Here is a 52,137-nt window from a genome sequence, read left to right as displayed (position 1 = left end):
CATCCACCATCCATTTAGACATTTGGCGTCTCAAGGTTTTTCTCAGCGTGTGTCCCAGACTATAAGTTATGTTAAAACCGTTTCCCATGACTAACCTAACAAATTTTCCAGGCAAAACACAGCACACAACACAATCCTGTGGAGAGAGGGGCATATTTGTACTGCCTCCCTTAGCGTAGGCTTATTATCAGAGCATCCTGACAAGGTCTTAGATCTCATTACCAGCAAGCTCTGTGCAGGAAAACAAACAGCAATGATTTCAGATCAACCAGATTAGAACCAAGGTGCCATGGGAAGCTGCAGAATAGTCTGGGAACAAGGACGCTTTAACTTTTCGACTCATATCAAGTCTTTTTCAGAGACTACTGCCGCTAGGCCAAACTTGAACAACGTTATTGTGATCACTCTCTTTTACCACCAACGTCCAAAGCTCAGGGTTCTTGTCGACCTCCAATATGATCAAAGTCATCAAAACGAGTTGAAAGTGGTGATAAAGCTGTATAAATTTGTAAGATGTCGATTAAGCTCTGTGTCTTTCTGCATTTATACAGGTTTTATCCATACTTTACACCCACTTTCCTCCTATTGTAAATCTGTAGGCCCCTTTTTTCACACTAGAATCCCAATATGACATCCTCTACGTGGTTCTTGCTCGCTTCTTCTTTTTTAAACCCCTGTCATTATGTCCGTAGCAGCGAGAAGAGACAGTGAGAGAAAGTTACAGAATGTCAAGGCCCCGTAAATACCACTAACACCACACTGCCACTACATCCTCTCTGTGTTTGGGAAGTCCCCCCTTACAGAGGAGTACAGGATTACCAAGCAAACAGACACAGGACTAACACATGCACGCAAAGTCTCGTATCTATACAACAGCACTGTTTGAAGACATTCACATTGGCATGCTGGTGAGAACGCAGCAGCAGAAACACAGAGAGAGGGAGAAAAGGGAGAGGAACCACTGCGGGAATCTGGTTCAGTGGTTAAAGTATGAGGACAAACAGGCAGTGTTTCATTACAGTCAAAGATGGCATTGTTCTGGATGCAGGACGGAAGCAACCAGGTCGGTCGGTTCACGTACACAACGTGACCTTTAATCGTAACTCGCTCACACGGTTTGATTGCAGCTTATGTAATTTGTTGTTCTTTCGCTGTGTGCATCAAACACAAGGGTCCTGTGAAATCGGCGTGCCGAGTAATGCCACATCTTTGTCGCACAGGTTAAGTGCTTACTTTAAAAATATGTGATGGAGACAGAAAGAAAATCAAAAGGCCAGAATCTTAGCTTTGGACACAGCTCGAGTTATTTCATGCTGTTGGTTTTATTGTAGTGCTGCACATCAAAAAAGAAAAAAAGAAAACCACATCAGTGCTTAAAGTGTACTTGTTGTGTGCATATAGCCACATCACATAAAAGCGCTGAATATGATCCAGGCTGGATGTAACTCCAGTTGAGGTCATAACAAGGTCACGAGGCGTGTGTGTAGCTTTTGTTTTAACAGACACATGTACATGTGGACATGTGCAAACCTGACTGTGCACACGTGGATGCAGTGGCACGTCTTTGAAGTCTATAACTAAGTTTAGGTACTAAATATATTCATGTGTCTTTCACCAACTCACCACCACCACCATCGCTTTGTGCTTTAAACTCTGCTCCTTTGAAATGCCCCACAGACAGCAAAGCTCCGTCCTGCCACACACAATAAAGCAGCTGGATTTCTGCACATGTGCCTTTGTGTTGCTCTGAGGCCTTGTCATAACTCCATCGGAGGGGTCTAGACATTTATCACACGCGCACACACGCACACAGACACACACACAGGGGCGCAAGAATGCATGCACTTCCACAGAAAGCTACTCGCTCAGGGAGATGGATGGCAGCACTGGCACAAAAGAATATTTGATTTGGTTATAAGTACCGCGACATGAAAGAGAAGCACGGCGGGGGGGCGGTGAGGGCAGAGGGCACAACCAGCAGAGGTGGCTAGATCTTCATCACCATCATATATGTGTGAAAATGAGGGCAGCGTTATTGAACTACTCTGCACGTCTGCCCTTTTGCCCTGTTTCATCGATATTTACTTCTATAATAGTAGGTGTTACATATTCGCTGCACATTTAGAGGTCTTTGAGGTGGGCCAGGGCAGGGTTGAACTACAATATAAATCAGAGCACTGAAAAGCTTCTAGTAGACAAATATACTTAATTATAAGTTTGAATAAACTTGTTCTGTGTTTGTTTAAATCTTACAACCATGGCTTCAACACAAAGTGGGATTTTTCTTTCTTTTTTTGCACAAAACCAAGCTTTTCAACTCGTTCACAAAGTAGTCGTTATATTTCTATATTTCTTTTAGCCAAGTTTTTATCCCGCCTCGTTTAAATATTTGACCTTGACGTCAGTGCTGTGCCAAGTAAAAACAGGGCCAGTATACCGATACTTCTAATCTATAAATCATCATTAATTTTCAAATTCAAACACATTTTAATGACCACTGTGATTTTTATTTTTACTTCACAATAATTAGTTAACACAACAAAACACACCTTTCAGCTTTCCATGTAGTTTGAAACTGGGTTTTTGTGTAAATACGCCTGTCGCTAAAGAATTTGGGGTCACTTCTTCTTCTGCTGTTTAAATGTGCTATAAGCTATACATAAAATAGGCACTGCAGTCAACACAAAAAGGTTAATGGTGCATGTTTGAGGTTTAGTTTTTCTTTTCCAAAAAAGAAAATTTAACACAAAACCAGCTTTGGTATGATCGATATTTGTATCCATCCGCCGACTTTTACTTCGCATTCATGAGTTGTGTCTGAGAAATAAAACTGCGGCCGAGAAATAAAACTGCAGAGCTTTCTTTAAAAGTAAGAGCATTGTTCTGAGCTACACATACTCTTAATTTATTCATATATATTTTTTAGAATATTAAATATTAAATGAAGTACAAGCAGAAGTGACGATGTAGGATGAAGTGAAACTAATGGAGGTGATAAAACTTCTCAGTCGTGTGTGGAGGAGGAGGGGTGGGGGTGTTTTTAAACTGCAGTACTTTCTGTACACTCACTCCTCACTCAGGCCGGTTCGTTTCTATCTTGTATGCAGACACAATAGTGAATTGTTACTCGGTTCCATCCTTGCATACAGTTACTCACTCTCAGAGTCAGACCTCCCTCCCTGCCCCCTCTGCTGGGCGAGTGGTTTAAAGTTTCTCTCGCTGCATTCTGATTGGTCCGTGAAGTTTTCCTGAGGGGGGATAAGTTCAGAGCTCCGCACCTCCACGCTCACATCGGCCCCGGAGAGCGAGTGCAGAAGTTGTATTCTCTTATCATACGCATCAGGATAAGAGGGTACAAAGTTATGGAGGTTATCAGAGGTAGATTATTATTTGTTTTATAGACTTTTTTTTACTCACTGAGATTTAGGACATCGGCAGTTTGGAATAATCTTTTTTTCCCTCCACCTTACTTTGCATCATTCATCCAACATGCCCGGCTTTGGGGTTTGGATTTACGCAGTGTGGATTTTACTTTTTAGCCTTTTCCACGTGAGCCTTTCAAACTATTCCGAAGACCAGTGCAGCTGGAGAGGCAGGCAAGTATTTCACATTTGATCTGTGGTGTGTGTGTGAGTGTGTGTTCACTGGGCACGATGGAAAAGAGGATTTAAAAATGCCCGCTCAGAGACGCTTACAGGTGCCTCCTGTTCGTGTGGTCGGTGTTTGAGTGAATGCGACAAGTCGAGACTTGTCACTGCGGTGCAGTTTAAATGTTTGCGGGGCTCTGCTGCGATTGCGCCTCTGGTGTGTCTGCGGGAGGCACGGAGGGTCAGACGGGCAGGAGACTGAAAGATTAAATCACATGCATGGAGAAAATATACACTACATGTGCAGCTGTTGGAGGCTGCTCTTTACTACAGACATGTTTTTCAAATTTCAGTATTCAATATATATATATATATATTTTTTTTTTTACATATATTTATAAATTCTAAACACTACAGTTGAGTGTAGATGCCACTCAGGGTCATCATCTCTGCAGATCTGCCAGCAGGCAGCGCCTTGTCTGAAACTAAAGTTGACTTTTAATGACATTTATTCACCAGACATCAAACTTTTATTGCTGATGTGCAGTGATCACATTTAATCCCCTCTCCTTCCATCCTGCAGCTGTGTGCAGATGTTTCAGGAAAGTTTGGCCTGAACAAACTTCATAAAAAAAACTTTATTTAACCTTGTCTCCTCTCCCTTTTCCTCCTGCTCACAGCGGTTTGTCCCAGCAGCAGGGCAGCGTGGAGCAGATCTCTCTCCACTGCTCCGAGGGCACACTGGACTGGCTTTATCCCAAAGGAGCCCTGCGCCTCACCCTGTCCCCGCGCCTGCCCTCCATGGTAGTGGGCCCCAGCGGCAGCAGCTCTGGGCTCATCACTGCCTGCGTCAAGCCCTCTGAGGAGTTCCACGGAGCCCAGCTCTACCTGGAGAGAGATGGGGTCCTCGAGCTCCTGATAGGAGACCGCCTGGAATCCTCCCCCCCGCCGAGGGTGCGCTGCTTCAGCCGCCTGCCTGGGGAGAGGGTGGCCCTCTTCCTGCAGGCTACACCACATCAGGACATCAGCAGGAGGATCGCCTCATTTCGCTACGAGCTGAGAGGGGACTGGACAGCTCGCCTGTCCCTGGACTCCCACCCTATTAGCACTGAAGGTGAGTAGGTGAGAGCAGGTTGCACGAGGTCTGCCGTGTTGGTGCTGAGGAGGGTCTTGCTTAAGCTTGAACCTTTCTTCATATTATTTGTGTTTATGAATCAACATTTCCTCCATGAGTGGCTGCGTAACACCTTAAAGTTCACAGGTTTGTCCAAAATAGGACTTTAGCTGCATGCAGTTCTTAAATCTGTAAAAGGTCTTTCACTTCCTTTCTGTAAAATTGGCAGATGCGAGTTTGTGATTCACCACTGACGATATTATTACCCCATAAAATCCTCTTTGAGGATGATTCATAACTCGGAACAGGCCTCTGCGGTCTGCATGGACTTTCCACGGCCGTGCAGAGAGAAGGAAGTGGCCAAACTTTTCCCCCAAAGGGTTTGAAGTAGGAGAAGGGGAGCGGTGAAGTGGGGAGGAGGGGTACAAAAGCCCAGTATGTGGGGCTTTCTCCAGAGTCCAGAGCCCTTTGAATGGCTGGCGCATGAGTATTCTGGGATTACTGCCGTTGTCTAGGCAACAGGGAGGCCTCTGCCCAGCTGAGATGCTCCCCTCTTTTGTTGAGTTGCCTCTTGTCTGTAGGAGTTTACCCCCCCCTCCACACACACACTCACACGGGCACACACTGATTAGGTTTGGAAGTGGGGGGGTGCTGTGGACTGGAGAGGAAGGAATCTCATTTATCAAGAGGTTTTCCAAAGAACCACAAGGAGAACTTTTTAAAAAATGCCAGAACTTTTTTTTTTCCACAGTTGAATCAGTGCAAACAGTTTTGGTCTGAAGCTTTTCTGGGCCTGATCAGTAAAACCCGCTATGAATCTTGTGTCTTAGTAAGGCGCCAAACTATTTTTTAAAGTATTTTTTAGTTCTCAATAAAAGCTGTCAAGCCTCCACAGAAAAGTACAGGATTTTCTAAGAAGTTGGATCGGGCTTCTTTGAAGTCCTCCCCCCTCTCCCTCTCCCTGGCCTCTGTCTAGGCTTTGATGAGATGTGACTGCAGACACCCTGAAAGGCTTTACGGGGGGAAGTTTCATTTGGCCTGGGGTAGGAGAGCCTCACACCTTACAGCTCCTCTGGACCTCTGCTGCCAACTGGAAAAGTAGCAGCTGTTTGTTACAGGTTTTTCTCCCCTTTGTTGCTGGGGTTTTTTTTGGGTTTTTTTTTTTGCAGTTTATGGTTTGGATCACATTCCTCTGCATGTGATCTGCAAATGCACTGCCTGATTTCAAGCACATTAGCCTACAGGTTTCTTTCAGGAGTTTAGAGTCTTGTCTAAGGTCACCAAATGACTCCAGCTTTCTTTTCTTTTTTTTGTCCCTCCAGACGCCTGCAGACCCTGCAACAACACTGAGATTCTGATGGCTGTTTGCACCAGTGATTTTGGTAAGTTACTACATATACATCAAACCAGACCTCTGCATCTTAATGACGTGAGATTGGCTCAAAGACGTTGCCTCCAAATGTCCCCTTAAAAAAACGAAAGGTTAAAGGTGAAATAGCGAATCCCCCCCCCCCCCCCCCCCCCAGGCACCATAGTGGACTAACCCCAGCATCACCCCCCTAGAGAAGGAGTAGTGGACTAATCTGCAGGCCTCTGATTGAGCTGTAAAGGGCTGAGGAGAAGTAGAGCTGACTGAACAAAAGTTCATTGATTAGTACGCAGGTCAGGGACTTCTTAAGGTTTTTTATCTGTTGGTAGCTCGCAGAGTCTGAACCAAGGCTTAAAACATGCATAATTATTCTGGAAACGAGCTTTAATGTTAACCTGAATATCCTCCTAATTTGCAGTGGTGCGAGGCAACATCAAGTCAGTGGAGGAGGACGAGAACTTAAGAGCGGCCGTGATCAAGGTCAGCGCCACCCGCGTGTTTCGGCAGAAGTACACGCTGTTCACCGGGAACAGCCGCCTGAGCAGCCGGGGCGAGATCAGGACTCTGCTCCAGTGTGGCGTCAAACCCGGACCCGGGAGCTTCCTTTTCACCGGCCGAGTCCACTTCGGCGAGGCCTGGCTGGGCTGCGCTCCGCGCTACAAGGACTTCCAGAGTGCTTACACCATAGCCAAAGCAGCCCAGCAGATACCCTGCGAGCTGCCCGTAGACTGAGGCAAAAACTCAGCTCGTCTGCTACGCAAAATTGGAAGCTGTGCTGAGCGCCAGGCCAAACTCAGCCCTGTTCCACGTTCGGGAAGAAGCCGAGACGGGCGACTGTCAGCTCGTGTAGTCTTCCCAAAGGCCTGAGGAGTGAAATGGACTTTTCAGACACCATTTCAGTGCAATACGCGGTCACTTGTTGCAAAGAGCCCAGTGGTTTTCATGACACTGAGGGGGGACACGGCTGAAACGAAGCTTAAGCAGTGATGCCATAAAGATGGTCAAAGTAAAATGATGTAATGATGAAAAAGCTTTCCATTAATTCAGGCCTACTGAGAGTCATCGCATTGAAACTTAGGGAAAAAAAGAGAAAAAAGAAAAGCTCTATTAAAAAGGCTATCAGCTGACATCCTGTGGAGCGTACGCGTCACACAGGTGTTGCTGCGGTCTATTCATAATGTATTTTATCAGATAATAACAGGACAACGTGACACTTGTCTTCAGTGTTAGTTTTATGAAGGAGATTATATAAGTCCACGCTAAGAGAAACACTAAAATCAACTTGCACTGAATGAAAGGGAATGATCTAGAAAGTGTGATGCTGCAAGCACTGAAAACCAAATAAATGTTTTAAAAAAAAGCAACTATATGTAGCATAGTGAAACAACTGAGAATTTAATATATGTTCAGATAAATGCGAGCACGTACAACAGTAACAAAGCTATGGCTACCTGAGCAGGCTTCACAGCTCGATATAGTGCTGAGAGCACCTTCCTTTTGTAGCCTGTCTGAGATTCGTTTTTGCTTCCGTGAGGAGACGCAAACTTTATAAGTCATGTAAGATAAGACGTGTTTAATTTGCATGCAATATTTCTGCAAAACTACAGCTGACTGGACTGCCTTTGATTTTGAAGAGTATTTAAACGTAAAGAGCAAAGCTGCTTGAGTCTTGCCAAAGCAGATGCAAATCTGACTGTTGTCCTATCGCCTTCTGCTTTCTGCTCTCACATACTGATGGAAAGTAAACGCTACTCGACTCTTTATAATCAGCAAATTTCATACACTGATGATAAAAATAAAAAACCTCTCATTGGAAGGACATTACTCTGGTTGGACGAGGCTAGCTCAAGAAAACAATAAAATATGCATTTAATGTGTGAAATGAGTTCTGTAAAGAATGATCTGATGTGCACTATATCAGCAAGGAGGAGGGGTTCGTACCAAATGACCATAATCTGCTGACACGGTATGCCTTTAATGCGTACACTGCCATTTTTGTGTGTAAATGTGAATATAATGTAAATATGTTCATAAGAAAGTCTAGAAACAAAAGCATGAAAAAAGTATTGTCTCAGTATTGTGGATTATTTTTATGTTTGTCTGTGTTATTAAAATATTCTGTTAAAAAACAGATTTCAGATGTGTGTGTTTGTGTGTTTTTCTTTAACTTTTTAAGGTCTTCTTACTCTACTGAGCTTTTCGTGCTCCCTAATCCTCTTAAACCAAATCATTAAAACTGGTCAGCCTCCATTAGAGCATGTAAGGCTTCTTCCGTGGCTACCTTTTCTCAGAACATAAGTCACTTCAAGTGCTCATGAATCAGATTCCTGAAAGCGCAGAACAAATGGCGTGGCCGAAGAGAGCGAGAGGGCCTGAAAGGGTGGAGAGATTTAGGGACTGTTTGGGACCCTGAGGGTATTTGGACAGGGAAGGGAAGGGAAGGTCGAAAAACAGCGAGAAGAATTCTGTTGTCTTCGGCCTCCCGTTTTCAGGACAGGAAGCAATAAATTGCCATTAAGGGAGTGGCACGGCAGGCCCGGCTGAGCTGAGGTGCCACACAGTCGCCTGCTTTATCCTGACCGCGTGTGCACGAGGAGACAATCAAAGCAATGTGTTTTCCACTCTGCTCAGAGGTCGAGTTGCTTGGAACATGGATAGATGAGGAATCACTGTGATCACTGCTGCATAAACACCTCCAGAAAACTCTCCGATTTACTGTGAGCAGTAAAGCCATGTGGAAAAGAGCAGCTGGGGGAATTAACCTGGTGCTTAAGTTTAATTGAAAAGAATGCTTCCCACGTCTGGCTGCGCTCCCGTAGAAAGGCACAGGTTTGGCGCCACTGTCTCAGGAGCTGATGTGAGTGAACCTCCAGCCTCCCCGACCATTTACTGCCTCAGTGCCCCTTTATAACATCCTTTGGTTGGGTGGCCTCGAGCTGCCAGGCTCTTCACACACACACACACATAAAAATACTCAGCCCCCTCCCCTCCAGTCCATCTGAGCTTACTGCTGCAGAGCTGATAAGCCAAAACAAAGAGCACTCAAATTATATTCCCTACCTATACATCATGTGACATTTTGACAAAGCTCAACTTCCTGCATTGTTGTCACTTGTCTGTGACCCGAGGTTGAACCCCTTAAAAGGACACAGTTACACAGCACAGTTACACTGCTTAGTTTAAATGCACACAAACAGAGAAAAAATCCCAATAACACTTTGGGGATTGTCGTCAAATATCCTCTTTTGATGGCAGCGACTCCTTCAATGCTCAGCTTAGCAAAGCAGGAAGCACTCAAGAAAGGAGAATCCAAAGCAGTGGGAGAGTGTTCCAGGGTGCGGACTTTAGAGGGAAGTGGCCGGAGACAAAGCTCCAGAGATGAGAGTGCAGACGGGGGGAAAGGTGCGCCCAAACACGGCACAGCAGAACACCCCACCCACTGCTGAGGCTCAGCACAAGCTCTTCCTGTTATCCAGCTTTTAAAAAAAAATCAGAGGATGAATCAAACTTAATAATAAACCTGGAGGTAGTTTTGCAGTTTTCCTAATGTGAAATGATTCTGGGGATTTTTGACACAATCGCAACATAAGGCCTAAATATATTCAACAGCACTGCTTACGGCGTTATAACGTAGTTTTTTCTTGTTTCTTTGTTTTGTTTTTGGCTATTTATTAGAGCTGAAACCAGCTTTGCTTCTCTCTCTGTGGTTGTGTAACTGCCAGATTATCAGCTGCGTTTCTTACACAAACCTTCGGTACGCTCGCTGCCAGATCTCTAAGTGCGGCTTCTCACACTAATCCTTCATCTGGATCCTTTTCCCCTCACTGGAGCTGTCTTTTCACGGGTTCGTCATCTAATCTTTCCCATAACTTGGGTCCACAGCTGCTGGTTGTTGTGCTGTCGTAGATCCAAAACAGTGGTTGCGATGCTCTGACACACACTTGATAGCGATCTCAAACCTCAGTCTCTTTGTGCCAAACGGCGCTGAAGGCTCTTAAATGACCTCTGAAGCTCTTCGGCCTCTATCCCAAAGGCTGTTACATTTTTTATCTGGTGTATAAGCTGAGGTGATGAGTTACACTGTTGCACAAGTTAGGTGGTCAAAGAAGTGATGAAGACACAGCCAGGAATTTCAATGTGCTTTATTTCCCCACAGATGCAAATGGTTGTTCCATAGTTCACGGTAACTGAACATTAGCTCATACAAAACTTGGTCCATCCACCTCTTTGTTTGACTCGGTGGTTGTGATTCCTGCTGCCTCTCCGTCAGCTCGGCACCAGCTGAGGATGAGTCCTTGTAGACTTCTATGACCACATTTTGGCTTCCCAGATTCCCAGCTGACAATTTCTTGTTCCCATAACACCCCGTAACAGCTGTAAGAGGTGATTTCCAAAAGGAAACTTCACTTCATGCCATGCTGATATATGCATGGAAAAACCTCTACAGCAACATGCAACAGTGTTTTTAAATCACCGATCTTTCTGCACTGAGCACTGTGGAAAAACTGGTAAGTCCACAGAGCGGAGCGACATTTGGGAGACAAAAACGTAGAGTGGGCAGTTTGGGTGGGTTGAGAGGTCAAAGCAGAATAGAAAACAAGTGTATAGCGGTGCAAGAGCATGTTTATCTGCCCATGTTATCCCTCTGAAGTGCTAAAGGGAGGAGAGCGAGTAGCACCCTTTGTTCCTCGAGAGGCTGCAGATGGCTTTAATCCCTTCCAAAATGTGCACTGAAAATCAATCAAGACAGGGTGGACATGGTGTATGAGGTTGGAGGCGGGCCCTGCCGCAAAGAAACACAAGTTGGGTCAAAGAAGCGTCTTTGGTGCTTTCCCGCCAAAAAAGAACGTATTGTAAGAAAAGACAGAGGGAATGAATTGCAACCCCCTCCAGCGAAGGCTCGCTAGCACCGCGTCGAGCTGAACACAGCTGGGGCTGACATCGCCGGCAGGGGGTACAACCACAAAACCCTCCACACACTTACATCACACCTTAATAATGCCACTTAGGGTCACTCAGTGCTCAAGGAAGACGAGAAACATGGCAGATGGACTGATTAGGATTCATCCTCTGCTGCACTTGAACAAAATTCACATCAGAATTCAAATCACTATAGCGCCAGAGCTAATAGCTGCAGTTCCTCAAATGGCCACTTGAGGCTTATTCTGAGACTGGTGTCCTATGGCACGAAGTCTATACAGGAAGACAGCCTTACAGCTTCAAACCAAGAGCGCGCCAAGCAGCAGATGACATCACAGTGTCCTTTTCTGAAATATTCTCACTATGATGCGATCATGCTTGAGGTGTGTCTTGCATTTCTGCGGAGTTGTTTCCTGGAATAACCTGACATAGCAGCAGAATTCGGTGTTACGCGAGGACGACTGATGTCTTTGTCTCGCCTCCTCATGCGGCTGACGTCAGCCTTCTTCATAACAAACTCCAAACAGAGGGTCGACCCACCAAAGACAAATACACCTGTTTTCAGCCGGGCCTTTAAACGCTCCCAATTAACCAACAGGATTATGGTTTTCTGACAAAACCCTCTCTGATTGTCAACACAAAAGGGAGAAACTTCCCCAGAAGATTAGCTGAATTCTTCTCTCACAAAGTGCCCACCCACTCTATCTTTCTCCCATCTAATCTTGCAGCGCAGCACTGCCTGCCTCTCCTTTTGCTCTTTATTTTGTTTTGGGCTTTTTTCGCCTGTTATCTTGCTCCGTGGAGTAGCTGTCTTGGGTTACCTCCTCAGAGACGTATTGCACTATACCTATTGTTCGAACTGTTTATTAAGGAAAGAGGTAGGCAGGAGCGAAACTGCAGTTTTGTTGTGTTACTAGTATCTCCTTGCAATGTTCTCTTGCCCAACACAGCTTCGAGGCAAGATTTGTCAGCAGATACATTTGGTGTACAGGGCTGTAAAACCTGTCTATTTCCACTGAGGAAAAACAAGTAGCTTGACACAGAAATTTAGTTGATATCAGTCAAAAAATAATGAAAAATTGTTGTTCTATCTTGCTTCTCGAGGTTCTCTAGCTTTGGTGTAAGGTTTTGATTTCCAACCTCTGTCCTGCATGTCACAGAAAATAGCCAGCTTTTAACATAAGGGCATATTAATACATAATGTTACATCTTCTATGTTTAAGTATTTGGAAAGCTAAAAATCAGAAGGTCGTCTCTTTAAGTTGAATGGTGTTTATACTTGTTCAGAACAGCCTTCCTCGAGGGAAGGGTGAAGCCGGCCATCACGTGAGAGGCAGTAGACAAAATAATCCAAAAAATGAGAATAGTGGTGCACACCCTCAGACGCTTTCATGTTAGGGGTCGATTGTGCTCCACAAGCAGAAACAGCTGAGTATTGATTAAAATGAGGGGAAAAAAATTAAATCAAAGCTTGACAGAGAAGTTCAAAGCCTCCTTACACTAATACGTTTGCACCATCAGCCAGACACGATGCAAGGTAGGTGCGAATGTAAACGTCATGCTTTAAAAACTAAACCTGCAGAAAGCACAGGTTCTTCAGCAGAAAGGCGTGTGTGTGTGTGTGTGTGTGTGTGTGTGTGTGTGTGTGTGGTGGGGGAGAAAAATCCTTCACTAAAATCTAGTCTTACCATCTTATACTAGTCTTACTATGAGCACTTCTAGCATTTCGCTAGTTGAAAGCTAGCTGAAAAACCCATGATACTTTCTAACAATAGATTTTTAAAGAGGTTAATTACTGTGATATTAAAAAAAAAAAAGCAGAGACCTCATTTATTTACTGTAATTAATCTAATGTACAAAAAAATACTATTCAGCAAAACTAGAACAAATATTTCGATTTATTTATATTGTTATTTAGTCAGACCACCTGTCAGTTAGCTGCTTTAAGAATGCTCCACCCACAGGTACCAACATCACAAACCCAGTCGGGAGGTCTGGTTATCAGTTTAGCTGAGGTGAGGCATCGCAGACAGACATCGCTTACAGCTGCCTGTATTGGCCTCCACCTGTATAATCATTAGCCTTAATACAGTCAGTCACCCATTATTTTGGTCACACCACAGTCTCCAACCACTGTTTTTCTTACTGTAACAAAATGAAGACTATCCTGCAAATAAATGTATTTGAGATCTGATGTTGAGACATAATCACTTCTCATACCTCTGCTGCTATTGCAATAATTCAATTCAGTTTTATCTATTTTATTTATTTGGTTCAAGGTGCTTTATGCTGTATGGTAAAGACCCTACAATAATACAGAGAAAAGCCCAACATTGGGAAGACCCCCTATGAGCAAGCGCTTTAGGGGACAGTAGGCAGGAAAAATTTTAACAGGAAGAAACCTCCAGCAGAAACAAGGCTCAGAGAGACCAGTTGGGGGTGAGAGGAGGAAAACAGGACACACTGTGGAAAAGAGCCAGAGATGAGTAATAACTAATGATTAAATGCAGAGTGGTGTATAAACACATGCTGAGAAAAAACAGTTGAATGAAAAAGAAACATTCATCACTGTATCATGGGAAGCCCTCAGCAGCCTAGACCTATTGCATTGTCTAGCTCCCGAGTCCAAACTGGAGCTTCAGTGTATTCCTTTCAACAATATCACCAGCAGCCAAATATCCTTAAACTCAGAGACATAAAACAGAAACTTGTTGTGACTAAAAATCGCTCCTGGAATTCAGTGAAACCCAAACATTTGAAAGCGTGAAAGTCTTGAAGTACCAACGCCTGCTTTTAACATTCATAAAATCACAATTTTAACTCTTGGAATGTGGTTAAAGCGATGCTAAGTGGCTGCCGAGAACACTTCTCGCGCTGGACGGAGTGAAAAGGGTGGGGAGGGGGAAAAAAGTGTAACTTGTGAAAGCATTTATGCATCAGATGTGCTGACAGTCGGGCGGTGTGTTTATATTCCAACAAAGTGCACTGGCACACTGTGCATCAGCTCAGCCGCTGCAGCTTGTCTGATGTGTCAGATGCTCCCCGAGTTTCCCTGCTCATTCCAGGGGAACATGTGCGCTGGAATTCTCCCCCAATTAAGACAGGGATTAGCTGGGTCTACTGTGGGAACCTGCTGAGTGTGGGAACGCAGAGGGTCTGCCCTTCTCTCCTTCCCTCACCGACACTCAGCCTCATTCTCACTCACTCCTGTTCATCGAGCCGCCTCCCTCCCGTCTTTCTCACCCGTACTGTAACTGTTCCTCCTCTCCAGTCTTCCACACTCACTCTGTCATCATTTAGCACGGCTGTTTGAAGCACACCCAGCTTAAGCTCAATTTATGAAATCTTGCTTTCCCTCTCATCTTTATAGTTATGCAACCAGGACCCGTTTACAATTTTTTTAACCCCCTTTTCTTGCAGCCACCCAGACTCTCCAAAGCCTTCAGTCCTAATTCTTCAAGGTTTCTAAAGTGCACGGCTCTTCTCTTCTGTGCACCCCTCTCCTGCCCCCTTCCCTCCTCCCTCTTAATGCCTCTCCAGCCTTCATACTGAAAGCTTGTCTGGAGGGAAGCTGAGGAGTCTTGCGTGAATAGTCTCAGACTGTCAGACTGAAAGAGGGGGTGAAAAGACAGCTCATCAGAAACAACAGGTGTCTCAGAGAACGGTTACAGTTGATGTTGGTAGGTCTGCAGTTGTTGTATCGTACACTGCACGAGCGATTTATGGGAAGCTCATAAAACAATAAAGTTCCAATGACCTCCATTAGCACTAAACATCCATGAGAACAGCGAGTCCCCCCCCCCCATCGTCATTACATTTCTTTCTCATGATCTCGCGATGCTCTCACTATCACACCAGATTTTTCTCCCACATTCCTCGCACTCATTGTCGCTTTTTCTTCCTCATTCCCACTCTTCCTCAACTTTCCTTGCGTTCCCAGAAATCCATTCCCCGTACACCCCTCGACCACACAAGGCTTGTCCGTTCCAATTACAACAGGGCCGTGCAGCACCACCACCACCACCACCACCAACCCCCTCCACCCCAGGCTCACACACAGCCCACTCTCATTAAGCTTGTATCAATTAGGCATTAACCTCCTAAAACAAAGGGGCTCTTGACGAGCGGCCCATCGCGAGCCATGTGAGGTACTTCCTCCGCATCGCTACACCCCACTTCCCATCCTCAGAACGACACATTCGTGCAACCTTTTCACCACTTTCCCACCACCAAAACAAATGCGCGCCCAAAGTATCATCGACAAAACAGAAGAGTGTAGGGAACGTAAATAAGCATCATATGTTTCCATGCAGTTGCTAATGTTGATTAGGTCATGGTCCTGCATTGCAAGGATTCCATGTAAAGCTCAGTGATAATGGTCCATGCGCTCCTATAGTTGCTGCGTGAATGTGACGCAACCTTCTGTCGACAATATAAATGATATTGTTACCTGGGTAACTTTAAACAGAACTTTTTAAAATTATTGAAACAATTTCATTCACAATTCACCAAAAAACCCTGACACAGAAACAAAATAAATATGTCATGAACATAAAAAAAAAAAAAAAAAATTGAAATAAATTTTAAATCATAAATTATTGTTTGTATGATTGTGTGTGCCTAAAAAGACAGAAAAAGGGAGATACAGTGTTAAATGAGCTCGGATGTGTTAATCACAGTTTTAATTTGGTATCAGTAAAGTAGAAATATTAAAGAATGTATCATAATTTAACTGAAATAAATTTCGCCTTTGTGACGTTTAAACTGTTCACCCTTGATCAGAAATAACAGAGTTCGTTCAGTTTGGATTTTGATGCTGAAATCCAAAATGTTGCAGTCTAACCCATTACACCCATCAGCCTTGGTCATGCAGGCCTAGAGACCAGTCAGTGACCTCTAGTTGCTAGGGGAAAATGTGCATTTCCCAAACCATTGGCAAGTGTTTGCTGGCAGATGCTAGCAGTCCATCCATCCACTTCTACTTATCCAGTTCAGGGTTGTGAGGGGGCTGGAGCCTATCCCAGCTACCATGAGGCAAGAGGCAGGGCACACGCTGGACAAGTCACCTAACCCCAACACCTTACACCAAACACTTAACCTACCAACCCCACTAACTGCATGTCATTGGACTGTGAGAGGAAGAGAGAACATGCAAACTCCACACACAGAGAAAGGCCCCGACCAGACGGTGAATTCAAACCCAAGACCTTCTTGCTTTGAGGCAAAAGTGCCATCTTCCAGTCTGCTAGCAAACAAAGCACCATATAACTCTCTACCAGTTTCACCTTGTGAAACCTTCAGGAACTTTTCACCAACCACTTGTACATTTTTCCTTAGCAACCTGTTGTTTCCAGGGGGTCACAGACTGGTCTCTAGCACAGTGTGACAGAAGCTTTAGCAATCAATTTCACAGCGACTGGCATCAACTTCCATCAGTCACTTGCCAGCCAGTCGAGGAATACATTTTTTCCCTCGCGACCGGTGGTTGCCAGATGGTCACTGACTGCTTTCGTGGGCGACTGGGGCCTTTCATAGCCTCTGCAGGCAACAGCCTTGGACTGGCACCCACGTCTAAAAAGGAACCCAAAGTACAATTGCCTTCAAACAACATTGTTTCCAATGGCCACCAGGGGGTGACTCCTCAGGTTGCACGCTAGTACACATTTGTTTTATATCAATAAGAAAATGACTCTGTTGCTCACTTCTTTTTAAGGGTCTGAAAATTGCTATAAATAGAAGTTTTTATAATCCTTCTAAGAGAAATATCGCTATAACTGAAAAGACAAACGGCCCATCACACTGATGGTCGATTCATTTGAATGATTGCTTCTCCCCATGAGTTCATATTAACCTCACAAAGAGCTTTCTCATCAACTGAGCACCGGATTCACATAAACTCATTTATGTTTAGTTTACAGTTTGTCTAACTGCTCGTATTTTTGGAGGTTTTGCAGGAGGCAGGCACTTTGCCTCCATTTCAACTGGAAAAAAGTCATTAACATTTTTTTCTGTATTTTACTGTCAGCCAGACTCTTCACTGAGCCATTAATGGGATTTCTGTGTGGTTTAACGCAGCTGTTACATTAAAATAACTACCAACCAATCCTTCTTGTGACACTTATTTATACGATTTAATCAAAGCCTTTGCCATATTTTACTTGTTAGTTCCCATGAATGAAATTTTCCATTTAGATGTCTACAATCTAAATCTAATTTAATAACGGTTATGGCCAGTTTTTACTTCATAATAGCGGTCACATATGTGGCAGCAGATAAATGGCAGCTCACATACTATGGAGTCAAAATTTCCCATCTTAAGGGGGGGGGGTCCTGGCACATTGCCTCGGGGACCAGCTGTGGTGCAGCAGAGCGCTCTGCACTTGCTATGTTACAATCTCCACTGCGTGCTCTGTATTTATTTACTAAGAGCAAATTTATTTTGTGCAAGTTTGCGGAGGTGTCCGCGCTTACGCATAACGACCGGTCGCTGAGCGGCAAACCTGGATTTGATTTTCCCACAGACGGCTCTCCCACAGATAGAGAGGAGTGGTCTCCAGCGCCCAGCGTTTTGGCACAGTGACTATGTTGGCACAGACCCAAAGCTGAACACCCCCTACCCCTTTTCCCAGGGCCCTGGGAGTGTAATACATTACTAACAAAATCCCACTTCCCATTCCTCTCAAACTTTCACACCCCTGCCCCCCCTCTTTTTCTCCCATGGCTGGCATGCCCCCAGAAATGGGAATTGGGGTGACATGCGTATGACTCCTTCAATCTCTTCTTTTCTCATCATTTCCTCTACAGCATGAACATTTAAAAAAAAAAAATTTCAATGTAAAGTTTGACATTGTTTTTTTTTCTTATTTCAAAAAACGCTAAAGAGACTTTAATAATTTTAAAGTTCTGCCTGTGAACTGTGGCAGGACACCCAGCCACCAATCTCACAAGAAAAGAAAAGCAGACCCTTTCACTGTTAAAGGGATTTAAAGGGAATAGCTGCCCATTCACACCATCACTGAGGTTATAAATATGAACCCTCGTTCTGGAAAAAGCCTGGCTTGTCTGCCTGACAGTTCTCAACGCTGTATTGAGGGGAAAGCATTCACAGGCCTGTATGTGTCTGGGTAACATGTAATGACATTATTCTCACCACGGTGACCCCTCATTGTCACAACGCTTTCTTCTCCCGAGCTCGTGAAATTGACATAAGCTCTACAAACATTCCAGGCATTTTTTTCTCAAGGCCAGATTCTTTGAGAGGACGGGCGCTTTCATAGCGGGGACCATCAGTGATCGCAGCACCACCTACTGATGGGACAGGTTTAAATGCTTAAAATGAGCTATTTAAATACACTTATACTGAGTATATTGAGATCTGAGAAAAAAAGAGAATTTTACAAATTCATAATGTTATATATTTAATTTTATTTTGATGTTTAAATTTTATTGCTTGTTTCCTTAGCATTGAGCTAATTTGGCGCTTTGGGAACGCCCCGCCTCCTCTACTGTCCCGTGTAATCCGCGCAGATGTGCGATCTCTTGTTCATACCTGCAATCAGTAGTCAAGACTAATGTAGCATGCGTCTGAGAGCCGACGTTTTATAACCTACACATCAAGCTACTTCCTGACCTGCTCAGGTGCTTTTCAATATAGTCCTGCAACTCCAGCACCTGAGCCTCTGCAACTGTCGCTCTGGTCATGAGAAGGGCACGCTCCTTCTCAAAGGACACCTGTTTGAAGTGAAATAACCTTTTACTAGCATTTTGTTTTATATTAAGTATGCAATCAGACAGTATAAAAAGCTGAAAATAGTGATTTGTTTACCGGCGTGGAGTCAGTGGGCTCCTTCAGCTGTTTTCTTATGTCACCACAGGATTCTTCGAATCGCTGCTCCGGTTTGTCCAGCCTGGTAAAGTCACATTTTTCAAACATTTATTTGACAAAATGCACAGCTGACCACATTTGTCATCTGATAAAAATAAGAGCAAGAAAAAAAAATAGTGACACTCACTGCTCACGGTTTACATTTTGCATGGGTATTTTAAACGTAGCCACCTAAAACGGAAAAGTCAGGCTTAAGATCAGGAATGATCCTCTCTGTATGAAAATATATCCCTCACACCATTATACCACCACTACCAGTCTGAACAGCTGATACAAGGCAGAATGGATCCATGCTTTCACCTTGTTTTTATGCAAGGTTCAGAGACTAGCAACAGGCAAAAACTCAAGACTTCTCAGACCAGGAAATGTTTTTCTGTTGTCCAGTTTTCGGGGATCTTATGTGAATTTGAAGCCCCAGTTTCCTGTTCTTTGCTCACTGTGGTCTTCTGCTGATGCAGCCCATCGTTTTTAAGTTTATCCTGAGTTTAAACTTCTTGTCTTGACTATGACCCTATACTTAAATGCATTAAGTTGCTGCCCAATGATTGGCTAATTGATTTTTGTGTTAACAAGTAGTTGAACAATAATAAAGGTGTCAGTAAGTGTAATCTTTCCTTAAACTGGAAAAACGTCTAAACTTCTAATTTTAGAGAAGTCAGTGAGTATTTCTCTGATTTACACTTATGTTCTCAAATAGTTATTTTTTCTGAAAGCGTATTTAAGTAAAATCAGCTCTGCATGGCACCAAAGCAGAAACAAAACTGATTCAGAGCAGCGAATTTTATATATGAGTGCTGTTACATGATCCGAATCCACCTCTGCAGCAGTGAAACAGCAGCACAAATTTTAAAGTCATTATTTTCAGTATCACCGCCTCCAACAAAAGAAAGTCTCTGGCTTAATACGGGAAGTATGGAAACAAAGACGACTCCCTACAGACCGAAAATAAGCACTCGTGAGACAAAACAAAAGCAAATCATTCCACTTCAAAGCAGACTTTTGCTTTGTGCTACCTGCTCCCGGGCCGCCTGCAGCTGACCTTCCAGCTTTGCTTTGTCCTGGTGCAGTTGTTGGAGCTCCTTCTCCATTGCATCTTTCAGTTCAGTTGGCTCCAAGTTGAAGTGGGCTTCTGGAGGTCCGGGATCAAGACCATTCTCTGGTTTGGCCAAGATCTGCTCCCTCTGAAGCCTAAAGACCATCATGTAGGAGCAAACCAGGTATTATTACACCGCTGATGGCAGAGCTTGAGTTCAGCCCCACCCACAGACTTCAAACAAATATCGGACATTGCCGGGTTGGAATAACTTTGCAACAAAACGATCCAAAGTAGTCGTGTTATATTATGCTCTATATGCAAGATTTAGCATGTCCTACATGCCGTCTCTAATTATGGGAATGTTTTCATACACACTCCAATAAATTTTAGTAAATGGATCAGACCATTGTTAAACTGCAGCTCATAAACAATCACGTCTAAACAAGGAGGAATGAAACAAAGAAAGCATCACCTGTATGCAATCAGGAGGGCATGATGAGTTTGGGTGATCCTCTGTAGTCTCTTCTTATACGAGCGAGCAGCGGTGGCGAGCTGCTCCTCCCTTGCCCTGTAGGATAAACGAACATCCTGCAGCATGCTGTCGATGAATCCTCTCATCTTACTCGGTTCTGACGGCCTTTTACTTTCTTCAAGCCCATCGGTGTAGTCCTGGATTACACAGAGCAGAGGTCTTATCAATACTGCCACGTCTTACTATCAAACCTGCTTTGTGTGTGCCGTTACTCACAGCTATGTCCTGTAAGTAGCACACGAGCCTTGTGCGATATTCCTCAATCAGCTCTTTCACCTGCAGCTGCAGCTTGGAGTTCTCCTCTTCTGCCTCCTTTAATTGTCTCTGAGAGCACATCAGGGCCTTCAAAGGAAACAGCACATACAGAACATGATTACCCCCCACCTATAAAGTTTAAAGTTTAAACAGAGCAAGGGATGGATATACAAAATTATCACAGCATTACAAATCAGCATACAAACAGTGGTAATAACTAGGAATGCTCACCGCACTCTGCTCAGAGACTTTCTGCTGGCTAACATGCATCGCTCTGTGGATCTGCTGGTGCTCTTTACCCATCGCCACCCTGGTGACCAAACGCAGGCCACGACCACAAGAGAGCAAAAATCCACAGAGAAGAAGCAAAGAGACCACATCACACATGCACAGAGCAAGTAAAGCCACAGCTTAGCAGAAAAAAATCAAAGAGGCAACCACAAAGCAGATGCATGTGGGGCAAACACTGGGACGCACTACATCCTGACTGGAAATGCAAAGATAATGATCTTTTATTTTCATTGAGCTTTTGCACAAGTAAATGACAAACACTCGCACACTTTCTCCTCCAGTTTCTTCTGCTGCTCCTTGTAGCTGCTCTTCATTTCCTCCAGCTTGTCTTTGATCTCATCTTGGTTTTCAAGGAGCTACGTGAGGGAGATGAATGAAAAGGCTGAGTGAGGCAGTCTGAGACTTATAAACTTCGACGGTTACTATTTTGAAACTTAAGGACTCACAGTTTTCTGCATGCTTTTTTGCTCCTTGTCCATCTCTGCTTGTTCCTCGGGCTGTCAATACAACATACAAGCATTTGAAATGAACAACATAGCAAAACATGAGAATCTGTATTCTAATTCTAACAACTTAAAGTAAAGAAATGCATGTTCTCCTTATGGTGGAGCTCGATATTTACTGCCTCACCTTGACTGTGTCATGTGACATGCGGGTGATCAAAGCCCGCACCCTGTCTAGCTCCCCATGAAGACCTTCGGTGCTGGTCTTCACACATTGATGCTGCTCCTCCAACTGCCTGCGGAGGGCGTCCTGGGCCTGGGCCAGCACTAGCAGCTCTGCTGTGAGCGCTCCGCTCTTGGCTAGTTCTTTATCGTGGACCTCAGCCAGAATCTGGTAGTTCTTCTTTAATGTGGCATATTCCTCAGTCAAGTCCTGGCCACTAGTCTCTTTCCCTTTCAGGCATGTCTCAGTGGACTGCAGTTCCCTGAGCAACCTGTCTCGCTCTATTTCCAGCTCTGTTATCACACCTTCTTGGTTAAGTACCTAACCAGAGTGAGAAGGAAAAAGGGTGTAGAAAAAGTGATTCAGGATGATCCTGCCAGCAGTCTTGTTGTGGAAGGATTTGTAGAAAAACCCTCACCTTGGTTTTCAGCTCAAATGTCTCTTCTTCATACTGTTCTCTTATCTTATTAGCCTTAATTTTCTCCTCTACAAGCTCCTTATAGATCTAAACAGACATTGGGAGAGAAAATAAAAATGTTAGTTCTGTAGTATACACTCACAATTAAATTATGATTCATGTTTGTTTAACACACCTTCAGTCTTTCCTCTTCACTCTGGACCAGCCTGCAGGACAGGTCTGTGTTGGAGCTGGCCAGGTGGCTCAGTCTGGTCTCCAGGTAGCCCACTTTGGTGAGGGCACGCTCGTATTTGCCACGCCACTGCAACTATACATGCACACATTTTATACAGAGGGGGAAATAATTATTTGATCCCCTGATAAATGTGTAAGTTTGCTCACTTCTAAAGAAATGAACTGTCTCTATTTCTATGGCAGTTTGATTGTAATGGAGGGAGACAGAATATCAACCAAAAAATCCAGAAAAAATAAAAGTTCTAAAGTGATTCTCTTTTGACTGAGTGAATTAAGCTTTTGATCCCCAAACAAAATATGACTTAGTACTTGTTGCCCAGCACAGCAGTCAGACAGTGGCATAGTTCATAATTTCGTAATTTCACATCTCAGGAGGGTGAAATGTGTGCAAGTTAGGATGTGCTTCGCAGAAAAACAGCGCCAAATTACAATGCCTCCACCTCTCTGTGCTCGACTGTGGGGACGGTGTCCTTTAAGTTATACTCAGCATTGCTCTGTCTCCAAACATGACGGGTCAATTTTGGTTTCATCTGACCACACAGCTTTTCTGCCAAGACTTCTCTGAATCATTTAGGGCAAACAGATCAGTTTGCCTACACATGTGCATAGGGGGGCCTTACAAGATCCCACAAGCAGTTGTCACCTTCACACCAAGCTTCTTTGCTGATGGTCTTGTAGATCATCCCAGCCTTGTGCAGGTGTAAAATCCTGTCCCTGACGTTCTTTGGAAAGGTTAGAATTCTGTGGACAGGTGTGCTCTATAAATATAACAGTTACGATCAGGAGTATCATTAATTGATCAATTGATTGGTTGGCTGTGCACCACATGGGCACACAGTCAGTTGTGGCTGGGTTAAAGGAGATCAGGTATCTCACTCAATTACATTAAAAATACATTTATAACTTTATTTAATCTTATTTTTTTCTAGATTGTTTTTTCTTCTTTGTCCATTAAGACGAACCTATTATGAAACTTCAAGACTGTTCTTTGGAAGAAAGAAAACATAAAAAGCACTAGTCTTAAGGCCTCCAGTTGTGCTGCTGTGTGATCATTTCACCCTTTTCGGTAAAGCTACCTTGCCAAAAGCGAGAATACTTAGTAAGAAGACAAATGGGAAAGGTCTTACTCACATTTTCTCCTGTCAGAGCTTTAACTCGTTCCTGAAGCGGATTTAAATTTTGGTCCTGGCCGTCCATCTTTTCTTCCCCTCCACTGTCAGCTGTTGCTTGTATCCACCAACAACGTCTCCATGACTCCACAACACAAACAAAACTCATGTGTGGAAACTCTTTCTTCAGATTTCACTTAATACCAATCGTGAATAAATGTGTATTATCACCACCACATGTCACAGTAAATGCATTCTGGTGCATATTTGACCTCTCTTAGCCTGCTAACCTGTTAGCATCTAAAGTTAGCTCGGTAAAACATAAAGTACAGGTAACAGTAACAGTTTTATAAGCGACTCCGCTGTTTCTATTTATCCTTTAGACTGTATTAATTCAGTCCCTTATCAAAGAACTACGGTACAATTCTATGGACAACGGCGCCCTCTTGAGCACACAGTTGGAATAGCTGCTCTTCTATAATACTTCAACAATCTAGCTTAACAACCCAACATAGGCATAAGCTCATTATATTACATCATAACTACTGACAGGGCGTTATGCTAACTCAGCTAAACATAACAATCTTATCTCTCATACACAAAAAGTGATCATGATAATTGAAAAAAAATAGAAGCACAGTCGAAGTTTCTGGTACACCTTGATACTTAAAAAAGTCTGAAAAGGTTAAAACTCCAGCAGCACTTGCAACACAAAAAACAGCTTTACACCTCAGTCAGTGTGCAGTGAGCTTTTTTGCATATCTAGCTAAAACAAAAACTATGATTTCCATCTCATTTTATTTTATGTTTTAATGGGAACTTTACAATGTATAAGAACAATGCAATTAATTCACAGTCTACGGTACTGCTAGACGTGGCCTTGTGTTATCAAAAATAGCTCCAAAAGGCTTTACAGAGATGAGTCAAGACACTGAGAAGATATTTACATTTAATACATCAGCTGAATATGAAAATAAATTGTACCAAATGTGTGTAAACCACAGTCAGACATGAGGAATAAATCAATCCCTGTAAAAACAGTCGTTCATAAAGCCACAGAGATAAATCTATAACATCATTCAGAGCCAAGTTTAGCTCAAAGGCGTTCTGCGTTCACAAAAGCTGCTGGAAAAAGGTTAAACATAGGATTTAAATTTAAGAATAAAACAGCTGCATTACATGATTTCCCTTTGCAGAGGATAGAGGTTCAATGTTCATGATATTCAGCATTTTGGAAAATGTTGCAACCTCAGCCAAGTTTGTCATATACATTAACTCCATATTACAGTTTCTTGTGTAGGTTTTTGATGTTTTGCAGCTCACACACACACGCTGACCAACTGCCCTGATGAGTTTTGAACATTTTAGTTTTCGTGTTTTCCACAGTACTCATTCAATATCTGATAGTCGAGTGCCTTTGAATGCAAACAGATGCTGTGCTCAGTCCACATAATGTGACTTTGGCAAGCCTCATATCTCCCATGTAAGTTGTTTTGGACAAAACTAACTCCACAGTTATTTCTGGTCTGAAAAAGTGCAGATATATTTGATATAGTTTCACTGGGTTAAAACATGTTTAAATCCTCCTCCACTTCGTCTTCCTCCTTTGAGATGTGTATGTTGTCACTGCGATCCATAGGTATACCAAGCTCTTTCTGCAGGGCCACTAGGCTGGCCTGGCTGATGTAGTAGCTAACATTCTGGGATGGCAACAGCTTTTGGAGCTGCTCCAGTTTACGATTGGCCTGGAAAAGAATTACAAAGGACACAAATAGAAAAAATTTAGAAAGTAGCACCAAGGATTTGGTTTTTTTAAATTGAGTTACATGATGAATCATTACAGCCCTACATTAATGTGATTAGTGTAATTTGACCTATTGAAAAATCTAGAAAAAGAAGACAGTCACCAATTGGAAGTTGCCTTGCTGACAGTGGTGCTCGATAAGGAAACCAAACACATCTCCAATCCTCACAGCAGGGTCCAGCTCTGGCTCCTCCAGCAGGGCTTCACACAGCTGCACCGCCTCGCTGGCGTCCTCGCTGTACAAACTGTAGACAAATGTGATGAGCTCAAAGCTTCGCAGACGGGTTGACCCGCGCAATAACGAAACATCCATCAAAAACGACCCGTTCTATGATGAAAACCAAAACTTACGGTAAAACTGAAATAATCAAAATGAGTTCATATTCGTACCTGCGTATGTGGACAAACTTCCTGATTAAGGCAATCTTGTGCTGCAGATCAGCCAGTCGCACTTCCTGTTGTCCGCTTGAAGCGTCCTTTGCTTTTGAGAGACACTTTGATGCCTCAGTCAGAGCATCCAGAGCCTTTTCATAGTTCTGGTAATCATCAATCTCCACCTTTTAAATGATAACAAAATAACTTTTTATTGAATCATCAAAATTTATCTATAAATTGTATTTTGCTTGATGTGCTCTGATACTGAGGCGGGCTTTTTAGTTTTTTTGTTCCAATTATATAATTCAATATAAACGTCAAAACAAACCGGCCAAATGAACTGATATTTTGCTCACCTGAGCACAAGCTTCATAGAAGCCAGCAAGCAGGTCCGGTGCCCTGCCTTTAGTGTAGAAACCAATAATTGTTTTTAAGATATCTGGATCTTTACGCCAGTCTAGAGATTGGAGATAGTTGGCGGCCAAGATGAAAAGCTCTTTCTGACGACTAACATTGGCAAAGAAAACAATTTTCTCTGTGTCGCCTGACTTCAGGAGCGCCCTCATTGCCTGTTAAGAAGAAACAAAATAATTTACGTTTTTAGAGTCACAATTATTTCGTTTCCAGTGTAACAGCATGACGCATACTTTTTTTTTCCCTCAAGGAGACACATTAGGTGTTGCATATGTATCAGACAAGATACGTCCTATGCACAGAATTCCTAATGAGTGTACAGCACATCTGATAATTACCTTGAGTTTGTTGCCAGCCTGTGTGTATTTCTTAGTGGCTAGATGGTAATTGCCCTGCCGCATGCAACAGTCAGCGATCCTCTCCAGCAGCTCCTTGCGGGCCTCTTCGGACATATCCTTCGAATCAGGTACAGTCATTCTCTCGGCCAAATCTTCTGTGATCGTTAGGTTCTGCGTCACGCACAGTTCCAGGGCTTCGTGGTACTGGGTACACAAATGTGGAGACACAAAAGCAGGAGTTAGCACATATGAATGGATTTACGAGCAAACAGGTGATGCTGTGTCGCAGTGGTACCTTCTTGGCTGCTACCAGTAACTCCACTGACTTCTCATACTTGGAATGTGTGCTGAAGAAGTCAGAGCAGCGAGCCAGGAGGGCTGGGTCTGAGCTCTCATTGAGATCCTCTGCGATCATCTCAAGAGCACCAAACTGCTGGGTGGCAAAGGCCAGCTCTAGAGCTCTGGACACATAGCCAGCCTATAAGAAAGAAATGAATAAATATAGCCACAGTTGAAAATCTACTTCACATTGCTTACTTTAAATGTATTTAACAATACCACCGCCCCCCCTTGTGGAATGATTTATAATGCATCAATCCATTCACTGGAAAGGAAAAAAAAAACACAGACAGCTGTGATGCACCTTGTGGTAAAGCGCAACAGCACGATCCAAATGGGAGCCTTTCTCCTCGTAGTAACACGCAGCCTCCATCATGTCCTCTGGGTTACTGAGCAGGGCCAGGTTCATCAGCTGGTCATCCAGGCCGTTCTCCTGATCAGACAAACACAAGAAAACAACGATGGGGAAAAAGAAAGCAAACAAAAAAAAGAAAAAAGTCTTGCTTTATATATAGATATATATTTCTAACTGAGGCTGCTGAAAAACCCTTACTTTACAAAGTCGTATAGCATTATTGTAGGCCTGGGCTCGTGTGTAGAAGTGAACAGCTTGTTTAATATCATGTCCCTCATAATGCCTGGCCAGGTGGTAAGAAGCTGCTCTGTCCCCCGTATTGTTGGCTATCTCTGACGCCTAGGAAATTTCAAAAATGTTATCATATAAAAGAAGCATGTAAATTAGTCAGAATAACAATACCGTTTACAGTGGCTTACAGTGGTACAAGCCTATACATGTTTCCTAAGTACACAAGACACTATATACAAATCAGTAAACTCAACTCTTCAAGATCAAATTCTTTAAAATTATAAGTTTACAAACTGAGTCACCTTCTGAATGTCCCCCCTGTAGCAGAAGATTCGAACGAGGGAAAGATAATCCTGAGCACACTCGTAGAAATGTAGTGCAGAATCCAGGTCTGCCTGGCTCTCCAGGTACTGGGCCCACCACTTATAGATGCTCCTGAGTTATACAGATGGAAGGACTGGTGTTTAAAAGCATTTCAGATGTTTTTAACCATAAAGGGAGAGCCGAGACTTACTTGTCTTTCATTTTGTTAACATAAATCTCTAGAGATGACGTGTCGTCCTGGAGCATTCTGGGCACTTCAACTCTGTGTGTGTCTGATTTCTCATAGCTGTAACAAAAAGGATAACAATCAGTCACACTTTGTTCCTATTGTATAGTTGTTCCGACACACACGACTACATTACTGACCAAATAATAAATAAGCTTTTGTTTTCCTTACTAAGTGAGGGCCAGTGTCTTGTCGCCCATGGATTCCAGGTATTTGGCATAACTGTAGTACGTGGCGCGCAGGTGGATGCGATCGTGAACTTCAGCTGTCTCCAAAGCCTGCTGCCAATTACCAGAAGCCTGATAGAAATTGTTCAGCAGGTCATAGCGCTGACAGCTTTTGTACAAATTTTCTGCATCCTCCTGTTGGAAGACAGGAAAAGATGATGGAAAGATAAATGCTTTTGGCCCGGAAAGTCCCTTAGTCTGTGCGTGGTACAACTTAAAGGGAGGATGTGTTATTTGTTGCCAAAGCATGTGGCATTTCTGTGAGCTGGATCGCAGGTTTTTTGTTTTAAAAAAGGCTAAAATTATCTTCTAGAATGATTTTATAAACTCAAGTTCCTTTTTTTTAAAGTTACCTTGTCTTTTTAAATGAAATGTAATCTTTTCTCTTATGGAGTTTTCACATTAGGTTGCAACCTGAACCCAAATACAGAAGAATAACCCTTTTTGCAATTCTTTGTTATAGTCTGGGGCGAAAATAAAAAGATTCTTTAATATCTCACCAGCATGCCGAGCTGAATGGCCAACATCGCAACTTGGGTTTCTGGTTCAGGCTCAGCCTCCGCCTCCTTTAGTGCTTTTGCTGCCCTGGCATTTCCCATATTCCCAAGGCACACGCGTGCCACATCCAGCCGGCGGGTTTTCACACACATCCGTGCCATGTTTTCCCACACCGCTTTACTACAAGAGAAAGGAGAAATGGCTTGTTTGCAAGGATGATGTGTGTGTGGCTCACTGCCTTGGCATTTTATTATTCAACAGTAAGATCAGTTATACACACATACACAAATAAGTAAATATATACATAGAAAAAAATAAAAGTTGGTAGGTATTTAATATTTTCCACTTATGTCTGGTTCCATTTAAGCTTATATTTGATAGTTAGACTGAACGCATGTGAATATGGGGACAAACCTGACTTAAGGCTTTAAATGCTTTTATGTCACTAGGGTAAGACTTTTAGTGGTGTAGCATCATTCCAATATCAATCATAACAATGATAATGAATGTCCATCAAACAATCCTGTTTACTGATAAAAGCATAACCTAGAAATTATTACATTTTAAGATGAAGAAGAGGATTTTAAACTCAAAGCAAAGGTCATTCTTTATCTTTCCTTTTCTTTTTTCCTTTTCTCTGACGTAAATCAAGTCTTTTACACACACCGCATCCCCCAGTTCAGTTTCAATTCCAAATATAAGATTCCACAGCCATCTGGTCTCTATTTCCATCCCCTCCCTCCTCCTTGCTTTAGCTGATACAGATGTGGGCTGTTTATTAAAGTTAGGCAACAGGAAATACCCCAAATCTTTAGGGGCCCTGCTATAAGAAGGGAGACAAAGTGAAAAAAAGCAATAGTAATAGGTGGCAGCCAAAGTCTTACTGTTTATGGTAATAGAAAACAAAACAGGGGAAGGGAAAAATCTGAGTTATTTAAAAAAGTTGAGTAGAAAATCATGTTCACAGCACTCTGAGTGGCCAGATTTAGAGAGCCAGAAAAGGAAAGACAAGAGAAGAAACAGGTCTACATTTGGCCTCTCTTCCCATCCTCTTTTCCTCTCAGGAAACACATCCTGTTGCTGGCCGACTGTGGCAGTCACTATGTTTGTTGTACATGAGAGTGCGGACTTTAGCAAACGCCCCCTGGTCTCCAGACAAAAGAATATACCGAACAGTGACGTCTAAGAGGGGGTCTTTTGGACATTCTGTCACACGAACACACTGGCACAAACACAGGCTCATATTTAAAGTGATCATGAAGGAGGGAGCTGTTTGTTCAGTGCTTGCTACAGCTGCTAAGTGATTCCTCGGATTATGATGAACTGCAACTCCCCTGCATTTCAACTCTGACCGCAAACATTTGCAGAGAAACCGTGTGTGCGCGAGTGAGCAACAGAGAAAAAGAGAGAGTGAGAGGGGGGAAAGATAGAAGGAGGCAAAAGGGGGTGGGCTAGAGGACTTCTTGTTCCAGGCAGGCAGCAGGGGCTCTTCACGTTGAGAGACAGTCTTGGGTAGTCAAAGCAAAGCCACCTACGAGTCAGCTCCTAGCAACGCTCTCCGAAGAATCTACTTTTGTCATCTGTACTTTTCTGGAAGAAATGTGGCATTGCTGAGAAGAAGAAAAGGAAAGTCGATCTACTGCACACCTAAATAAACCAACTGCAAACCCAGAAGTCTGAGAAGTGCATTAAACAGAGCACTGGAGGGTGGAAAAGCAGAAGATAAAAGTACAAGCAAGGACTGAGATCCAAGAGTCAAGCTGCAGTCAGCCGGAGCCAGTGGAATGGACCTAGGTGCCAGTTGGATCAATCCCGACGTACCCACACTGCTGTCTGAGGAGGAGGGCTGAGGATCTGCTGCAACGACAACCGACTCCTGAATGAGGATGAATGGAGATGTCCTTTAGCTAAGCCCTAAAACAAAACTTTTGCCAAATTCACCTCTGGGTGAGCTGGGACGACACTAGCTAATAGCTGAAAGAAGAAGAAGTAGAAGGTGGTGGTGGAGGAGGTGGAGAGTAGCCAGGGGGCCCAGAGCACTGCTAGCGCTCCTGGCCCAGAGGAGAGGCGAGGGAGCTGGCAGCCTACTGAGCTCGAACAGGACTCGGAGCAGGGGCACGACGGAGGGGGAGAGGTGGCAGGTGCCGGGCATCACATGGCCTTGCAGAGGCTGGTGGCAGCAGCGGTGGCCGTAGCCCTGCTGTCCCTGGTCCTAAATAATGTGGCAGCCGTCACACCCAGCTGGGTTCTGCAGGTTCTGGAGGATGGCCGAAAGCGCAGTGTGGGACTATGGAAGATGTGCCCCAACGGCGGGGAGAGGGGCCGTGACGACCTCCAGGCTGACAGAAGGGGGCAAGGCACACAGAAGCAATGTGAAACCATTGGTTGGGGCTCTGAGTATGCAGGCTACCAAGAATCCCGTAGTACTGTCAAATGTAAGTTTTAACTTTACTTTAGATTTTACATTCGACATCACAGCATGCTTATGTCTGCTTTAAAAAAAGTGTCTAACCTTTGTCTTGTTAAACTTGTTGACTGATAAATTGGTACATCCTTATAAATAAAAGAAATACACTTAATGCTGCAGATATTGCTGTACTGCAGAGTTTTATATAGTAGTCAGTTTTGTTCTTTTTCATATGAAAACACACCTCTGAAGAATTTCACTGTTGGGGTAAAACTGACATCCATGAATTAAATCCAAGTTCCTAACTCTCAAGTTTATGCAATGTATTCAACCATCCAAAAATCTGTAGCATGTACGCCATGAAACAGTTACATTTTTCAGTCAAAGTCAATGCTACAATGGATTTATGTGCTTCTAATAATAAGCTCCAAACTGTCATTCAAGAACAAGTCTGGGAAATGCTGAAAATCCATTGGCCAGCTTTACTGGTCACTGGGCAGCGCTGCCAACTAATGGCAGAAGTGACTTACCATTCATGAAAAAATAGTAATCGTGTCAATGCCCCTGTGCTGGAAGTGTATTTTATAACCCTGTTTCCAAAAAAACAAAAACAAAAAAACTGGAATATAGGTCACAAAAGAACAGAACCCTTCCCCCACAAAACTTCAAAAAACATAACATAACAAAGAAACCTCAACAATTTCAGAAAATCTCAGCCAATGTAGGAGTTTTATCCTTGCATGATTTCATCATCTGCGGTATAAACTGCCATAAGTAAAAGACTCAGATAATCTGGAGAAATCTACATACTTCTAAAATCAAAGTGAACACAGTTTTTGCATCCACAAATAAAAGTTCAAGCTCTACCACGCAAACATAAATTGAACATGAGCTGGTATTCATGTAGAGGTTTTACACTCTAACTGACCACTTAATGTATCTACTGGACTGTATGAATACATGAATGTCTTCAGGGAAATCTGTAGATGGATGTTTCAGGGGTTGTTGTGGCTCAGGAGGTAGAGCAGGTCATCTACTAATTGAAAGGTTGATGGTTCATAAGTATGGATGCTTTGTTATCCTTGACATGATCACAGTGTGAATGTGTGTGTAAATCTTAGATAGAAAGCAGTTAGATGAAGAAAAAGGTACTGTGTGAGTGGGTGAATGAGACATGCTGTACAAAGCACTTTTAGTGCTCAAATAGAGTAGAAAAGCACTATCTAAGAACAGGTTTATTTACCTTCAGATCAGGGAATGATCAGCTGTATCCCCTGAGTCACATCAACCAGTAAAACAAACACACAAAAAATATATTAATATGTATAAACAAGACTGAGAAACACAGCTGCCTTTTCTGGGAATGATCTTATATGAGATAGATAGAGTCATGGACAGTCTGTCCAGCAGGCTATAGACAAGATCCATCCAGCTCAGTTCCAAAGCATCTGTGATGGTATAGGGATGGAGTAGTACACAAGGCACTGGCAAAGTGCAGAATGTCTGAATACTTGCGTATGATGCCATCAGGGAAGCGTTTGCTTCTGGGAAGGTTTTGTCTTTTTCAGCAAGACAATGCCAAACCACATTCTGCACATAATTACAATTCTGCAAGTATAACAGCAGTTCTCCAGAGGAAAAGAGTCCTGAGCGTTCCTGCCTTCACACACACACATAAAAAAACTGAAACAAGACAAACCAGCTCTGAACCGCTGTAAAGCTGAAATCCTATATTTACTTTCAAAAGTAGATGAGTTATACTCCACAGTTCAAAAATCCTTCAGTGTTTCAGAAGAAAACGTGGCAGCCTCTGTGTTCTGTGTTGTTTTTGCACTAGATTTTATTTTATTTTTTAGAAACCGTGGGTACATTTTAAATAAATTAGTAAATTGGTTTTATGGTGCTTTCAAAAATTCAGACATATAATAAAACTATCCTTTAAAAACTATTATTGCCATTTAGTTTTTCATGTGTATATTTGACTCTTTTACATCACAGTGCCAGAAATATGACACAACTTTTTCTTCTTGTCCTTCAAGTGCAGTTTAACATGATGCGAGCATGTAACCTGATAGCGACAGTGGCCCTGACTGCAGGTCAGCTGATCTTCCTTCTAGGCCTGATGAAGTTGCCCTTCATCTCATACGAATCCCAGTGGTGGGAAGAAGCCATCGCTGCACTTTTCCAACTAACCAGTAAGTACCAGCATCCCCTCTTTTTAAGTGTTTTGCCATTTGCAAAGATTTAACCAAACCCAAAATTTACATATCCATGTATACAAATGCTACAGACCAAAGTTCACACGGTGTCTGGCCGAGTGCCATAAAATTGGGCTGTAATCACAGCTGGACCTGGACTGGGCAACTTTCCAATACTGAAGAAGATCAACTTCTAAGCCTCAAATGCTGCAGGAAGTTACTGTGAAAAACTTAAGACACTAGCAAATCTCATCCTTTAGGTCTACCTAAGAAAAAGTAAACCCTAATTTAAAAAAAATAATGCATCATAGACCATATTTTTACTAAATGTGGATACTCATCCATATTTAAATGAAAAATGGTCACAATAGCGGAAACAAAATCTGACTTGATAAGACTCTCCATCAATTCAGTCAAAATTTCTCAAACTTTACTTGTTTAAACCACAGACTTATTAAATCGAGAGGAAGATAGAACCTGTACTATCCTCAGGATTAACTGCAATTGGAATTAATTAGCATCTATCCATTGTCGATCCCTCCATCCATCTATCCATCCACCACTATTGACATTAAGTGTCCCCTAGTATTGACTTGTCCCGGTGCCCCTGCTGAGGAAGTGTGTTGTGCGCTGCGGTCACTCAGCTGCTTGGTTTCTGAGCAGCATGAAGGGGGTCTGCTGTGGGTTTAAATTTAGTCCCAGTCCAAAATCCATGGACCAAAGCTGCAGTGAGCCAGGGAGCGACTGTCGGGCGCCAGGATATCCCTGCTCAGGACGAGGAAATGTCTGTAACTACCTGTTATGCAAACCCCTGAGCTGAAGAAGGAAAAAGAGGGGAGGGGGGAATTAACGGGAAAGACAGTTTTCGACGGGGACTGTGTGTTTGTGTGTGCACTGGCAGGAGGGGATATGTGCATATATGCTTGTGTATGTTAAGAGTGTGTTGTGGCGTGATTTTCTGTTTATAGTGAGGTTCGGTGAAGAAATGTCCTTTGGTACTCATGACAGCAGGGTGGGACTTGCCTCACTCTAGATACACTGACCTAGCTTTTATGTCTGTTTACAAAGTGTCTAAGAGTAGTTGCAAGTAAAGAATCTCCTCTTTATCTTTAGTCTATTCAGGACAAATTCCAGCGGGGCTGATGGCTTTTATCTAAAGACCTTGGTGAGAGGATTGAGGCCCACCCAGTGTTACTGCATTTTCCTATATTAGACAACAACACGAGGAACACCTCAGTGGCCAAGAGCTCATCTCACAAAAGAACGATTACCAAAGGCAGCAGCATAATAGATTTGGCATTCTAAAAAGAAATTTACAGCACACACCTACTTCCCTGACATTAAAAAAATAACGTTCTCTGAAAAAATCTGATCTTCCAATTTTACTCTTCTGACACAAAAAGGTTTTTATCAAAATGTAATCTTGACCTTAGAAGTTTATCAGTTCATAGTCGTTCATGGGACACGACACAAGAAAAAAAAATCAGATGACGTGTCGCTTGTATATACTGAGCTCCTTTGTTTTCTTAAAGACAGATTGCTCCAGAGAACATCTTTAACACATGGACGTCAGATTCAACTACCAAAACTAAGAAAAAAAAGACTAAAAATTAAAATTTTGACGACTGGAGCTGAAGTTAACTTGGTACTTCCAGCTGATAGAAGTCTTCTGTTTGAGTTTATTACATACATAAAAATAAACTCAACAACTGCTACACTTATATTATTTTCTTCATCATTTCATATTATTCACTTCATATTATTTTCTGATGTTTTTAAAATACACTCCCATATCCACATACACATAACACGTGTATCAAAGCAACTATCCACTAATATTTGCTACATGAAAACTCTGCGACATGCAATAAATATGCCTTAAAGGCAGAACAGCATTATTTTAACAGATCAATCCAGACCAAACAGACCTATCTGTTCTAGGCTAGGCAGATGTTTTCACATATTAGAAAATGATATGACTTCCAAATATTATCCTATGAAATATAAATTCATCTATTCATATAAAAAAAAGGCACATTTCTTTAAGCCTTTTCTTGTATGGATAACAGCAAGATGTTTCTCAAGGTCACAAACAAGGCTTGTTCTTTAGACAAACTAGAAGTCTAAAGCTCCAGTCACACCGGCCTAAAGACTTGTCAGCAACCCCCAAGTACCCACCAATCACTTGGGAAAAATGTGTATTTCCTGAATACTGCATAAATGTGTCACTAGATGAGAGTAAACTTTGATCTAATGGGTGGGGTAGTTGCACATGTAAGTCAAGAGTCATTAGATATAAGTCAGTAACATTAATCCTACACCATCCTAAGCTTGGCCGTCTCAACCAAATTTCTTGAAAATACATCCAATGTTTATTGTATTACAGCACTATGAAAAAAAATCACCTCTTATTTCAAGCCAGGCTTTCCGGTCATTTATTAAAGTGGTCTTCAGCGATAGTTCTTCATGCTTTCTGAAGCTGAAGTTTTTCTTCAGACATTGTCTGCCTTGCTCTCATTTTTACTTCAGTCCTTGCACCAGACCATTTTGTTTGATTGTTTAACGGGCATAAAATAATACTTTTGCACTAACAGGGCGATTCTCAAAGTGCTAAAGGCTTATAACTTGGCGTATTTTTAGCATGGTGAGTCTTTAAAGATTTGTGGAAACTGGACAAACAGAAGACAAAAGAAGAAGAAGAAGTGGCCCATCGACAGCAGATGAACAGCATCTGGAAATCATGGTCTGAACAGATAAAAGAAAAACTTTCAGAAAAGACCTGAAACAGGACCATGAGAATTGCATCTGGCCCTTCAGATGATCCATCTACTGTTTACTGAAGCCTCATGAACAGCACTGACACCTCAAAGGTGTCAGTGGAAGGGAAGGAAGGGAAAGGAATAAATTGATGGCTTTTGCCAAAATACACAGGAACTGAGCTGGAAATCAGTAGAAACAGGTCTGATAGAGTGATGTATCCAAAATTTAAATTTTGGGTTGTTAGAATAGGCTCCAGCCCCCCACAACTCTAATAAGGATAAGCAGAAGAGAATGATGATGGATGGATGGATGGATGGATGGATGGGTTTAAATTTCCATCTGCTAAACACGGTGGAGGATCTCTCATGGTTTGTGGCTACATTTCACCAATGGTGTTGAAGATCTTGTAAAAAAGGATGGAAATGCACACAGAAAAGTCCCATTTTGATCCATCATACAATACCATCTGGTATCACGTGGTTCAATAAATAACTGCACCTATTTCCATCGGAAAATATAAAGAAATGATGGTGGCTCAACACTTTTGCACAGCACGTTAATCTGGGCCACAGCGGTAGCCCAACTAAACGAACAACAGACTAACAGTGCCATCCCTAAAACCACAAGAGTAACATGAATAATAAAAATGCCACCCATTTTGGAGTATTTTTGGAGGTTTGGACAGTTGGACAAATAAACAATTAATCAATTCTAAAAATAACCATCAGATTCAATAATAATGAAGTGACTGAGCCATAATTCCTGGAAATAAAGGCTGAAAAATTCCAAAGAAGACCAAGTCATCTGAGTGTAGATAGTTATGCAGGCCTCTACCATTCATTCATTCCCCATTCCCATTTCAGCCCTCCCCCACTGAGTCACTGAATGGGGCTCACTTCTGAATGAATGGAGGTATTTTTGCCCATCGCTCCCTTTCACTGGAATGTTTTCATTTTCAGACGTGCCAAAATGCTTTACAACTGCAAGCAGAGTGTGAGTGTGTGGAATAACAATATTAAGCTGCATAGAGCCATATCTCAGCAACATTGGCTGGTCCAGACTGAAAGCACAATAGTGGTCTTTTCACCCCGTGAGACAACTCTGGAATGTGTTTTCTGAATGGACACGGCTCTAACGTGTCAAATGTCAACACTGCAGATCACATCCCACTAAGAAGCGGGTGATTAGTGAATTTGTACGATCCGTTCACTGATTTTAAACCTGGCTCCAAAATAAGTCACATTTGTGTCTTAAAGTCTGTGGCTCAATAGATTCCTGGTGAGAAGCAAGACATCATGACAACTTCAGTAGGTCACTACTAGCTAAAAGGAAAATGCAGGGCCAAAGGAATTTCCAAGAACCAGTCACATAGCAGCATTAAGATTTTCTCTGTGACAGATTGTGTCAGATGTCCAGTAAATGTATTAACCTCGGAGCTCAGGGTGTGGCAAGGAGGCGAGGAAGGAAGGATGGATAGAGGAAGCAGGGGAAGGAAGCTTGAGAGATAAGTCCCTGCCAGAAAAGAGGTTCACACAGCCCACCCTGGCTGGAAGCTGGACAGGAGATTATTCATTTTCTTGGATAAGGAGCCAGACAGGTTAAACATGAACAGACATGAGCAAACAGTTACATTCTTACATACACAGTGTAGTGGACACATATTGATATACAGACACAATTATCCACATCCTCACTTAAAACAATGACAACCATCTTACAGTAGCGGTAGAGAAAGAAATATAAATGAACTTCCCTCATTGGTGCCACTGACTGCTTCAGGAAACCGAATGATTCATATCCTAATGCACTAACATCCCTATTTCCAGTGATTATTTTTGGTCCCTGTATTTATACCACTGTGGATGAGGCAGGTTTTTTAGACATGTAGCATTGTTGAACTATATAATGGCTCCAGAGCACACTTGAAGGCATTGAATGAGGAAAACCCCAAGAAGTGTTGCTTTAAGACACACTGTACCTAACTGTAAAGAAGTAGGACAACAGCGGCTGTGGAGACAGTGAAAAATGTTGATACAACCAAATAAAGATCAAAGGAACAGCATGAAACTAAAGTCTAAGGCTTTATAACTTCGCATGCAAGCAGGAATTCCTCTTTGCTTCAGTCGAGCTCCTGTGAATCAAAGACAGCAGGAGATAAAACATCTCAAAGGCTTTTCCAAGCCTGTATTCATGCTCTGATATTTTTCTGCTATTGAGAACTTTAATCTTGAGATCTCTGAAGTTCTTCCTCAGAGGAAACAGATTTCCCAAATCAAAGGCTGCGCACATAGCTCTGGCCTTCCTGAGCAATGCAGTGACTACAGTGATGGGGTCTAATTGTCATTTTTAAAAGCCACAGAGAAACTTCAGGTGTGCATTAGGCCAAGCAGTCTCTTTCACTTGGGCTTCTAAATATCAAAGGTAAAAAACAAAAATCGTAACTGTTGTTTTTCTTGGGTTGGCCAGTTCCAGTGAAAGGAAATCTTAATGCTTCAGCTCATCAATACATTTCCAAATTTGAGAGAATGGGATTCTTCTACCACTGCAGGTTTCATTTTTTTTAACTGTTGTAACTAAAATGTCTTAAAACTATCCCAGAGGCTCTGTCTCAACCTTACAATTAATTGTCAAAAGTCTCATCTGGTACAACACAATATTGCCAGCTCATGGTCATGCTGACCTCGATCACCTGGTTTTAATGTGCACAGGAGTTGCTAGCATTCCTGTAAACGCTTCATTTCACCAGCACAGTGTTTGCACTCTGAGTCTCTCAGTAATTATGTCAAGATGAAACATGACCTTGTCTGTTTTTCCAGTGTGAAACAAGATGCAGCTTAAATAGAAGAGCACCTCAAAATTTAAAATAAGAAAAAGCACATACTGTATTTCACTGGATCCTGATATTGGTAAATAACAGCTGACTGATTTTTTCTCTCTCTGCTCCCATGCAGGTTTTGTTCTGGTTATTGGACTTGTGACCTTCTATAAGATCGGGCCCAACACCCACCTTTCCTACTCCTGCTATATGGACATAGCAGCTTGCCTGCTGGCCACTATGGCTGCGGCTATGCTCATCTGGAACATTTTACACCGCCGTGATGACTGCCTTGCACCACGAGTTATAATCATCAGTCCCTCACTAACGTCACCTTTTCACCCACGTCTGGACAATGACTATGTGGAGTCGCCTTGTTGAACTCAGGAGATCTCACATGACACGCCAGTGACAAGACCCTTCATGTTTAACTCCAGCTACGTGATAGTAATGCGACTCTCAAAAGAAGACGACGCTCCTGTGCTCCCACAACAGCTGGACTAACATACGCTTGCAATTGTATTCTATTTCTCCCATTCCAACAATAGAGATATGATAAATATTTTGCTATTTAGTGCAGTTTTCACATTTTTAACTGAAGTTAATGTATAAAGCAGCCCTAAAGTTCCAGGGAAATTCAAATCCTGCATGATTCAATCGTGTATTCAAGCCAGAGTAATCTGTTAAGTAGGGAATTTCGTATGAATTCATATGAAAAGATCAAGCTGGAACTTGACATATTTTATTAATGGTGCATTTATGAAATGGTCTCTTGCACAATCATAAATTTGAGAAAATGAAAGATGTTGAAATTATAATACTAGAATACCTCATATTTGTGTTCACTAGTTTAAAGTTTATTAAGAAATGTTATGCACATAATAATTATATATGTAACATGTAGGGAACATGCCAGGATAAAAGCTGAAGAGTCTTCAGTTAGCTTTTGGACCGTGCTTTGCCAAATCAGTGACAATATTTAATTTTTTTTTATAGCCAGTGAGAGATGGCATTTTGAACAAATGAAAGAAGAACACGAGGATATATTATAATGTTCCAAGAATACTTTGAAGCAAGAAAATTTAAAAAAGATAAAAGACAAATAACCCACTAAACAATGTGTATGGATAATTGTGGATTTGTTTTTTTTTTAATTGTTAGTAGCTATTTTGCCGATGTACTGCAACTTGTTCACTTAAGTTCATTTTTCATGATGCTTCCTTTAAGATTCTCTCCTTGCTTTGGTACATACTCGATACCTAAATTAATATAATATATATATATAAAAATAATACCATAGCGCTATCATAAGTAGTAGTAATGACCATATCATATTTCTGCAAAAAACTCCAGGTTATTTGTGGGACTTCCACATTAAAATAATAATATACCATGTATATCATGTAAATTCAATAAATTTATTGGTAAGTATAATAAAGCAGTGGTTGTTGTCTTTGCTGCTTGGTGCCCAACATCATGACAAAGGCTCATTCATTAAAAGTTTATTTTAATGAATTACCATTTTTCTAGTGACTTTAACCATTTATTAACTGGAAATTCTTTATCAGCAGTTGTCTTCTCATAACATTTAACCAGAAATTACATTAAGAGGAGAAGTGGGACAGAAATCTGTTGAAGAAAAACTAAAGATGACAGTTGTCCTGCCCATGCTCCCAAAGAGCTGATTAATTATCTTAATGTGAAACACATTAGCCAATCATGTCACTGTGTTGAGAAAGAAAAAAAAACTATTTCGGGGCAAAGTCAACAAACTTTTGCATTTCTTTTTTAAATTGGATTTGCCTGCTGATTCTTTACAGGACTTTTATTTTTATTCCTCTGTATTCCTCAATATTTGATCCAAGATGGCTGCTTCCAAAACAGATTTGATTTAAAGAGGACACGAAACGCTACACATTTAAAGGCTAATTTACATCACTGAGCCTGTTCTCAAAAACTGACATAGATGTAACACTGTTTGTGAAGCTGGATTTAAGAAATAAGTGTTTAAAATCAAAGTTTTAAAAACATGTTTAGCGTCATCTTCTGTTAGTAAGGAATGTGGTTGGTTGCAGCAAATAGCTCTATATTAGTTTATGTTAGCTAACTAGTGACAGAATTGATAACTCAGAGGAAAATAAGGACACTAAAACTAAAAACCAGTTTAAGGGATCACTTTTGTGCTGCTCCTGGCTGAAAAAATGTGTTTTATGTTAAGAAACTGTCTCTTTAGTAGTAAGTGGCTGTTTGCTGTTTGGCTAACTGCACTCAAAAGGGAAAATCCAGCAGTTAGCTGTAATGTTTGATTTTGTAAAGCACTTTATGAATAAGGACTATGTGGAGGAGAGCTTGTTTGAGTCATCAAACCAACATGCTGTGAAAAATTTTTGCACAGTTGTGACACCTACGTGTTTCAGGTCATCAAACAAATTTTAAATCTAGAAAAAGATTTCAGTGATGGTTTCATTTATTAAGGTAAAAAAAATATATATCCAAACCCTCCTGGCTCTGTGTGCCTTCCTTGTTAATCATGAATTAACTATTTCACTACCCACACCCAGACCTGATTACTGCCAGGCCTGCTGGATCAAGAAATCACTTAAACAGAGCATGTCTGACAAAGTCAAATATGTTAATAAATCTAAAAGCAACACATCATGTCACAATCTAAGGAAACAGCTGAGAAACAAAGTAATTGACATCTATCATTCTGGAACAGGTTACAAAGACATTTTATAAGGCTCTCGCACTCCAGTGAACCACAGTGAGAGCCATTATCCTGTCGTCCTTCTCTCACCCTAGCCGGTTGCAGCAGATGGCCGCCCCTCCCTGAGCCTGGTTCTGCCGGAGGTTTCTTCCTGTTAAACGGGAGTTTTTCCTTCCCACTGTCGCCAAAGTGCTTGCTCATAGGGGGTCATATGATTGTTGGGTTTTTCTCTGTATCTATGAAGCGCCTTGAGGCGACTTTTGTTGTGATTTGGTGCTAAATAAATAAAATTGAATTGAATTGAATTATCCACAAATGGAGAAAACTTGAAACAGAGGTGAACCTTCCCAGTAGCGGCCGGTATGCCAAAATTATGACTCATCCAGGAGGTCACAAAGGAACCCAGAACAACATCTAAAAAACTGCGAGAGTCACTTGCTTTGGTTAAGGTCAGAGTTCATTATTCAACAATAAGAAAGAGACTGCTGACGTAAAACTAACACAAAGAATCTCATACTAATAGTCAAATATGGAGGTGGTAGTGTGACGATAGTACCATGCTCTCGACCAGATAATCCAGAAGGAGAATGTCCGTCATCAGTTCATCACACAAAAATCAAGCTCACTCTGATAGTGCAGCAGGACAATGATCCAAAACACACCAGCAAGTCCTGGTGCGTCACTCCTCTAAACAACTCACAAAAATCAAAATGAAGGTTTTGAAGAGGCCTAGTCAAACTTAAATCTAATTGAGATGCTTTAGCCTGACCTTAAACAGGCTGTTCAGGGTTGAAAAGCCTCCAATATGAATTAAAAATAGTTTTGCAAAGAGTGGGCCAAAATTCCTCCCCAGCGATGTGAAGCACTCCAGTTACTCTAAATGCCCGATTGCAGTTCTTGCTGCCAAGGGTGGCACAGTTATTACCTCTTCACAGGTCATCGGGTAAGTTTGGAAAGTTTTTGTCCCTTAAAATATTAAACCACCATTTTAAAGCAGCATTTTATATTTACTCAGGTTATCTTTGTCTAATGAATGAACTAAAACATGCAATTGTGACAAATATAGAAAAAACTAAGAATAAGGGGGGGGGAGGGGGGGGGGGCGGCACTTTTTCATAGTACTATACACGTACAGCTGCACCACAGCTGTTGAACCCCGAAACCACGTCCAGCAGTTATATCTCAGCAAATCCAAAACAACCTAGTCTCAGAGTAACTTCCAGTTGTACTATTATAATAAGGAACTTGACTCGAGCCTGAAGCATCAAAGGATGGTACAAAAAGTACTGAATGACGATATCAGTTCCATGGAGAATGAAAACCTCACAGGGAAGAACAACTAAAATTAGCTCATTCTTTCCAGTGACAACTGGCTTAAATGGGGGTCATGAGGGTATCACACCAGTCTCAGCCTGAACACCTTCTTGAGTCATTTAATTCCAAGGAAAGTTTGGCTCTGAAGAGTAAATTCAAAAGAAAAAGACTGTAACAGACTGCTTGCATAAGTGTGGGAAGATAATCCTGTAGCAGCATGTCACTTAAAAGTCAAGGACAATGTGAATGAGAGGAAGCAGCACAGTGTACACTGAGTAAGACATCCCAACCTGGATGTGACACACTGCTTTTAACGGCAGGAGGAATTTTGATACTGACAACATCACCTTCAAAGTGTGTTACATGTTTTATATCTCATCCGCGGATACTGTGGGTTTCATTATCAGAGGGAGGAAAGGCCTCTTATAGTGCACATTGATGCAGCTGTGACTCAGGTGATCTCACCTTTTAATGCACACATGTCAAACAGGCATATTGTCTTTAGTGTTTCCACCAGATATTTCCTCAAAATAAATCTACTACATCTGAATGAATTCTGGTTCACGAGCTAGAGTCAGATTTAAATATGAGACCCTTTGTTGATTCAGACCTGCATCATAGAGACAAGTCCCTGAAGATACAGGTTAGTACTGCAGGAAATGCATAATTCTGTGGGTGGAGATATGCGGGAATCATACACAATACAAATCTTCAAAAAAAAAAATATGTGCAGCAGTAAAAATAGCCTTCAATGAGGAACCAAGTAAACCTGTCATCATCCCTATTAAACAGTTTGGAATATCCGGCCAATGGTGTAAGCCGTTTTCCCATTTGTTTGTTTTTATGCTATTTTCCCATTTGGGTAATGTTTGTACGTGCGAAAGCAACGCTACAGCAGAATTGTTCCCTGGATCACGTACTCCCCTAAAGATAATATCAGATCATCGCTGATATCACATAAATTTCTCAAAGACGCACACACACTTGCAGGAACTAACACACACATCCTTTTAGTGACCTGATTTAATGTTTGTAAGAATGGAAAAGGGGCACTCGCTTTGGACCAAACTGGCAGGGGGACCTCGAACGTGTGTGTGTGTGTGAGATTTAATGTTTAGAAAAGTACATCCCCTCAGAACACACCCGCACACTAACAGAAACAGTCACACATATACACACTGAAGAGTTCCTTCCCTCAACAAAGACACACAAAAAACCCTTAATCATGTCCTGTGTTTTTAATCTAATTCATGTACAGTGAGTTTGCTCATTTTAAAGGACCCATATAGAGATTTCAAATTGAAAGATCATTGGTGTGTCATCACTTTTCGTTGCCAGGTGTTTAATTACAAAGGCTCTCATTGCTTAGGACTAACAGTATTAATGATGGACGTCGTTTCTGGGACTGAAAATTTAAGGCTAACGTACCTTAAACGTCTATTCATTGTAATTGTCAGCAAGGACCAACGATAGAAACCCAATTGAAAAAAACATTTTTCAAGCCAAATTTCAGGTTAAGTATCTCAAAAGTAACTCAAACTTCTGAATACATAATAATAGTAATTTTTAGTTACTGAGTCAGAATTTTCAAATAATTTTGATATGCTCCCGTGGTTCCTGTGGACATCAATAAATACTCTGCTTTTTCCAACTCAGCTCATACTGAATAAAAAATTAAGCTCATTTTGTAAATTATACTTATCATTAGAGTCAGAAAGAAGGATTGTCCTGTGCGTGCTCATTGGCCAATGACTTGACGATCACAAGTTGTTAACGAATGAGAGTGCGGTGTGCTTGACAGTCAGATCCACCTCTCAACTGTCATGTAAGGTTATAAAACGCCAAAATGGTGACGATGAAAACTCTCAGCTCATAACCAGGCGGCACCTACCAACAGGTAATGACACAGACACCTACATCCATCCTTTATACCCTGTATGTTTTTTAGAGGCAAGACAAATTTTGAAAATATTGAAAAAGCCGGGACAGTTTCTTCATGAGACTTTAAGAGAGCATAGCACACTAAAGGTTACAGAGCTATTGTAAGAGTTTGACCTTAACAGCTGAGTAAAATGAGATAAAAATGAAAATCAACAGTTTGTTGTAGCTCTCCCACTGCAGAGCATTGGAAAGCATTCCAAGAACTGTCAAGGTTGTGTTAACAATGCTACCCCCTGTGTGCTGTGTGCTTTGTCTTTGAACTAAAGCCCCTGTGGAAACAATTAGTGGATTGGTGGGGATGTGATGACGGTTATCAAACAGAAGCAAATACCATGCCCCATGCCTCCTCTATTAGCAAATACCACTGAGCAGACACATGCATCTGTGATGTAAACATACCTCTTGATGAGCTTTATAGACTTAAAGGCTTCATCCATGTCACCGATAGTCAGGTAGAAGCTGAAGTTGAGCATGGCGTCGCGAGTGGCCTTCTCACAGTTCTCCAGACCTACAAAGTCTCTAAGAGCTTTCCGGGACACCATATGAGGGACCTGGGAGGGCGTCCCTGTCGTTGGCTGGGTTTGGTATGACGATGCCGAAACCTCTATTAACCCTTGATCCTTCTCACCTGGCTGGTAAAAATATGTAGCAGTAAGATCAGCACCCACATGATTCAGACCCATTCATAATAAGCATGTTGTGAAGTGAGAACTGAAAAATAAAATAAATGTGAAATACAAAGGGGAACAATGAGCACTAGAGACTGAGTAGGAGGGATCACAAAACATGTCATCTTATTAAGTGGTTAGTAGCTGTGCACAATTGGAGTTGTAGATATTCCACAGATGCACTTGTGCTGGCTGGAGTTTTCATGTTTTCTTATATGGAACGCAAGGCACACACAATCACAGCACAACAAAGAACACTGAGGCTTTCTGAACGAACCGTACGGAGCAGACACTTACTTCAGGCAGAAATACATCACCCCTCCGAAATAATAGCTGGGGGTGTATTGGATCAAACACAGAGTTGCACATAAGAATAATGACAAGCATAAATAAAAAGACACATGATACATGACACAAAAAAATTAAGCAACAGATTTATATGTGGATCACCCCGGCTAAATGGAGAACACACACAGGCAGCGTGCTCTCAGTCCTCACCTTGCAGCTATAATAATAGAAGGGCACATCCAGAGCGAGGAGCGCCTGCATGCCTGGAGATCTAGGGGAGCAGTCCTGCAGGAGGAGCCCATGCTCCTGTGTGCAGAAGAGGGTCACCACCAACACATCCACCTAAGTGAAAGGAAGCCATCATACTTTTTAACTACCCCTTAGTTATTACTATATTACAGTGTTTAGGAGTGGTCTTTACCATATCCAAGGAACTATTTAATATGGATTCAGAGCTGACTGGCACAGTCTCACAGACAAAAAGACGAGGTTCACTCTCATCCCAGAAATGAGACACAGGAGAGCGACCGCTGAGCGACCACTGCTGCCTGGAAAACAGAACAGAGTGAGCACAGTATGTAATCAAAGGGGGAAAAAGGTAATGTGCACGAACACAATCAAAACAGACGAAAGCTACTTTGGTTACTTTTCACTTTCTTCTTGCTGTGAGATACCACTAGTAGGTCTGCCAGTGAAGAAGTCAAAGTGTGTCACAGTGTCCATCTCAACATCATAAAAGTACACTTTGTGATCAGGTCGCCCATTCACCTGAGAGGAAATAATCTCGCACAGTTCATTTAAGTTAAATATGCACAGTTTGATATAAAGACATTACATTTCCAATATGAAATAGAAGCAAGGTTTGATGTGCTCACAGTACACTCACCTGAGAGATTAGGATGCTGACTTGGCTCCCATTAGCATTACATTTAACTGACCTTAGTGCTCCCAGATTGGGAATCTGGTCAGCTAGGTTCTTGGTGCTGCAGTGAGCTTTGGCATCTCTATAAGGACAGAGAACATGTTGATAAAGACTCAATAAAAAAGCACAGAGGCTTCTTTTTAAATTGTTTTAACCAGGATAACATCCACGTGAATGCCAACCTTCTGGAGAGGTCGAACACTCTGATGTTTGCCGTGTCTGTGCCCACCACCAGATAGGACTGGCGCACATTGAGTAGTACAGGGTTACCTTCTGCCTTGGAGAAGGTTAAAAGCTGCTTCACTGTGCCCTGAAAGCAATACCCAAGATCCAAATATGTTTACATTCTTTAAAATCCACTCTGACTTAACATCAGCTGATATGCTGTCTCATATTTGTGTTTATATAAATATATGAGGCAAACAGACCTGAGGTGTGCGGATTTGTACCCGGTTTGGTTCTACAGTGTAAAGATTCTCACCGTGTACAGCCACCATGTGCGAATCACAAGGAAATGATCCTGGGAATCAGAAAGACGTAAGGCAGAGAATGCAGATGTGGTGAAATTAAAGGTGGAAACCGTGCTGTTTAGACTGTTTTTTCAGTGAGTGCTGTACCTGTATTGCGCAGACTTGTCCCTGAAAGCTCATACACAGTGACCTGCTTGCCATTCCAGACCGTCACTGAGTCCTGACAGTGTGACAAAAAGAAAGTCATGTTGACATGACGGCAATTTAAACTTCTGCTTGTCACCAACAGGGATACTTTGTGAAAGCCTTCATCTCTACCCTTACCTTAGTAACACACACCCCTCTGACATGTATGTCAGACTGCAGAGAAAAGTGCAGACCTGTGTGGAACTGAGTGATGTTGAGCTGTGTTGGGGAAAGCTGCACTGCTGCCACCTGGTGGCTGAAGTGGGCTGACATCACATGCTCACAGAGGATCAGAACTGTGTTTGAATTGTTTGCCGCCAGGAGATTCAGGTTGGAGCCCCACTGAAGGAGAGATCAAAGTGGAATTTCTAAACAGAACACTACAGATGGTTTGTGACATAATCTTAAAAAAAATGATGTAATGTAATCGAAACACCCCTAACCCATGTATGTTTGGATTGTGGGAGGAAGCCAGAGTATCTGTTCAGAGTACTGTACTGGTTAGTTTAACCGATGACTCTTCATTGGCATGACATCTGGGATAGACCTGGAGTGGTAGAAGATGGATGGAACGAAAGTAATGTACTAATGCTGGTCAAGACATTACCTGTAGCTGAGTGACATTTCCTCCAATTTCTGTTGGTGTCTGCAGTTTCCACTGGGGCTTAGTGTCACCTCTACTGCTACCCGACTGCACCACCATCCTCCACATTGCTATGCGTCCATTGGTGGTGCCAGCTGCTAGGATTTCTGAGTGTTGCACAATTTTTAAAAAAGCAACAAGTTTGTTTGTTTTTTAACCTGTGCATTTGGAAACATTCAGGAATATGGTGATGGGAAAGAAAAAGCTTCTTTTCATTTACAATTCTGTGCAAACTTCGCCATTACCTTTGCCTGCACAGTATGAAACACAGTTGATCATCTCTCCCCTCTCATATCCCAGAGTCTCATCAAGAGACAAAACATAGTTGTCATCTCTTTCCAGATCCCACAGCCTAAAATATTCAACAGGGACATTATTACTCAAGTTTGAAACTTCCATGTTTTTTTTTCTCAGTGTGTGTATACTGACCTGATGACCTGCTCCCCGGATGCAGTGATGAGGAGGCCATCTTCTGTCCACACAACGTCTACATTCTGCCCGGATTTGCTGCTCAACTTACCCTGTCACAAAAAAAGTCACGCACTTTAGTCCTGGCACAGAATATAAAAAGGGCTCACATATTCAAGTATAGTAATAATTAAAGTAACTGAGATTGATCATTCATGTTGATATTACTGGTTAATATATATTTTTAAAAAATCTTTCTGTATACCTTCATAATCTCCTGTGCTCCACCCTCAGGTCCGAGAGCATACTGTGACAGCATGAGGTTCTCTGTGATCACTGCGAGGGCCTCTGTCTTCTCAATGTAGAGAAGTTTCTTGATGGAGCCCTCCACACTGAGAAGGACACTCGTCTTACAATACTCATCCACACTATGGACTTTACCTATATGCATAAGACACGGGATTAAAGATTAAATAAGTGGAATATCTGACAGCTCAAACCACAAAGTGTTCATATTTATTAAAGATCAGACTGGATTCCTGATCAATAGCAATATAGCTTGTTGTATTTTCTCCTTTCTGGAGACTCCCACAGGATTACTGCTTCACAGAGGCAAAATACACTTTTGATATAATTTTCAATAAGTCTGCTGGATTAATCAGACTTTCTGAAACCATGAATACTTTTCTCATACTGTTCTTCGTAACTGTTCAAAAATAAAGCAAAGTATCATCAATGCAATTTACACAACAAACAAATAAAATAAACAGCCTTTATACATTGAGGGCTGTGACTGCAGAAGACTGCTGGCCTCAGACAAAATTATACAAGGCAATGAAAAAACAAATTGTTTCTTAAAGAAAGTATGGTCAAATGCATTCAAAATAACAAATGATTTAATTTTCCAAACTCCAACAGAAATCACGAACTCCTACCATCTGCAGTGCAGATAAAGAATCCAAGTCCCTCCTGTGGCCCCATCTTCAGTGGTGCCCCCTTCCAGCTAAACTTGTCCAGCGCACGCTCATCTCCTCTCACAGATGCTCGAGCTAGCATTGCCACATCACTATAATAAAAAACAAAAAATAGTATTTGATTTAAAAAATGTCATACTCTTCCACTTGATATGGGACTTTGAAGGCTGCTTACTCTCCAGGTGTGGACGGTCTGAAGATGCAGCAAGTTAAAGGTTTCTTGTATTCATGTTTTACAAGGTGGTTTCCGTGAAGTCTCCCTCTCGCATCCACCTTCCATACTGCCAAAGCTCCAGACTGTCAATAACAATAATAACAGTAATAGTTAACAGTTAATTTACCTAGCACTTTCAAAACAGTTACAAAGTGTGTTAAAAAACACAATAAAATCTTAGTTAAAAATACAAAAGAAAAGTTCAAAGAGTTAAAACAAGAAACGTTTGTTTTCTTTTTGCATTGAGCCAGGCAGTGACTTGGTTCATAAGAAGTGACCAAATCTGTAACATGTAAGGCTTGTACCCATGTATCGTATACCCAAAAGGTTGTGAGGACGAGAATGATGATTTATTTCTTTGCATTTGTTATAAGTCTGGCAGCTGAGATTTAAATGAGCTGGAGGTGAAAGATGGACTTCTGGCTGAGATCCCAGTAGAAGGAATTACAATTATTCAAACACAATGAGATAAAAGGATGTATGACTTTTTTCAATGTCCACTTCAGATTAAAAAAAACAAAACAATCTTCTGCGGTAAAAAAATGACACTAAAGGTATGCTGTACACACTTTGAAAAACAAAGGTTAGGTAGTTTCCAGTCTGTGTTCACGCCATGTCAGTAACAATCTCAGGGAAGCAATTGTTGCTTCCATCAATCTGGAAAGGGTTATGAGGCCATTTTTAAACAAGTCCATCATTTTACAGTGAGTGCATACCCAGAAAAGATAAGTAATTATATCCTATTAAAACTGATCCATCATTCATGAAAACATCAGCATGTAAAAGACTTGTAATATAATAATATATGCCAGGACGTTATTGCAACAAACTCACCTCATCACCTGTTACCAACCGGCTGCCAAAGCTGCTCCACTCCAGCAGTTTGATGGTGGTTGTATGTACACCGGGCAAGACTGTTTGATCTCCAGAGGGGTGTGTCAGCAGCACTACTTCTCCATTATCCCAGCCTACCGCTAAAACTGGCTTTGTGGGATGCCAGCGCAGCCCTGTGGGCTGGTGAGGACGAACTACATGGCAGCTCTCCACATGCTCCCCCTGAACATGAACCAGATAGGTGTGACGATATTTGTGTGTGTCAATATGAGAGAAATGTTACATACTTTTATGTCCGAGGTTACCTGCTGCAGATACAGGTCTACTTTTCCACCGGTGGCAGGACTGCTTGAGGCCACAGCCAATATAGGAAGACTTGAGTGCCAGGTCAACTGAAAGGGTACATCACTGCTGTCAGGGGCCTCAATGCGGTGATCAAAATAGACCGCCATATCTTCCGTGTACTTCTCTATATTAAAAAAGGAGAGACAAAAGACAAAAGATGGATTCCTCTGTTTGTTAAGTTCTGGGAAAAAAATTACAAGTTAGCCCTAAAATGTAGAGTCAAGTATCATTCTCTGCTTTAGGTTGCTGTGTGTTTGTTTTAGTTTTTTTTTTTGTTTAGTTTTTTTTAGAGTTGACATGGCTAGTTCATTAATGGATACATGCAAACAGTAAACGATGCAGACCTAAGTGAAGCTATAAGTTCACTGTAATACTTGACAAAACCGGCTGATACTGTAGCATTACAGGAGATAGTAGCATCACTGGAAAGACGATAAATCCAAATTAGCTTCAACTAGCAGCTAACATTAGCTAAGCCAGATAAGCTAGTCAAAGTTAGCATTTATGGCTGGCCCTTGCTAACATTCAACGAAGTCAGTCATCTTGTCGAAACCCACCTCAGCTCACTTTCTTCTAAAGTGACGCCAACTTATCTGTAGAGACTGAAAAGGGCTTCAGACATCGACAGTTACTTCCAGTGTTGTCGCGTAGCCTCTGGTGTGAGCGTAAAGCGTCTCTCCCAGTTGCCCCTGACAACCTTACAGGCTGCACAGGAGGTGGAGTGTAGAGAAACGACGGGAAAACCCGACAGTTGTCGAAGTTAATTCTAAACTGAGAGAAGCCTAATCAGGCACAAAGAGTATTAATTTCTGATGGAGCTGTCACAGGCTTTACTCATTTTAAATGATTATTGTCAGTTCTACGAAAATGTTTAGCCGAGATAACCTTGCAAAACCAAAAATGCCTTGAACTGTGTGACATTTGCATGTTTACTGTTGTCTGTTGTCATTTCGCAAACATTTCATATTTTAAAAAGCTTTTTAAATTGATCAGTGAGGTGGCTTTCATTGGTTTTAAAGGTAGCCTATTATGCTATTTTCCACCTAATATTCTTCGATCCTACAAGTTGCGTTGCATGATTCAACACACAAAATAGTCTATTAGGTTTTATCTATATTCTTCTTAATGCAGCCCATCAACTCATCCAGCGCCTTTTGGCTCGCAAGGACTACCTGCAAGTGTGCTAATTTGAAGCTCTGTTAATGTTTAACGAGCATCAACCATTATAACAATAAACACAATTACACCTTTGCATTTTTGGATAATATCCCATTTTATAGTAGTTTTGCCTCTGCACATGACCATAGTGGATTTTAGATCAAACAATGAAGACTTTAATTCAAGGGGTTTAACAAAAGTACTACATTAACTGATTAGGAATTTTTAAAAAAATATTTTTTTGCATAGTGCTCCTTTTTTAAAGACCTAAAAGTAATTTGTCATGGTCTACAGTCAAGATGTCTTCACGAATGGAAATACAGAGGGTTTACTACAAG

The 52,137-nt window shown here is 41.9% G+C and overlaps 4 protein-coding genes across 4 annotated transcripts; 2 read left to right on the top strand and 2 right to left on the bottom strand.

Annotated features, from left to right (window-relative positions):
• The first annotated feature begins 3,297 nt into the window (after positions 1–3,297).
• Positions 3,298–8,201, top strand: metrn (meteorin, glial cell differentiation regulator). The gene is made up of 4 exons (XM_087845410.1): positions 3,298–3,596; positions 4,268–4,701; positions 6,024–6,083; positions 6,489–8,201. The coding sequence occupies exons 1-4, from the start codon at positions 3,490–3,492 to the stop codon at positions 6,800–6,802; spliced, it is 915 nt and encodes a 304-aa protein (XP_087701536.1). The 5' UTR covers positions 3,298–3,489; the 3' UTR covers positions 6,803–8,201.
• A 10,247-nt stretch (positions 8,202–18,448) lies between these two features.
• ccdc78 (coiled-coil domain containing 78) lies at positions 18,449–23,585 on the bottom strand. Its single transcript, XM_006801100.2, has 14 exons — positions 23,439–23,585; positions 22,249–22,380; positions 22,074–22,160; positions 21,620–21,976; positions 21,436–21,486; positions 21,257–21,345; positions 20,930–21,008; positions 20,660–20,785; positions 20,384–20,580; positions 19,889–20,063; positions 19,003–19,046; positions 18,816–18,897; positions 18,621–18,721; positions 18,449–18,539 (listed from the first exon to the last, which is right to left on the bottom strand). Exons 1-14 carry the CDS (start codon positions 23,583–23,585, stop codon positions 18,449–18,451), a joined length of 1,758 nt encoding a protein of 585 aa, XP_006801163.2.
• A 626-nt stretch (positions 23,586–24,211) lies between these two features.
• Positions 24,212–51,333, bottom strand: ift140 (intraflagellar transport 140 homolog (Chlamydomonas)). The gene is made up of 30 exons (XM_006801074.3): positions 51,199–51,333; positions 50,602–50,765; positions 50,297–50,518; positions 49,424–49,545; positions 49,210–49,340; positions 48,540–48,715; positions 48,296–48,387; positions 48,112–48,218; positions 47,831–47,973; positions 47,362–47,565; positions 47,185–47,257; positions 46,996–47,087; positions 46,750–46,877; positions 46,532–46,649; positions 46,292–46,413; positions 46,067–46,193; positions 45,856–45,987; positions 45,089–45,321; positions 28,550–28,727; positions 27,994–28,184; positions 27,787–27,882; positions 27,575–27,707; positions 27,240–27,380; positions 26,991–27,119; positions 26,643–26,825; positions 26,348–26,551; positions 25,952–26,164; positions 25,611–25,777; positions 25,324–25,465; positions 24,212–25,161 (listed from the first exon to the last, which is right to left on the bottom strand). Exons 2-30 carry the CDS (start codon positions 50,746–50,748, stop codon positions 24,982–24,984), a joined length of 4,326 nt encoding a protein of 1,441 aa, XP_006801137.2. The 5' UTR covers positions 50,749–50,765; positions 51,199–51,333; the 3' UTR covers positions 24,212–24,981.
• Positions 29,762–40,165, top strand: tmem204 (transmembrane protein 204). Its single transcript, XM_006801073.3, has 3 exons — positions 29,762–30,982; positions 32,994–33,149; positions 38,864–40,165. The coding sequence occupies exons 1-3, from the start codon at positions 30,703–30,705 to the stop codon at positions 39,106–39,108; spliced, it is 681 nt and encodes a 226-aa protein (XP_006801136.2). The 5' UTR covers positions 29,762–30,702; the 3' UTR covers positions 39,109–40,165.
• Positions 51,334–52,137: the final 804 nt, after the last annotated feature.

The sequence above is a fragment of the Neolamprologus brichardi genome, chromosome 8, assembly GCF_056152115.1.
Source record: "Neolamprologus brichardi isolate AB-2024 chromosome 8, ASM5615211v1, whole genome shotgun sequence".
NCBI classification, from domain to species: Eukaryota; Metazoa; Chordata; class Actinopteri; order Cichliformes; family Cichlidae; genus Neolamprologus; species Neolamprologus brichardi.
The sequence above is the reverse complement of the archived record's forward strand: the minus strand, read 5'-3'. Positions and strand labels throughout refer to the sequence as shown.

What these genes read in the sequence shown, in the direction of transcription:
- metrn (XM_087845410.1), top strand. Translation starts at nt 3,490, where the DNA reads ATGCCCGGCTTTGGGGTTTGGATTTACGCAGTGTGGATTTTACTTTTT. An exon ending in CAGTGCAGCTGGAGAGGCAG is followed by an intron (nt 3,597 to 4,267) that starts GCAAGTATTTCA and finishes TCCTGCTCACAG; the next exon opens with CGGTTTGTCCCAGCAGCAGG. An exon ending in TGTTTGCACCAGTGATTTTG is followed by an intron (nt 6,084 to 6,488) that starts GTAAGTTACTAC and finishes CCTAATTTGCAG; the next exon opens with TGGTGCGAGGCAACATCAAG.
- ccdc78 (XM_006801100.2), bottom strand. Translation starts at nt 23,585, where the DNA reads ATGAGTTTTGTTTGTGTTGTGGAGTCATGGAGACGTTGTTGGTGGATA. An exon ending in GCCCTCCTGATTGCATACAG is followed by an intron (nt 20,064 to 20,383) that starts GTGATGCTTTCT and finishes GATGGTCTTTAG; the next exon opens with GCTTCAGAGGGAGCAGATCT. An exon ending in CAAAATGTAAACCGTGAGCA is followed by an intron (nt 18,898 to 19,002) that starts GTGAGTGTCACT and finishes TGACTTTACCAG; the next exon opens with GCTGGACAAACCGGAGCAGC.
- tmem204 (XM_006801073.3), top strand. Translation starts at nt 30,703, where the DNA reads ATGGCCTTGCAGAGGCTGGTGGCAGCAGCGGTGGCCGTAGCCCTGCTG. An exon ending in ATCCCGTAGTACTGTCAAAT is followed by an intron (nt 30,983 to 32,993) that starts GTAAGTTTTAAC and finishes TTGTCCTTCAAG; the next exon opens with TGCAGTTTAACATGATGCGA. An exon ending in TGCACTTTTCCAACTAACCA is followed by an intron (nt 33,150 to 38,863) that starts GTAAGTACCAGC and finishes GCTCCCATGCAG; the next exon opens with GTTTTGTTCTGGTTATTGGA.
- ift140 (XM_006801074.3), bottom strand. Translation starts at nt 50,748, where the DNA reads ATGGCGGTCTATTTTGATCACCGCATTGAGGCCCCTGACAGCAGTGAT. An exon ending in GAGGGGTGTGTGTTACTAAG is followed by an intron (nt 47,258 to 47,361) that starts GTAAGGGTAGAG and finishes TCACACTGTCAG; the next exon opens with GACTCAGTGACGGTCTGGAA. An exon ending in CAGCAAGAAGAAAGTGAAAA is followed by an intron (nt 46,194 to 46,291) that starts GTAACCAAAGTA and finishes TCTGTTTTCCAG; the next exon opens with GCAGCAGTGGTCGCTCAGCG.